The following is a 72089-nucleotide window of genomic DNA, read 5'->3' on the forward strand; positions in this document are numbered from 1 at the left end:
CTGTCAGTGTTTTTTTTTTTTTTCTGTAAAATTTGAAATAATAACTTTAAATGAAATCCAAATCTCTGGGATAATTATAAAATTAAAAAAGAAAATAGTGTTTACACTAACAGCTGTGAATACTTTTTACAGTAACTGGGGACAGATAGCCAAGTAATCAGATATTGGTATGGCTGGCAGTGGCGTGATTCATTACCCTGCATAGGACCCAATTTTGTTTGTTCAGGATTTGGCTATGTAGACTCTGGATATGTTTGCTGTTACAATACGGCATTATTTCCCATTCAAGTAGGTCAGGCCTGTACTGAGTGATGTTGGAATGGATAGCTATTCTTAATGACAGAGAAGACACAGGGAGGTCAAAAATGAGATGTAGGTGACCTGCAAGCATGTAAGACCCCCACCAAAAAAGTATGCTATATACAGTAATGTTTCTAATATTTTAATGACTTGTGTTTTTTTTTAATCAAAAGCTGCTACAGCATTTATGCTGTCTGTAATTGTTTTGCTTTACTCATTGCACTAAAAGATGAATTATACAATGACTGGCAATTAGCATTCCAAAACGTGCATGCTGATTGGCCAGCCCAACCAGTGTGCCTGTTGTAAATCCGACATATACTAGTGGAAAAAGGTCCGGTCTCCCAGACTTTTTCCATTAGTATATGTCCTGATTCTTTTGTCTGTGTGAGCACAGGTAGCAACAGAGAAAGGAAGATCTCCATTGCTATAATCTTGCTATGTTATATGTTTAACATAGCGAGATAGAAGATATGATATCTCGCTATGTTAAATGAGTTTAACACAGAGAGATAGCTTTAAAAAAGCAACGGAGATCTTCCTTTCTCTGTTGCTTCCTCTACACAGCTCTGATGTACTGCATAAGTGTGGGACCACAACTTCCATACTCATGCACATCAGAAAAAGCCCCAGGATAGCAGAAAACCATGGAAGGGCACCACGGAGGTATTATACAAAGACATTATTTAAGAAAAGTAAGTATTACTTTTCTTAAATAATGTCATTGTATAATAGCAATAACTCATGTCTGGGTGTGGGTAATGTTAGATTTACCCACAAGTTGTCTTTGTTTGGTCACTTGGGCTTCGCCCTCATGACCAAACCACACCAACCGTGGGTAAATCTAGCATTACCCACACCCAGACTTAGGTTATTGCTTAATTAATTCATTAATAAGCCTAGGTTGTGTAATATATTTTAACCATACTGTATTTTAGTAACATTTTTGCAGTACCTTCTTTACATCCTCTAGCAACAGCACAGGAGCTGACATTTGCCAGGTCATATAGTCTGTATTATTTGGAGTGATGATCAGAACTGATTGATCTTCAGCAACCATTATGTAGTCATTGAATATTACTGTGATACAGACTTCTGTACTAGATTGGATTGCAAAGGATTTCTGCATTTAGTTAAAAAAATGTTACCCTGGTAGTTATTGAAGAGAACTAAAGCTCTAACTTGTTAGTGAGCTACTTCCTTTGACAAAGGTGCAGTCTTTGAATTGTTCCACCTTCCTTTACCTACTGCGTGACAATTGAACAAGTCACTTAACCAGGCAGTGTTTTGGAACAATTGGGAATTTGGGCTAGGTTCCTTAATGGTCTCCTGGACTGCATGGTTAGTAACTGTAAACCTGTTGTCATTGTTTGACAGCCATGTCCTGTTCAGAAAATTATATGGCAATATCACCAGTAGGCCATATTTGTAATGCAACATTGGTAAATTATTCTTCAACTGCATCAGGGCTGCATCTGTAGGTGAAGAACTAAAATGCAAAGTTGTTTACTAGCAGCAACCAATGCATCAGCAATAATTCACTTTTAATGTAGAATTATTCAGATGACTTTTACTTTTGCAGAGATTATGCATATTGACTTAGCTTATGTTAAAAGTTGGTTAATATTTCTTATGCTCTAATAAATAATCTTCTGTTTAAGCTGTGCTACATCTGGCTGGATCTTATGGTTTGAGGCCAAGTGATCTTTATACAGTTTAATGTACTACACTCAAAGCTACCAATAAAGTATGTGTCATTTATTTCTTCATGGCAATAAGAGGTGTACACCATCAACAAAGTGGGTATAACTGCTTGTAGAAATGGGGAGTGGGGGCTGTTTGTGAATGAAAGTACCTTATGCTGTTAATTGGTCATTTTAAACAGTCTTTAATCTGGCTTAGTAGGACTAGTTCGCATGTGTGTGTGAATTAATTATGAATACTTTGACTACTCTTTGTGTGAAACAAGTTTGAAATATGACTTTGATCATTATTTTTATTTATTTATTATTCATATCATTTATTTATATCATGAATGTTATTATTATTTGCACAGACATCTGAAAAGGATGCAGTGAACAATGTAGCTATAATTGCTAGCTTTGGGGGATATCTGTAGATAACAATGACTGACCCTGCTCAGTTGAGTTAAAAAGTCATTAGACTGTCTTTGCAGGACTGGTGTGCATTTATGTCAAGTAAACTGGAATACTTAATATGGCCATTTTTATTACAATTAGATATGCAATGTGTAGATGGTTGATTTAATGGCCATAACTGTAGAGTAAAGATTATCGTTGGACTATAATGATAGCAGTTTTAATGACCTTTTGTGACTGAACTGTTCTGAATTGGTACTTTGTTGTTGGTACATGCATTTTGTTTCACTGCTGACTGGAAAAAAATGTTCAGAACTACAAATTTAAAAACACACTAACAAATGTTGCTATATTAAAGAAGTATAACTTAAAACAATCAATAAGTTGAGTTAAAGAACACATGCATTTATGTATTCTCCTACAAATGTATGCAGGGCGCCCATAGAGTGAAACAGCCCAGGGATGAAGGTATACTTAATTCACCACTGGCCAGGTGCATTTTCAGTGAATATGTGTTACAATGCATTGTCAATGAATGTAAGCTTCAAGGGAAGAGAAGTTTACTGTTGCTCATGCTAAGTCTACTTTCTTTGTGCAACAGTTTGTTTTGTTTAATTTAGCAAATGGCCATCAGCATATGTACTATAAAGTTTAAAATAAAAGTTTAAAATTAAATTGCAGCTCTGTAATCATTGCAAAAATAAAGAAGAAAACAGTATCCACACTGACAGTTATGAACAGTGTTTATGTTGATTAGAGAGAGAGAGTCAAGTAATGGGACACTGGGATGGCTGGGGGGTCTGGTCCGTTACCCTGTCTATCCCATTGGATCATGCTCTGTCGCTGTTTGATAAGTAAATAGAGGAATTATAAATGCAGACATAGATACCAGGAGTAGACAGTACTGTTTCTAAATCAAAGTGATAATATAACACAAGCTAGAAGATTCTGGCAAAACTTTGTGTAACAAATTTTGGGTTCACTACAGGTGAATAAGGACTGTAGTTGAGAGCTTCTAGCAAACAGTAATACAGTAGTCCAGGTCTATCTGCAGGTTGAACTAGTTGTTATGTCCTGGTGATATTCTTCAAATATAAGTTGGAGAGGCCACAAAAGTACCTCACAAAAAGGATCCTAGGCCTTAAACACGTGTCCTACATGGACAGACTCAAGAAACTTCAGCTGTTCTCAGTCTCTTATCGTCTACTTAGAGTTGATCTCTGCTTGAGTTACAAAGCCATGTCCAACCCAGCCCTACTTGAAATGATACACCTAAATAAATCCCAATCCCCCCATGCCACACACTACAGAGATCACAACCTCATTACCACAATTAACAGAACATGCTGGAGGGACAGATTCATCTCCCAAATACTGCCCATACTCTGGAATAAGCTTACCATTCATGTCAAGCAGAGTACCTTGCTAGCCCTCTTCAAGAGAAATCTTGATGAGTGGATGGGTAACAGAAAGTTCACTCCAGGGATCACTCCAGTTGCCCTAATGGATAGGGGCACTATGAACTAACATCGGGTAGCATGGTGCCTGGGCAATTTTTTTGGTCTAGGCTTGTAAAGGCTCCAGGGCCATTAGCCTAGTACACACCTATGAATTTATGATAACCACTAATATCTTTTACTTAAGTGTAGCAGATTGTCAAGTATTACAGCCAGATCTCTAATCTTTGTTAAAAACTGTTATGAGACAATCCCCATGGAAAAGTGGAGTTAGGTAAGAGACATGCAAATGGAGAATATTAGCATATGTTAGCAAAGCCCTAGTTTTCATTGTACTGAGTTTAACATAGTAAATATTCATCCAGCTGAGGATGGAATCTAAACAGTTTTCCAAGTTGGTAAACCAACTATTAGGATCTGAGAAAAAGAGAGGTATTACTGATCATTATCTGCATAGCAAGGATGCTGGGTAATCGTTTTCCACATAACACCTGCCTCAATAGTAACATATACACTGCGAGCAGAAATGACACTGGTACGGAGCACTATAGCACTCTGCATTCTATGTGGCAAGTTTCTGATGAATTAATACTTGAAATATATTTCTGAGATGTAAAATTTTAACCACATAGTAACAGATGAGTCATTGTTTGTTTGGAGGTGTTTCAATAAGTTTCCATAGTCTACAGTGTCTAAAACCACCAAACGAGCTAATGAAACAAGCCGGTATGAATACTTTGATCACTCAGCATGAAAAGGTCATTAATTTTTCCTAACGTCATGAGATGAATGATAAGAATATACCTGTCTATAGACTTGTTTTCACAATAACCTCCAAAAAGGAAAGGTTAGAGACATTTCACCTGTATTAATTTGAATCACTTTAAAATGAGTTTTGTTCATTTTCAAAACTTGAGCAAACCTAATTAAAATAAATATAGACAAGTACATGTAAGTAAATAACAGTAACAAGCTACCTTATAAAGCAAAAGATACATACATAATACTTTTTGAAGTGATAAGGACACCAGGGTGAGTTCCACCACAGGCTGTTCATGTAAAGTCTAAAATATACACATTAGGTAGCAGCTCGGTCAGTCTTTTTAATACTAAGAAGAAAATGTTGAGCACTTTCCAATGCCAACTAAGGGAGACAACCTTAGGGACATAGACATGTTTCTGTTGTAGCATCAAAAATGTTTTTGAAGGAGAAGAAGGGATTGCTAAGTCCAGTGGGGGGGTTATAACTCCATCCATTCTCTATAGAGTAATCACAGTAATGCAAGACCAAATTTGTCAGCGTAATCACAGTATTAATAGATTGAATTTATTAAAGTACAGTTTTAGTAAACTGAATTTGTCAGAGTAATCACAGTATTAGTAGACCAAATTTGTCAGTGCCCTTCTCAGATATTTCCTCACCCCTTCTTCTGCTAGCTGTCTTGCCTATATACTGAGTACTGTGGATAACATGTGTAACTTTATTGAGTTCTAAGGCATCTTTTGTCCCCAGATGCTTTTAATTTTTATATATTTTATGTCTCTGTCCATCCTGCTTTATAGTAATATCAGACTCAAGTTTCACAAACACTTAAATTAAAACCGCAGTGTTTTTCATTGCTATATACTTAAAGATATGTTTAAACTGCAGTTACCTATTTGGAATAGGTCACTATCTTACATCTCTTCAAAATCACCAGCAGTCTTTTTTATTACCTGCCCTGGCTTCACTTGTGAAATATTTGAAAACATTAGATTAAACTCAAAGAATGGAGTTTATTATTAATGTTGGAACTTTTTCATATGCAGTTGCAAACATTTAGAAGTGAACAAAGTATCCTTGCTTTTCTTATAATCAGTAAACAAGTCCTAACCTAATTCACTAACTGAGATTTTCTAATAGGTGGCAAACATAAAGACCTCAGATTTTCATTTGACTCAGTACAACACAATGCTCTTATATCACATTTTCAGACCCTGGCTTTGAACAATGAAAGGTTCACAAATTATTCTGCTAATAGTAGGAACTGCCCATTGAATGAAGAGTTCATTGGTAGCAAATTACCAACAATTAGAGGTAAAGAAGATCTGTTGACTACAAATGCATGCCCTTTGGAATAACAACATAATACATTTTTAACATTATTAAGTACAAGACAATAATCTTTATATTTCTGTTCCCAAATTAGTCCTACAAGAGCTTTAGATTTTGGATCACTTGTCTGAATTCCTAAAAAAAGACACTATCAGCATTATGGTTCCAGGCTAAAGATAACTGATTTAAAGATGTAATTGATTATTTTTTTTTTCTTATTTTCTACAAGTAACAATTTTTGTCTGCAAAGTGTGAAACGTTGTGACCTTTTCTTTTGTAAATGTAAAAGGAGATAAAACAAGGAAATGCATGAATTTGTTTGAAGATATAACCTCTTGCATCTCTGTGCTGTCAGGTCATAACATGTAATCAGTGTCCACATCAAAAAAGTAGCTGTCTAGAACGGGTCTATATTACATAATCAAACCGACACCTCTTCGAGTATGTAATGATCGACCCCTAAATACCGAAATGAGAAAACCACGAACGGCCAAAACTGCAAATTTATTCATAGGAAAAAAATTTGCGGGGCCATAGAAGAAAGACAAACACTTCAAATGTAATTTAAGTGCTGGGCTTTGCCCCCCACACCCCCCTAACTAAATATACCAACTTTGAGATTGCTCTACATTGGGGTAAAGGGTAAACTCCGGGAATGGCCAACTGAATTTTCTCCCTAGGAAAAAGTTTGTGGTTTTGGCCATTCGCGGTTTTCTCATTTCGATATTTAGGGATCAATCATTACATATTCAAAGAGGTGTCTCTTCCATTAATATAGACCCATCTGGAACAATGAAAAGAAAGAAAACATTAAGATATAGACATTTAAGAGATTTATGATGAGATCTTGTCTATTGGTAGCTCTAGCCCCTGTCCTTACAGATGGCAGAACTGGTTTAGTTACTTTTGTTGTAAATGTAAAAGGAGATAAAACAAGGAAATGCATGAATTTGTTTGAAGATATAACCTCTTGCATCTCTGTGCTGTCAGGTCATAACATGTAATCAGTGTCCACGTCAGAAAAGTAGCTGTCTAGAACGGGTCTATATTACATAATCAAACCGACACCTCTTCGAGTATGTAATGATCGACCCCTAAATACCGAAATGAGAAAACCACGAACGGCCACGAATTAATACATGTTACATATAAAGACCCAATGACCAAACTACAAACAGTATTCAGAGGGCTGCAGTAATTAGCTTCTTAACTACTCCATTGCTTGGTGGGGGTTAAAGTGGAATATCTTCTTCTTCTAATGTAGTCTGATGTAATGTTTTCTGCAAAATTAAATTATGTAATGAGAAACAGAAGAGAAGTGATAAACAGAAATGTGTATTTATATTTGGGACTGGTTTTTGTTCTGTCTTCTCTTTCCTTGGAAGAAATTGGTGACACATTAGTAGCAAGGTATGTATTGCCTGTGTATTTGTAATATTTCCCAAACTCTAATTAGTCAGATCTGACATTTCTTAGTAAGAGCTAGGATGGATAGTTGTCTGTGGATCAGATTTCCTGTTCATATGTTAATCAGTGTAAATGAATGTTGTTTTATTTTTCCAGACACACTTTCTCATTTTATTGTATATTTAGCCTGTAACTATACTGTTTTCCTTATTGTTTAAGCAAATGTTATAATTCAAGTTTTACCTCTTAAGGCTGGTCATTTTATTATACATAGATTATCACCATCATTTATTATCTGAGAGGAAGGTTATCCTTTCCCTCTTCAGATTAACAGGCTGTGGCTCCCATCTCCACTTAGCTAGGTAATTTGGCCTGCTATAAGTGAACATATTAAGGTGCATCATTTCATATTTGTGTAAATCAATCAAGAGAAACATTAACTGGAGGTCTCTGGCCTACCACAGTGTCAACTGTACTACCATGCTAGTAAGAATATGGTATTGAATTGAATAATTCTGCCAGCCTTCCCTAGGAATAGTGTGAAAGTGTGTACTAAAATAATAATTTGTTTGAAAGGCAGAATGGTGTAAAGGAGTCACCAGAAGACATTGCTGCTTATAAAGAGGATGGTGACAAAGGGGTCTAGGGTGCTAGGCTAAAGTCTTAACTCTGAAGGTGGCCTGTGTGCAGCATAATCTGGAGGTAGATGTTGAAAGCTCATACTTAGGACAGCAACATATTCCCCTTTTGTTCTTGGGTCAAGATTGCTCTTTGTAAATTGATTATTGAGTTAGACTTGTGTACACTTTAATTCTTGTATTTTATCCTGCTGGGTGTATGGCTCAATAGACCTTTACTCTTGTGCTAGTTTGGACCATTTCTTTAAATTTTGTGGCAGTGCATGCCACTGTTCTTCAAGTATTTGGGTGCCAGGATAAGATTTGTCACTTGTGGTGAGGGAGATTCTTTAAAAGACAAAGAGGGATGTCATCAGAGTTATTGGTACACTCATGATAATCAAACTCCAGTGTAAAGATAGTATGCATAATCTCAGCCTATGCTCCACAGCAAGGTTGGTATAGCATGGAAAACAGTACACTTAGGCAGCATCTGCAGGATCTACTAGATAAAGCCGGACAACATGAGTTGGTGTTGGCAATGGGGGGCCTGAATCCCATACTAACACAGACAGAACAGGATATGAGGACTGCCAGGGTCCACGTGGGTAGGTCAACAAGAATAAAGAAGGAAAGGTCAGTCTACATTTCTCTCTGGCAAATGGCTTGATGGTGGTTAATACATGGCTTAGCAAAAGAGGCCGACACAAGATCACATACAAGGGTGGCCTACATGCAACTTGGGTAGACCCCCTCCTAGTAAGAAAAGAGCATTTGGGTATGATCAGAGATTGCAAGGTCATCCCCAGTGAAACAGTCAGACCACAGTGTGAAGACTGGGGGAAGATGGGTGAAGGCTGCCAGCCTAGTCAAATAGAATTTGATACATAATTCTATCATTTGTATATGTAAATGTAAAATACAGGCTTGTGTTCTTAAATGAAAGAAAACAATGTAGAATGTGAACTTCAAGATTGTTGCAACACTGCCATCTGCTGTAAGGAAAACTAAGCCATGCATTTCAAATGTTCTTTGAAGTTAAAATTATCTAAATAGTGGTGCCGATGTGGTTGGCTGAACACATTCTTTCTATTGTCTTAACTTAAGGAATAATTGCTAGAGTGTACATGTGAAATGTCTTTTAATGTTGTAGTTTCCTGAGCAGGTGTTAGATTGCTAAATAATGTAGTTTGTGGCCTGGGAACTTCAGACTAAGTGTCAAAATTATGTAATGTGTATATTATGAAAACCTAAGTGTCAAAATGATGTAATTTGGGAGGGCCTAGCAAAGATGTTTGTTAGTGAGTTTAAAAACTATTGTTCAGAGGGAGACCATGAAGCATTTTGGTCTTGATATTGAACTTATCAGCACTCTGCCTGTTGTCTTATGTAAGTAGTGTCAGAAATATGTTTTCTTGTAGTAATAGCTAGGAACTTAGAAGAAAGTTAGACAAGTGTTTTTCTGTTATATCAGAACTTTCCTACTGTATTGTTTTAAGTTTATGTGTGATCTCTGAACTCTTAGATATCACTGTGGTGTAGTAGTATTGTCTTGTGTTTTAATTATTTATTATTAAATATTTTTAAACCCTTTACCTGTGGCTGCTTTGTGTAGAGATAAGTAAGCTCTAGAGTGCATTGCATATTTATAGTGTTTATTGTAATAAGCCACTCTTAGACTGAATAGTCACATTACCAATGGATAATAATATTGCACAGTAATAATTGGACACCCTTTTAAGGGCCTTTGGGTAGCGGATAAGTATTAGCTGGTGGTGGCAGAAATCACTACTGTATAGTCTGGGTAAAGGGGCACAGCTGGAGAATCTGTGTCAGCCTTTCCCAGCAGTGTCTGTGAAGTTGTATAAATACTTATCTCAAAGTGTGTGTGGTGTGTCAGCTACTTGGGCAGGGACATGAAGCACTGGTGGGACAGAGAGGATATGGAAGGTTAGCTTGAGAGCTAGGCTGAGATCTAGACCCTATAGCTGTGCCAGTGGGGAGTCTTACTGGGGACCTGGAGAGCAAGGGAGCAACCAGCCCCAGACTGACTGTGATCTCTGTGTGCACTTAAGGGAAATTGTACTTTACTTTGTCTATTTGTTATCATTTCCTCTTATATGAGACAACCTCCCTGGTGTTAGTGGTAAGGATTGAGTCTCCTTGATTACTGGGCCAGGGGACAGTCGTCACACACAGCATAAACCACTAGTGGACAAAACCAGTTGCAAGCAGTTGTCAAAAAAGGCATAAATGCTAGCAGAGACTAGGCACAACCAGTTGCAAGTAGTGCACACAGAAGGTGCTAAGATCAACAGAGATTAAGCTGGAGACTTGGAAGATGACTGGACTAAAACCACAATAGGTCAAAGAAAACACTCAGGGCTCTAGTATTCTGGAAGAACAAGAAATAGTTGGAGTTGAAGAAGAAGAATGTCAGCAACTCAAAACAGCATGTGTAAGGACTATAGAGCAGATCAGTGGCTGAGCCAGGTATGGAAATAAGGTATATGAAGGAAGATGGTGGTGGAAATCAGAAATTCAATAAGTTATCAAAAGAAAGAAGGCATGCAGGAAAAAGCCGGAGATAGAAAAGATTAATCACACTAGGAAGGAATACTGCTTGGCTAACAAAGAGGCTAAGAGAGCAGTCATAGTAGCAAAGAACAAGCCCTCAGACACACTCTAGCAGCTTCAAGAAGGTGGTTCAATACACTACAAAAAAAAAAACTTCAAGTTGCAAAGCAAAGACAGAAAGGTAAAAAATATAGTCATCAAACACTATTCATAAGGGATGCCAGCAACAATCTGCTTACTAGTTCACAGGGCATAACATGCAGATGAAAGGAGTGCTTCCAGCAGCTTCTGAATGAAGAAGACACCACACAACTTGTAGTGTCCTGATACAGGGAATGAAAAAGGACGAATAGCCCATCCTAGGAGAAGTAAGAACAGCACTAAGCAAAATGAAGTCAGGAAAAGCAGCAAGCTCAGATGAAGTTATGGCAAATATGATAAAGATGTTGGGTGGATTAGGGGAGAAATTTCTCCTGAGGATACTTCTAGTAGTATGGAGAGAAAAATGTATTTCAAATGACTGGTGTATAAGCATTCTAGTATCAATGTAAAGGCACAAAGGGGTCAGTCACAACTGTAGTCACTATTGAGGTACTAAACCTCTTTCGCACTACATGGATACACAATGCAGTAGAAAGTATAATGTGAGATAAGTAGTTTGGATTCAGATCAGGATGCATCAAAATCAGCCAAATATTTGCAGTGAGACAGATAGATGAGAACAAGTTAAAGATGAGGAAAGAGTCTAACTGGATATTCCTAGGCAATGACAATGTCCCAAGAAATCTGATTTGGGTGGTTCTGCGATGCTTTGAAATCCCAGAAATATTGGCAGAATTAATACATGTTACATATAAAGACCCAATGACCAAACTACAAACAGTATTCAGACTCACAGAAGGATTCACAACGAGAGTGGTTGTGCATTGTTTCAGCTCTGAGTCCACTTCTGTTCATAATAGTGATGAGCTACATTAGCAAGCAGGTGACAGGGCTTAGTGCAACAAAGCCACTGCATACAGAAGATGTGACATTACACACACACACACACACACACACACACACATATATATATATATATATATATATATATATATATATATATATATATATACTCTTAACAAAACTTCTGAAAATAATATGAGAATAGAATGCAAAAAATGAAGGCACATGGGATGAAACTGAGGACAGGCAAGACAGGTGTCATGACAGCAAATGGGAAACTGAAAACTGAGATAGAAGGGAAAACAGTGGTACAGCTTAACATTTTCAAGTAGCTGTGATGGGTGGTTGACTATAAGGGAAGTCTGAATGATGGACTTCTAAGATGGCTACACATTGAGCAACAGCTTAATTTCACCTCCTTCACTGTAAAAAAAAAAAGAAACTGAGAGATAAGGGCCAGTAACTCTGCCAGTTTTAGTAAATTCAGTTACAGACTAGTAAGTACACTGCTTGGATGCCAGCAAAGAAGAAACTTAGAGAGCCTGAAAGAAAATCAACTATTAAAGGTGAAGAGAAAATGCTGATTAGGAAGAATCCTGCAGCTGTTCATCAAAAAGCAGTTCAAGCTCCAGCATGGCTTCTGGTAATCTAGAGGAAAAATAAAGCAAATGTGCTCAGAGCTCATTAACTAAATGAAATATTGAAGGAGTATACCAACTCCAAAAAAAGACTGGAAATATAGAATGAGCTTTAAACAGCTATTAAGATAAATTGATAAAACTACAAAACATAGAGTTTGAAATGACAAAAAAGGCTGAATAGTATGAGATTGCTCAAAAAGAGCTGTTTCAAAAAATGTTACAGTTAGAGTACAAAATGCTCAGGGAAAAATTAGATTTTCTGCTGTACCAGAGAAACTGGAAGGAACAGACTGTATTCATTTTATTAAAGCACAAATGTTGTTAATGGAAAGGACATATCAAGTGTATGCTCCAAGCCTGGTCATGAGATAGCAGCCAAGAGTAAAGATGCAATCTGTGGCTTTAGAGGAAAGTATTAAAAACTGGAGACAGTAGAGTGTTTATGGAAAATGGTTACTCACTGTACACATGCCTCTCAACTGTCCAGATTTTCCCACAATGTCCACATTTTTACCTCCAAAATTTGATCTGTTTCTCATAAAATGTTTGTTTTTCTGGCAAATCACTGTGATGATATGAAGAATGACATTAGTAAATAATGTTGTACATTTGAGTATCAGACTTCATATCCTTTTGAAAATGCAGTTTAATACATGCCTGTTATTCTAACAAGTTTCTAAGTTTATGAGTAATATTTTGTCCCTATTTTTGGGCCTTTGCACTTTCATTATATCAGGCTTTGTCCAGATTTCTTGGGCTAAGAGGTTGAGAGGTGTGACTGTACACCAGGCAGAAGAGAAGCAAATTTATCCCAGCAATCAAGGAATGTTGAGAAGACAGGTGTAAGATTCAAGCTGCTATATCTAACTTTCTTCAGAATATTTTTCCTGGAGGACCAAAGTAATTTCTGATGCAGAACAGGCTAAGGTGGAAATACAAAAGTGTGTCCCACAAGATGTGAGACACAAAACAGAAGGGCACTCTGCTTCTCATTCTTTTGGTAATAAAGCTCATGGAGAGACTTTGGCAGTGAAACTGTTTTCAATGTGAAATGCTTGAGAGATAGAAAAAAGCATAAGACTGGAATCAGGAGTACCCTGAACTTGAAGAAGATGCTGGGGTGGAGATATACAAGAAGAAGACCAGCAAACCAAATTTATTAAAAACTTTATGATTATACAGCATCAATCACATTTGTAAAAGTTGGCTTTACAAGAAGAAGTGGAAAGACTTGACTGTTGTTGACTTTGTTAAACTATTGGGGGACTGACAAGCATATATCCTGCTTCATGTCATTAATGTATGGAATGATGCTAGGAGGAAGGGAAAAAAGGGAAGTATGAATGAAGAGGTCAAAGTTAGAAAGCCACAGCCAAATGGCACAGAATGTTAGGGATAGTGTGAGACAGAAGAATACTAAAGACGATGAAAAGTAAGGTATTCAAAACACTTGTGTAACCAATACTTCTGTATGCTAAAGTAATAAAAAACCTAGGCAGTGAAGGTAGAGCAGTTGAGGAAGCTAGAAGTGATGGAGATAAAATGCCTGAGGTGGGTGGTGGTATGTACACCATGAGCCAGATGAAGACATTAGGACATCAGAGCAGAATCCAGAGTAGCTCCAATTGCAGAGAAGGTCAAAGAGAACATAATACAGTGGTTTAGGCATGTGTTCAGGAAAGTAGAAGACAATCTGGTGAAGAAGATTTGGGAGAAACCAGCAGAAGGCAAGAAGAAATATGGATGCCCAGCAAAGAGATGGATGGATTACATGAGAACTGACCTGCTACTGCCAAGGTTGATCACTGAAGAAGGTAGGAGAGTGGCATTAACTTTAAAAAGATGGTTATAGTTGATGCAACACTCAGATCCCTTGTAAAAAAAATGGGGAGAAGGGGATTGATGATGAAGATGGTGATGATGATGGGGTTCAAGCTCCATATATACTCCTGGTCATTACAATATTTTTTTCCTTTACTGCCATTTTTTGGATATCATAATATTTTTTTCCTTAGTGTCATTTTTTGGTGGTCGTGGGGGGGGGGGGTTCTTTCTTCTGCTAATTCAAATGACAGCCACTAGGGTTTTTTATTATGCAGGACAACAACCTAGATCTAAACTGTGTTTAGATTTAGGGTTTATTATTAATTTATCAATTTCTAAAGGGAAGTAATCTACCTTTGCCTAAGCAGCATGATATGCAGACAGTTAGTGTGGTCCTTAGTAACTCACATTTTTATCAGAAATCTTCTTATTCTTTTAACATAAAAATCAATCCATTCTTATTTTATGAACATAAAGAGTGCAACTATACACAATATAATAATATCTCTATTATAACATACTCTGGAATGAAACACTGAAAGTAATAAATGTGCAAAAATAAGCCTAGCAAAAAGAATATTGTTAGTAGCAAAGACTAAATGATCTGGAAAATACAGAAGGAAAAATAAGAATAAAGCAACTTATGCTGTTAATATTTGGAATACTAACTTCCAATAACCTTAACAGTCATCAAATATGTTTCCTATTTTTTATAATGGTTTGCAAGCTCTTAATTAAGTGTTTAAAGTGCACAGTATTCCTGGTTGGAACTGATCATGTTTATCCGGTTTAAGTTACTACACAGTATCAGGAGAGTCGATTAAGGGAAATCTATGTGCATTGTGATAAGATAGTTCTTCCACCTGGATGATAGATAATACCCCTGATGAATATGTTCTTATGGGGGGGTGGTCATTTTTAGGGATCCATGTTGACTTGCAGAATGTAGTTTCAACAAACGTAAATACATCACAAAATGTTTGCTAAAACTGCCTTTGGCAAACATCTCTAAGATAATATTCTTGCAGGGGAGCAAGCCTACCCACAACCCCCATGTGGGAGGACAATCCCCACCCTCCCCTGACCCCGAAACATATATATATACCATCTCCAGGATTATTTAACAGTGGAGAAAAGGGCAAACTCCACTGTTGCAGAATGTAGTTTTGGTGAACATATTTCAATGTAGTAACGATTGCCAAAACTACTAACTACAACCTGGTGTGTCCTTCTTGTTAGTCCCAAGTGGATGGGTAGCAGTAATCCTTACAGTTCAGGTGGCTTAGGTAAAGATGACCTTGGTTGGGGATAGTCTTATTGATGCCAGAGAGTTAACTTACATTTAATCTGATATGCCACATAAGGTCTTTGTGTTCAAGTACACCCATCAAGTACTGTTTGATATTTTTAGAGTTATTTCAGTTACATTTTATGATTCTCATTAGAAGTTTTTTTAAGCTACACTAAGCAGCATTCTTGAGGTCACTCCACATCAGCAAAGGTTTACCTACCAACACCATACCTGGATAGCTGAGTACTTGCGTTAGAAATCTAGTGATATATCACTATGCAAGTTTTTTTTATATTTACAGTTTTATACATATGATACCTGCCTGAATGCTTTACCAGTATTTTCCTATAGATAATATATGTATGTTTATACAACTAAACTGCCAGATGTGCATAAAGCATACAGGTAATGATTTCCAGTTTTTGTTTCCATTGGTTGTTTTTCCAAGATATTTTTCATGCAATCCCTCAGATCCAAACACTCCCTGAATTGTTTGAATCTTAATATACTGGCATGATGAAATCTGAAATACATTTCATTCACATTTTTGTTCATCTGTCATGTGTCTAATGGTTTTATCACTATATATTCTTATTTATTTTTTTAATTAATTAATTAATTAGCAGTGGGGTGATTATAACATCTAATCTCATAGGTGCACAGAAAGTGCATAGGAAATACAAGTGTTTCCCCATTCCCATTTTTGGTACTCTTTTTTTCCCATCCTCATGGCTCCTTCATCTAACTCTGTTGTTTCCATTTTCACTATGGGAAATACCCCCCTTCCCCCCGTGCATCCCTCTAGCACCTATGGCACAGTAGAACTGTAAGATGATCTAATATTTTCCAGAGTTCTTTATTAGCCTCCCCTTGCAGTTTGTCTACTAAGATTGGTCTTTTAGCATCTCTCATAAAATATCTACCAATGTTTCATGATCCTCCCTACATTGCCTCTATTCTATTTTACTTTCAGTCTTATTAAATTATAGGATTTTGCATATATATTTTGCTAGTATTTGCACATTTTAGAATTGTTTGATTTTACATATATGTTACTAGTATTAATACATTTCAGTTGTGTTTGCAAACTTTCAATACTGTTAAGCTCTTGTTTAATAGCTATTTGTTCGGTTTCCCACAGACTGCATACTCCCACATTCAAGTCATTGACATGTGTGTTTTTATTATAAGCAGGATTTTCTTCGTTAGGACTCCTTTTCATAACTCACACTATGCCTGCTGCACAGACCCAAGCAAATTCTACAACCTACATGAGGGTCCACCCTCTCAGCTACTTGCTCTGATGAAGGCCAGAACTTAGGCAATCCATGAAATTGTTTCCATTTCAAATTCAGACACCAAAGTCAGTTCCCCTTAAACTCTATCAGTCATTGTCTTGCTTATATCCACCATCTACTCCAGACTGATCAGAAACACTACCTCCACAACACTGTGACTGATACTTCATTTTGGTTTCAGGGTGGGAGTTACTCAGACTGCTAGAATGTAACTTGATTGCTCTCTTAAAGGAACAGTGCCATCATTTTGTTATTTTCATTCCCTATCTGTTTACATCTTGTGGTGTGTCTCTCTTAGCATGTCCCAGCACTGGTTACAGAAAACGGGAGCAGGGAGACCAAAACAAGTCAAACCACTTTCAAGCACAGTCCCTTTCAGATTACTGTTCTACTCTTGACAGCTACGGGTAGGAGCCATTTAGTTTATGCATTTTATCTGCAGATATATGGGGTACTTCAATGATTTTATGAATTGTTACTAGTTCCATACAAAACATTTGAGTGATGCAAAGGCACAAACATGAATATGATATTTTATGTTATGCTGATTTCTGAACCCTACCTGCAGTTAGATTTCCTACTGTAGCTGTTGAATCTTGCCTGGCGTATGGCATCATTCCAACAACAAGAATTGCTTTGTGTCTTCTCACCTAATGCAAATCCACATAAAATAAATACAGCATTATTTATAGCAGTGCTGCCCCCTGACTCCTTGTGCTGATATTGTACAATTCCTAGTGTGACTGCTATTACCAGTTCTTCCATGTGTTATGATCACAGTTTGTACTGCATTATCACCACAAAGACAAACAGGGACAGATGAAGCAGAAGCACCTATGAATATCACCCCCCACCCCCATATATATTCCCATGCCCTACACATTCTCAGGAGATAGATCGAATATGCAGACACTGATCAAAAATGAGACATATTTCAGCTAAACTGTAGAGACCACATTACATAATGTACTGAAATACTCAAACTGACCGCATCATTGATTTCACAACACTTAGAGGATACTCAGTGACATGGAATGAGACACAATGTAATGAGTCATTTGTTATCTTGATTAAAAATATATATAATGACCAAAGCAATCTTTGGCAAATAAGTTAGTCATGCATATCTTGGAGACACTCCTGTGTTTCTACACACACACTTACATAAATGCATATATGGATATATATATATATATATATATATATATATATATATATATACACTACATATAGAAATAGATTATATACATATATAGATTTCAACCAAATATATACACACACATGCATACCTACAGACCATGCAATTGCACTTATTACATATAAACGTATAAATATGCATGTATACTTCTATATACATATAAAATATCATTCACCATGCAGCAACATCATAATGTCCTATCAGGGAAAAGTGTATCCCTGTGCCCCTTGCAGTAAGCTACGTGTTATAACAGATGTCAGAATTCACCTAAAATACTGTTCCAGAGTATGCAATTCCTGTGGACAGACGCTGGCATATCTGTGATGTCCATGACTGTAGTCCATGTCCTATGTGAAGTAACTGTTGGCATACATTTCGTAACAGTATGGTCAGGTATGGGTTATTGTGTACAGGTCACCTAGCCACACAAGATCCTCAGTGTCAAATTATTACAGTGGTCCACAACAGCATTCCCTTCTGATTTCAAACTTGACTTGCTTTACCCTTGTGACATAAATCACACAATCCATAGACATGGCTTACAGTACCCACATCTAGATATAATTTATTACTAATATTTTATTTTACACACTTCTTAACTGCGTAAGACCACTGGACCCAAGTGTTCCTTTCCAGGGGTGATCTGTGAGTACTGTCATTTCAAGTAGCTTGCTCAGAGCCACACAGTAGACAAATTAGATAAAAGAAATCCAGCCCTGTTTACATGACTACAGAAAACAGCTTATTAACAGCAGCACTACAACCATGTTTGTGTTTCTGCTTCCAGTGATGAGCAACAAATGCTTTATCATCCATAATTGCTGTTGCATTTCTGTTAAGTGGAATTGCCCAGCCTGGACATATCTCATACTCAGTGGAGTCTAGGATGACTCCAAGGAAATCACAACAAAGAACATTCAGATTGCACAGAATATGCTATATATCTACATACATAATTATATCATACGAGTAGGCAAATATATATGCTTGAGAAAATAGCATATAAGGCTTGATAATATACACAAATTACAGTGATGTGCAACACAGTGACAAGGCTGACAGCAGAGCAATGCCTAGTGAAAGAATATTGCAATTAAAACACACACACACACATGCACACACACACACACACACACACACACACACACACACACACACACACACACACACACACACACACACACACCTCTGTCTATACATTTGTTGTTTGTGTATATGGGTGTGTGTATTAAAAAAAAATTATGTATATATATATATATATATATATATATATATATAATACACACACACACACACACACACAACACACACACACACACACACACACACACACACACACACACACACACACACACACACACACACACATAGCTTGTTCAACCAGCTCCCTGAGTCAGGACTGTGAAATGAAACCCCCTCAGCTCTTCAAGTTCAGGTTTTAGTAAAAAAAAAAAATGACTGTAGCTAACTGCTTGCTACAGTGTACAGTGCTACAGTGTAGCAAATGGTTGCTACAGTTTAGACCACTTACAAAAAGCTACAGCACTCAGGTTTGACTGCAAATGCAATGCTGGCTTTTAAAAACTGGCATTACATTAAGGAGAGATTAGGATTGGCTGATCATGCTCCCAACACTTTGCGCCTGTGGCAGTTGCCCCTCTAGTCTACCCTATCCACACTATGGCTTGCACACACAAATACATACATATATGCAGAGTGTTATAATGTTTATTTGGTATATGTAAATCAACAAATCTGAGACCTATGTATAGTATAGCTCTTGGGTATCTGTCCAACAGTGTGAAGTGTTAGAATGTCAGCATTTCAAATTCTGCATAATTTGAAAAAATGTACTTAATAATTCACCTGTTTCATAGCCAATAAAATTAATTTTGAGTTATATGTTAATCCAGAGGTGTTCTTTACAAACTACCCATAACTAAACAGGACCAAAACAAATAATTATAAAACATTATACCAGGTTAGCAGAAGAAAAGGCAGAAAGCACAGTGTTAACAGTTGCTATATTGTAATAAAAACTGGCTAGCATAGTGCTTACTCTTCAAAAATAACTTTCACAAGAAGTAGCCAAATGATTACTTGAGAAAGTGGTCAGGGTATGGTTAGAAGACACCAAATCCAGTAGAGTTTCTTAATGTTAATTCAGCAACTGAATAAGTCAGACATCAGACAGAATTCTTCTTTAGACATACTCCGTGACTACACATTGATCTTTGCATAGGTTCTACTACAAAGATAAAAAAATGTTTTAGTGTAATTACTTCAGGGGTTTTCATAAAACTAACTAGAGGAAAGCATATACTTCTGAATGAAACTAATGAATGTTATCATTCAGATAGACTTTTGGAGACACTCCAGAATCACTATTTTTCCCCTTTTTTCTAAAGAGCTGATTTGAAGATCACTTGCTGTCGTAGTTCATAAAAGCGGAGGCTGGGGTATCAGTAGCTGACACTGTGATTTCATAAAGCAGTTATCTAATTCTGGCTAGATAATACAACATATTTTTTCCTGGTGATTTTTTTAATCTATGTGTTAATTGTGAAAGCCTACTAGGCAAATTGTTCCTTTCCATGGGTAAGCTAAGAGTACTATCTGGTTAAGTGACTTGTTCAGTAACAATTCGAGTTATGAAGAGTCAAGTCCTGTACTCCTTACTACAGGAAGCAGTTCATTATCAGCTCAGTGCCTTACTCTTCTGAATTAACTGTCAGACTAGCTCCATGTATAGTAAGTCAAATATTGCACCTTACTAGACTGCCCAGCAAGTCCTTCAGAGCATTACACTTGACTTTTCTTGATCTAGATCTGTGCGTACAGATAACTTTCATCCTTATTTATTATAACTCTATGGTTCGAGTCTCAGCTGGAGTGCCTTCTGTGCGGAGTCTGCATGTCCTCCCCACGGTCAAGTGAATTTAAAGACATGCAGGTAGGTGTGAGCATGTGTGGATGTGCCTTCGTTGAAGATTGGGCACCGGGCTGGCAACTCGACACTGTAAAAATTCACTGCCAATCATTAGTGAACCGGAGTTCCGCTGTAGCAACCCCTAACCGAGAAAAGCCAAAATACAGTTTTCTCCTACACCTTTATAGCCAGGCAGCTCATACCCATAATAAATCCTCTGCTACCACCAACAGACAAAGGTAAACTAAAAGGAATAGCTTTGCTAACTTAAAAAAAAGATTTCTGACATTTTAAATCACTTTTCATAAATCATCTGCTTGGTATCCTTATAACAACCTGTCTTATCTTAACAAAAGAATCTTTATACAGTCAACATTTGCCATGCAACCTTTACCCTTTACAGTCAAAATTCACAAAGCATCCTCTACAGAAGTACACTACCAGTAAGAGTTCCTGAAGGTTTGCACCTTGAACTTGTACTGTTCATACAATTTATTATATTCTTATCTCCCATGCAAAGTAATTTCATATTCAGATTACCTGATCTTCTTTAAAAATGGTTCCTCATTCTCCACCATATGTTTCACTGCAGAAGATGCCTAATAAGACCTGCAAATTTATATCTCTTAGTCTTCCACTATCTTCTCCAGCAAACTACACAAGGAAGTTTGGGGATGTAAACTATAGGTGTTCTAGGGTCACATAATATTAAGAGAAGACATAAAAGTTTCTGTTTATCCAGACTCAGATACTATATCTAAACTGTACCTACAATTTAGAGGTGCAATCCATACAAAAATTGGATTAAGAGGTGCAGGATTCCCATTTGACAATGTTTACTGACACTTATAAGGTCTAAATAAGGTATATACCTTATGATAACCCTTTGGAATTCAGCAACAGCCCTAACATGGTGCTGTAGCAAGAAGATGTGCAGCAACATACTAAGCTATCTTCTAGGCTATACTACAAAAAAAAAACTGAAATGAAATTACTTTGTAGCTAGGCCATAAATAATGGTATATTTCAGTTGTTGATACAGCAAGAGACACAATGTCTGTACTAGGAAACTTTCTGTATTGTCTTTAGGGTGAAATAATTACCAGTCTCGAAAGCATGAAGGAATGCAATTGTTTTAGAACTTCCTGCATCTGCCAGAGATCTGAGGAGAAACCCTTGTCTATATATTTTTATAGGTAGATGCTAAATACTGCCTGCCTCATGAATGGTTGTTTGGCCTGTGAACTAGCAGTCAGATGACAAAAAGTGATATAATTCTGCAAGTTATCCCATCAGTAATATTTGAGATATTAATTTGATAAGTCTTTTAGTGAGACAGAGCATTCTGCATTCTGTCTTGGACCTAACAACAACTAGAAGATCCATTCACCACATCTGCCTTGCTCTATTAGTAAGTTCTTAGGGTATAGTAATTCTTTTAGATACAGTCAGAAATATAGTAAAGCTTAGTTTAGATGTTTTTCTTTATTTATTTGAGAATGTCCTTCAATGCTGTTTTAAATAGTTCCTGTGGTTTTGAAATTTGATGTCAGTGTGAATATATATTTAGTATTACCGTGTTCTTTTATTATTTATTATTAAATATATTTTACCCTTTCATTGTGGCTGATCTGTGTACAGTTATTTAAGTTTTGAGAGTACTTGCATATTTATTTGGTGACACTGTGTGGGCCACTCCTAATAACCTTGCTCTTGGTCAAACTACCATTTGTGTTAATAGTAATATTACACAATAAGACTGGACGCCCTTTGTTAAGTACCTTAAAGTAGGTGATAAGATGTTGACTGATGGCAGTGGTAACTATCTTATAGTCTGGGCAGAAGGGGACATAACTAGTAAATCTCTGCCAGCCTTTCCCAGGGGAGTGTGAGTGTGTGTGTGTGTGTGTGTGTGTGTGTGTGTGTGTGTGTGTGTGTGTGTGTGTGTGTGTGTGTGTGTTTGTGTGTTTGTGTATAAATCAAACCTCAAAGAGTATCTGTGTCAGCTGCTTGGGCAGGAACACAAAACACTGGTTGGACAGAGAGGGTGCAGGAGATCTTGGCTTGGTCACTCGGCTGAGATCTCAACTGTATAGCTGTGCCAGTGGGGAGTCTTACTGGGGGTCTGGAGAAATAGGGAGAAACCAGCCCCAGACTGACTGTGGTCTCTGTGTGCTGTTAAGGGAAATTGCACTTGATGCAGAGAGCTGCATCTGGAAATAGTGTGTGTGTACCTGTCATCCTCTCAGTGAACATCAACAATTGTTGCCAGTGGTAAGGATTCAGGCTCCTTGATTACTGGTTGGCAGTGGTGGGTCATCACACTGTAGTTCAAAGTAGTTAACTGCAATTCAAAGATATGCAAATTCGCATAGAATGGGAGGTCTTTCCTTACTGTGGCTCACATGTCTCTGATTTGCAAAATACAGAATTTTGGGAGTGGGGTCTTTTTAGCATGTGCTGCATGGCTCACACTCAACTTGTTAATGAATATCAGGATGCATTTTCTTCTTACTGGGGCTATGCCTTGATCTAGATTAATTTAATTAGTGTTTGTTAACATTATAGGCAGGCGAGTCCAAACTGATCATCATTAAGACAACCAGTTAAGGCAATCAATATAATGTACACATAATGGACTGTTATACAAAGTAGAACTAAAATACAGAGGACACAATTAGCATAACAGGAGATAGATTAACTAAAGACCTTCATAGTTCAAAGAAAGTACTACTAAAGCCCAAATGCCAAAATACTGAATACTGAAAGACTAAAAGTCAAAAGGTCAAATGTTGAAAACTTGGCAGTATATATGGCTGTAGCATAAAGTGTTGAACATGCCAGTGTGTAAAACATGCTGAAACCTAGATTTCAGCAACCTCAGTCTGTTACCTTGCAACATTATAAATCTTGTTAACAAGAGGTAGTTATCTCCATCAGCTTCCCCACCCCTGCTCAAGTGGAAACTTGAGAAGATTTAAGCTCATCTTGTATTTTTCATAATGGGCGCCCAGGACAAATTGAAGCAAAGAAAAAGCAGTCACCATGAAGGCATCGTAAAATGAGCCAATACACAGAGGTGCACAAGGAAACAGAAAAGAAGAATCAGAATCTGACAAAAATTGTATTTTGTAATTTTCATAGAAAATGTACTGAATGGAAGTGCTGAGAGTTGCCCAGTGTCAAATGAGAGTGACACTCAGGAAACAGAAAAAGATACACTACAAAAATATATATATGCGACAACAATTGACTAAAATTGTGCTCAAATATGCCATCACAGTAATAAATTCAACATCAGCTACTGATGGCACATTTAACCATTTACCCATCAAGCATTCTTAGAAAATCTGTCCTCAGAATACTTTCTTTGGCTATTTTTTGCTCTTTGACTTAAGACCCTATATTTTCAAAATGATTCAACATTTATTCATAAAACTTTCAGGAAATGTTACTAGCATAATTATGTTTAGAGAATCTATGACCTGTATGTCGCCTGCAAAGTCAGGCCTTGTTAACTCCCCTGGGTGGAATTTATTTACACAGCAAAACACACACTCTTGGGCATTATTGATTGCATAAAACATTCACTGGGATGGGTTCCTACCATCAAAGATAAAAGAGCAGCTGCATTTGAATTTCATTTAATAATCATTTTTAAACATACATACAACATTTATTTAACAATACACACACACATATATACAGTGTATATATATATATATATATATATATATATATATATATATATATATATAATTGTTAACCAAAACTTTTCAATCAAGTTAACATTACATAGACAACTGGGTTGCAGGTAAATATACAGAGAAAAAATAGTAACATTTAACATACATTTGAAGCATTAAAATTGTCAATGTTCTTTTATTCTGCCTTTTCCAGCCACCTTTTGCATTGGTTCTGTAAAATAATCATATATTTTAGTCCTAGTGAATAGAGTGGTTCTATGAATCCCCACACATAGTTAAATATTGCATAAATGGGGCCCACATTTTTGCTAAGCTACCCTTATGAGAAATAATTGTGACTTTTTCCTTTTCTTCCATAGTAACCTTGAGAAGCTTTATCAGATTCTAAAGCTTAGGGGACTGTGGATGTGTTCACCTCTTTGTAATCAATTTTTCCTTAGTAAAACAATCTGGAAAAATAATATTTATTAACTTCAGACAGACTAAAATGGCCACCGTCCTATAGACACTGCTGTTTCTAAGCTCTCTCAAAGCTAATAGTACTCTCTAACTTCTAAAGTAGAGAAATCATTTTTTTAGCTCAAAATTACCAACCTGATAACTTATGCATACAAGATATTCAACTACTTGAAATTGGAAATAGTACTTGGAAAATAAGCAGATTACCTTGGATCCTGTGGGCTCTTCAGTACATGTGCTCTGCATGCTCTCTGTTCAGGTTTATTTAATACAACCCCATCTACTAACAAATTGATCAGGGAGTGAGTGCCAACATGTCCAAAGAGCTTCCTTAACAAATATGGAGAACTTCAGGTGCTGTAACATAAAGGCGGAGAATCTCCAGTGCTTCACCCCTATCTGAATGAAGTTCTAAAGGTGCATGATCAGCATATATAACAGGACCATATGCTAATAAAATAAAAGACTGCAAATGCTCCATGAATGTGTTAACATTTACGATTCTAGACCATGTTTGGTTCCTGTGGGAATAAAATGTGTAGCCATATCATGCAGGCAGGTATAAATGAGAACTAATGCCAGCAAAGCCCATCCCCTTATGGTAACCATTTACTCTTTTAGCCAGTTCAGACAATCAGATTCTTCTTGATCCTTGAACTGCTTCACTACAATTCCAAGACCAGGTTCCATTTACCAGCCATATTACTAGTCCCTTTGAGAAAGCAAACACCACCAACATTTATGTGTTATATATTTCAAAATTAAACCCCGATGGCATATAAACAGATGCCATTGTGAACAGACGGCCACCTATGTACCTTTGATTGCTGTGTATCTGCCCTGTGTAGCTGAGAGTTTGCTCAAAATTTGTGATGCTAATTGTCCAGAGGTAAGACCTGCCATCCCTCTGTGCTTACTTTGTGGATATTCCAAACTAGCTAAAAATGGGAATCCCTTCCTTTGCAGTGGGTGAAAACGTCCATGTGCCGAGTCTTTTGTAGAGCTACTAGTTGAGCATTACACTTCCTAGCAGTCACTAGCACTCTGTCACACTTCACAGGACTGTTGAGCCCATTCACATTCCAGATTACTATCTTAAACTGTCTTGACATGGTTTCCGACAAATACAGAGTTAATATTAATAACAACATGATGTTATACCAATTAAAATTAAAAACACAGCACAATATTTTGCAACTTTCTAAACTTAATTAAATAACCAGTCTTAATGGTAACATTTATTTGATTTTCTAATCTTTGTTCCATTAAAAAGCATTTAATATGTATGTGTTAGTTTAAAACCAGGCATTTTATCTAACTTCAAAGGTATCTGCCATTCAGTTTCCTTCACTCTAAATGAGTGTTATAATCCCCTGTAAAAATGTTAACAGTTTATTGTTAATAAATTAAGTGATAAGGTCATGTGACTTCTTGTTATATATAAATTAAGTAATGAAGGGGAGTCGTTTTGTTCTTAAGAAGTTAAAGCACCTAAGAATCTTCTCTTCATGTTCATTTAAAAGTGGCCAGATTGTTTCAACATATTTTCTGTTTTATGGTTTCTCATTCACGTTAATTGCACTCTTTGGTGTTTCTTTACAAAGTTAATTATCCATAGAAACAGCATTATTTTGGTTCTAGCTTCATAAGAATATATCAGTAATTAGATTAATATCTGAGACATACAGTGTTTCACAGCATGAACACACACACACATATACACACACACACACACACACACACATATATATATATATATATATATATATATATATATATATATATATATATATATATATGCATGTAGTTGTGTGTGTATGTTTTTCAGATGGTGAAATGAGTGGCAAACCCAGAGCAATCCAAAATGTTACACAAGACTACTGGTGATACCTAGCATTGAAGGAGCATTCCTCTCTAACCATTCAATGTTGTTGTTGTTGTCTTTCGGCTTTTCCTGGTTAGGGGTCGCCACAGTGGAACACCGGTCTGCTAATGATTGGCAGTAGATTTTCATGAATGCCAAGGTGCCAGCTCGACCTTCAACCTTCAACGAAGGCACGTCCATTTACGCATGTCTTTCGAATGCCCACCCAACAGCAGGGAGGACATGCAGACTCCACATAGAAGGCACTCCCCACACTCCATCTGAGAATTGAATGGGAGAACCTCTTGCTGTGAGGCAACAACACTACCGCTGCACCACCGCGGAAGTCCCTCTAGCCATTCAATGTATTATTGCAAATTCCTCAGAATAATGTATCATGACACTCTGAGATAAAAAAAAATGTATTTAGCTGGTTGTTGCACCTATAAACTGGAGGGGGTGGGGGTAGGAGAGATGGGTTTACATCCCATGACAAAAAAAAAATATACCATTTTTACTTGTGATATAAAGACATCTCAGGAAAGAAACACTATACGTCATTACTGTGCTTAGTGTGCTGAGCAGAAGTTCACAACAGAACCCACAGTAATAATCGAACTATAATACAAAATTCTGGACTGTCAGTAAAATCAACTGAGCTAAAGCAACAAGGTAATGTTTCTGAATGAGTTTGTCTCTGTCACACTGAGATATTACAAAACTCTCAACTAATAGTAACAAAGCATTCAGCTACAAAACACACTCAAGACTGCAATTCATATCTTACAACTTCCAGAGCAGCTCACCTCTGAATTTGTACAGATTTAACCAATTTAAAGTATGGCCCTGTACTCATGGCATGTTGTCACTGAAAAATATATATTTTATGTTGAAATGTATAGAATTTTTACTTATGAAATAATGATAACTTATCACACATATGTTCTAGTGATTAGTTTTACTTTGGCTTTTTTGCAGACCAAAAGTTAACACTAAGAATAGTGCCAGATTTTTATTTATTTATTTATTTATTTTACATTTGTTGACCGGGCTAGTCCAGCTGGATACATGTTCATTTTCAGCAGAGGCCCGGGGAGAAAAGCTCCTCGAAAGTAAAGTACAATATTATATATAAAAACAAAACAAAATTTCATAGGTGCAAGTACAATACAAAATTAAGCTATTTGATACATGAAAGATCATATAGATGTGAGTAGAATAGAATATAAGGAAATATGTTCACTTCAAAACACATTTGATTGCAGAATCTTATGATAAGCATCTTTTGTTAACATAGTAGGCAGTCTGAAAGACATTTTTGGATATAGATAGAGAATCTAATCAATTTTAAGGCCTGTTATATTTATGGTTTTCATTAGGCAGTTAGTATATACAGTAATAAGACAGGTATCTTTGTGAAAAAAAATGACATGAGTGGTTAGTCTGGGTTCGTACAGGTGCATAACCAATGGAATTTGAGGTAGGTTTTAAGCCTGATTTTAAATTGTGTTAGTGAAGAAAGGGAGGTCAGGTCACTGGGGAGAGAGTTCCAGGTTTGGCCCATGGTATTAGAGAACAGAGAGTCCCGAACCTTATTGTAGGTTTTACTTATTTGTACTAGTATTTTATTAGATAAGCGTAGAGTCTTAAGGTTGCTGTAGGGGGTGATAAGGTTGGTAAGAATTGATGCGTTATTAGGCTGATACAGGATTTTGTAGGCAAATGTTAATTGTTTAAATAGAAGTAGATTTGGTAACTCTAGCCAACCTAGTTGTTCATAATTAATACAGTGATGGGTTCTGAATATAGAGCCTGTTGCAAATCTAGCAATATTGTTATAGGAGACAGCCAGTTTGTTCATGTTGTTTTTTGAGAGGTTAGTGTAAATAGGGGAGGCATAGAGGAGGGTAGAGATTAAGTGGGTCTGGGCAATAGTAGATCTTGCTAGTGGGGTAAGAAAGGATTTGATTCTATAGAGGGAGCCTAGTTTTTTGTTGACTGTTTTTATGGTATTGTTAATGTGACTATCAAAGTTAAGGTTATTGTCAATTAGTATCCCTAGGAGTTTTGTGGTAGAGTCGGGGGATATGATGGTTCCATTGTTTGATGTGACAGTAAAGTGTAGTGGTGTGGCCCTACTGGTGGGAGTAAAAAGTAGGAGTTTGTTTTTTTTGGGGTTCAGGATGAGGCACTGGTGTAGTAACCATTCCTCAACTATGTTAAACACTTTTTGGGTGAGAGACTGTAGGTCTGATGGAGTTGGGACTGAGCATATTAATGTGGAGTCATCTGCATATTGTATTATGGAAGCTTGAGGAATTACAGTATGCAGGTCATTGATGAAAATAGAAAATAGAAGAGGTCCAAGTATAGAATCTTGGGGGACACTGAGTGCAATGGGGAGATGGGGAGATAAGTTGTTCTCCCACAGAACTGCTTGTTGCCTGTTGTTTAAGTAGGATTGAAACCATTGTATAGCCAGTGCATCAAGAGATAGGTTTTTGAGTATGTTTATGAGAAGGTGGTGGTTAACCATATCGAAGGCTTTAGAGAGATCAATAAAGAGGGCTGAGGATAGAGTGTTGTTATAGCGATTTTTGTTTATACAGACAGAGAAGGATAAAAGGGCAGTAGTAGTACTGTGAAATGGCCTGAAGCCATGTTGGCAGTTAGCTAATAAGTTGTTATCTATTAGGTGTTTTAACAGTTGCTTATGAATGCATTTCTCCATGATTTTTGCCAGTGGAGATAGTATAGCAATAGGTCTGTAGTTGGATAATTCCCTAGAGTTTCCACCTTTATGCAGGGGGATAATATGCGCGATCTTCCAAATAGAAGGAATAGTTCCCTCAGAGATTGTTCTGTTAATCAGAATGGAGATGGGGTAGGCTATGGCATTTGCAGCTTTTTGCAGATATTCTGCAGGAAGGAGATACGCTGCAGTGGTGGTAGGTTTGAGTTTTAGTAAAAGGGTATGGATAAAGGATGCAGGGACAGGTTTGAGATGAAATGGGGGAGGTAAGGTAGTATTAGAGGGCGTCAGAGATGAGCTGTCAGGAGTTAGTTGATTGGCAAGAGACTGAATGGTCTCAGTGAAGAATGTATTAAAGGTACTTGCGATTTGCTTTGGATTGTCATGGTCAGTACCTCCAGGGGAGGGAGTGACAGAACGGCCTGGGTGTAAGAGTGTGTTTATACCTGCCCAAAATTTTTGTGGTTTGTTTTGCTGGGTATAACAACAAATGCCCTTTGACTTTAGTTTACTAGCTTTATATAAAAGAGGCTATATGTCAGTTCCATAAAGGCAGTTCATAATTAAAAAAATAAGGACTTCTAATAAGATATTTTGGTACATATTCTTTCTAAGATGATACACCATGAAGAAAATGTAAAGATATGTATTTCATGTTGGTGGTGGTATAGGACATTCCACCCTCACATCCATTTTCATAAAAATTAAATAAAAAAATACATGGGCATTGTGTTGTTAGGATGAATTACTACTGCTGCCCATACACTTATCTGGTTTTCTGCCAGAAAAAGTGAAATAATATTAAATCATAGTAATGAACTGCAACCTAGAGCATTTGGACACTATACAACAAGAAAAGATGAATGGATTAAGGTGACACCATTAATGAAGAGCTGCCGTAGGTGTAATTTTTGTATGTATATAGATCATACAGTTGAATTTGTACATCCGGTCACAAACAGAAAATATTGTTTTAAGGTGGTAGCTGACTGTTGCAGCAGGAACTTGGTTTATTTATCCAAGTGCCGAGCCTGTGACTGTTTTTATATAAGCAAGACCAACAGGTCCCTACTTGAAAGGATGAGGGAACATGTATACCATATGTATAAACATATGGAAGATAATGTACTGGCAAAGCACTTTATGGAATATGGGGAGCAGCAGATATTTGGCTTTAGGGTGATAGAAATTATTTGTCCCAATACCTGGGGAGGAGATTTTAGGAACTATACAGAAGAATGGGAACTGTCCTGGATTATTAAAAAGCAGGCAGATAGGTTCCCTGGCATTAATGAAAGAGCCTCTATAAAACCAGCATTGAAGGCTAGAGGTGATTTTAGGAACTATACGGAAGAATGGGAACTGTCCTGGATTATTAAAATGCAGGCAGATAGGTTCCCTGGCATTAATGACAGATCCTCTATAAAACCAGCATTGAAGGCTAGAGGTCTCTTTAAGTAACAATTGTATTTTGAATTGTTCTATAATTGTCTTAATATGTGTACTCTGTCATTGGTTGATTACGCTCATGAGATTAGATGAATAAGATATTTAAACTGCCTTAGTTTTGTAATGAGCTGTCTGATGAAGCACATTTTATTGTGTGAAAGTGCTTACCTTGTATTTATTTTATTAAACCTGTGTTTTATATGGATATCAGTCATGCCTTGGTTACCATTTTTTTGGTTTTGCATTCTTGTTTTCTTATTTGGTACCATTAATTCTGAGAGATCTTTTTGCCATTCTACATTTGGTTTTCTTGTTGGGATTCTCAGAGGCATGGCTGAAGGGAGTGATACGGACATTCAACTTAACTATGTTCGCACCAGGAAGAGAGGTGAAGAGAGGTGAAGACCGGTTCCTGAATTTTTTAAGGACATGGTAATCCACTACTCATGAAACCTGTGACTGGAGATGGTGAGCGAACAACTACAGATGATGCCCATCTACAGAGTGCAGTGAGGGAGTTGGAGAATGAACTTTTTAAAATGAAATGGCTCCAATGGCAACATCTGCATCTGGAAGCATGTCTTTTCCACAAGGTTATACCCTGTGAATTATGGGTGCTGGTTATGCCAATTTATGGAGCGGTTTATCCTACCCTGCTAAGTAAGTGGCAACAACTCAATTTGGAATAAAATTTTAACTATATACGTCTTCTATAAGAACACTTCAAACCTATTGAAAAAGAGATAATTGATGACATCAATATTAAGTATGCCGAATTATTGGAACTTTATAAAGAAGACTTTCTAGTTAAAATGGATAGAACATAGATAATGTGTCGACTTATGAGCAACGGCTTCAAACCCAAAAGCTAAAGAAATTGAGTAGAGACACAGCAGACTTTTCAAAGGGCAATGTTTTTACTTGGCCTAGAAATGTGAATAATTTAACTGCTAAGAGCTCTATGAATATTCAGAATAATTTGAATGCTGTTTCTCTGAAGCTTTAACTGTCACTAAACCAGTTAATGCCAATAATATGATTGTTGAAACTGTTGAATTATGTACTACGCCCAGTACATCTGGCACTGCCCCTTTAAACCTGGCAACTTTTAAGAAGCCAACAGACACACGCCCGAAGCCTATAAATATGGTAGGCCAAACAGGGGCACTCATTTTACCCCTCCCTATTTGACAGAGGGAGAAGACACGATATTCATGCTCGCAGAGCAGGGGGAGGAAGCGGCAACGCCTAATGGAGGAAGGTGGAAAACAGACGCTCAAGACCATGTGGACAGGTTAACTAATTAATTTGTTTATAATATCTCTAAAAAAGATTTGACTGACTCTCAAATTTTTTTGTTAAATGATGGACTTTCTTTTATACCAGCCCAGGACTCTATTTCAAGTTAAACGATTATTGACATTAAAAAGTATGTCAGGAATGTCATGCTTAAAATGATGTATAAAGAATGTAATACTACTGATACAGTCTGTTTTAAGAAACCGAGTGTTTTTCAGCCACCTTTACATCCTGTTCCAGATACATTCTCCAAAAAATGTGAGAATGATCTTTTGAACATTTATAATACTAGTGGTATGAAGAGAAGTTTGTTTAACTTGAACAGAGTTGAGCGGGAGGCTTTATTACAGCTACAAAATGATGATGAATTAGTTATAAAGCCTGCTGATAAAGGTGGATCTATTGTGGTGATGGATGCAACATTTTATAATGAGAGTATTTTAGAGTTATTAATGGATTCAAATGTTTATACTGAAGCTGACCATTCTTTTGTTGAATCTTTACATGGTAGTGTGAATTCTAGCTTACATGATTGCTATTGCAATAGACTAATATCCAAAGAGTTGTTTGAATATTTATTGGTGGAACACCCCTTAATTCCAATGTTCAAGGGCTCCCAACCTGAGCTGATTTCTATTTTTATAGAAAAGAAACTCAGATCGGCCCTTGAAATGCAAAATCAAGTGCTGAGGGATGCAGAACAGTTCCTGAATTAATTGTTTGACTGAGTTAATGAGTTAACTTTTAATGGGGAATTATTGCTTGTTAGTATGAAAGTAGTATCTTTATTTACATCTATTCCTCATGATATTGACATTGAAATGTTGAAAGATTTTTTAATTTCAAAAAGTAGTTATGATATAGTGACTGTTGATTTGATTTGTTTATTCTTGGAGATGGTGTTGGATAATAATGCATTAATGTATAGTGAACGTATATTTTTGCAGAAAGTTGGCATAGCTATGGGCACTAGTTGTGCCAATAGCTACGCCAACACTGTAATGGCTCAATGGGAGAACAAATATGTTTTTGATTCTATTTTTTCTTCTCATTTAGTGTTCTATAAGAAGTTTGTAGATGACCTCTTCTTTGTGTGGAATGGAACCCAAGAGCTATCGATCGAGTTCATTCAATATTTAAATGATATGAAACAATTTTTGTCCTTTACATAAAGATTTTTGGACAAAGAGTTAGATTTTTTGGATGTGAAACTGTTGGTTATGGGCTGAGACATCTTACTACTACCCTGTTTAGGAAAGAATGCAGGAAGAGCATGTTATTATAGTGCAATAGTATGCATGCGAGATACGTGTTTAAAAAATGTAGCTAAGGGACAGTGTTTACATTTGTCTAGATTAAATAATGAAGATACATTTTTTGAGAAAGATATGATGTGCTTTAAACAAAAACTACTGGGCAGGGGATATAAAGAGAAAGAGATTGATGAAGCTACTAGTTTCACCTATAGAAATAGGAGGGGAAAAGGGAAACCTTATTTTTCACATAAAACAACTTAGGTAGGAGAAGTAAAAAGAACTAATTATGTTAAGGAGTATATATTTGTAACTTTGTTCTATACTTCAGATATAACAGAAGGTTATTAAAAAATAGTTGTTTCCATTTTACATCTGGACCCAGATATTTATTCTTTAGTGGATGAAGAACCTAGGTTTTGTTTCAAAAATAAAAATCCCTTAAGAGGCAGTTATGCTATAAGCACAACAAGAAAAATTAATGGATTTAGGCGATACCATTAATGAAGAGCTGCCGTAGGTGTAATTTTTGTATGCATATAGATCATACAGTTGAATTTCTCCATCTGGTCACAAACAGAAAATATTTTTTTAAGGTGGTAGCTGACTGTCGCAGCAGGAACTTGGTTTATTTGGCCAAGTGCCGAGCCTGCGACTGTTTTTATATAGGCAAGACCAACAGGTCCCTAAATGAAAGGATGAGGAACATGTATACCATATATATAAACATATGGAACATAATGCACTGACAAAGCACTTTATGGAATATGGGGAGCAGCACATATTTGGCTTTAGGGTGATAGAAATGATTGGTCACAATACCCGGGGAGGAGATTTTAGGAACTATACGGAAGAATGGGAACTGTCCTGGATTATTAAAATGCAGACAGATAGGTTCCCTGGCATTAATGAAAGAGCCTCTATAAAACCAGCATTGAAGGCTAGAGGTCTCTTTAAGTAACAATTGTATTTTGAATTGTTCTATGATTGTCTTAATATGTGTACTCTGTCATTGGTTGATTATGCTCATGAGATTAGATGAATAAGATATTTAAACTGTCTTAGTTTTGTAATGAGTTGTCTGATGAAGCACATTTTATTGTGTGAAAGCGCTTACCTTGTATATATTTTATTAAACCTGTGTTTTATACAGATATCAGTCATGCCTTGGTTAACCTTTTTCTTGGTTTTGCATTCTTGTTTTGTTATTTGGTACCATTAATTCTGAGAGATCTTTTTGCTATTCTATATTATTATAAATTGGCCACATTTGGGTGGTGGTCTTCTTTATGCAGCCATATTAACCACACATTATTTATACACAGGCACTTAGAATTTTACTTTTCGACATAACATACTTTTCAAATTCCTTGTGTACCTAATAGGCAGTAGCTGCCAAAAGAGCTCCTGGTTTGCACAAAGAGATGTGTTTCTCTCCTGAATGTTGGCATAGATTTTTTTTTAGACTGCATTTAAATTGCTCATTTTAGACACATATCATGTCAATAAATTGACTCCAAATGTATTAAGCACCCGTCCACCTTCAGCCTACATTAGTAAGCAACAGGAGTCATGGGTATGTAATTTCCAAATGTTTCTGTTGTAATCATTAATATTATTTTTGCAGCACTCAGACTTCTGAGTTGTACATAGTAAAGTACCTATAACTGATTGTATGGAAGCAAGTATGAATAAACGTGACCTGCCACACCTGTTTGATCAATGCTAAATGACAGTCACTGATCTAGCTTGGCAGTTGCACTGTCACACAATGTATTGTATTTGCTGAAATCAGTGCAACATTGCTATTGCTATGGTTTATGCCAAAATATGTGTGTGTGTGTGTGTGTGTGTGTGTGTGTGTGTGTGTGTGTGTGTGTGTGTGTGTGTGTGTGTGTGTGTGTGTGTGTGTGTGTGTGTGTGTGTGTGGGTATGGGGGGGGGCGTCCAGTGTATTTAAAATGAAGTAGTCAGCCATAATTTCTTTCACTTTTCATCAGAAACATCAGTATGGCATCATGTGTGTGTGTGTGTGTGTGTGTGTGTGTGTGTGTGTGTGTGTGTGTGTGTGTGTGTGTGTGTGTGTGTGTGCGTGTGTGTATGGTTATGGCTGCATTGTATATAACAATAACAAGCTAAGCATAATTTCTTGTGCTTCTTATCACAATCACCAACCTTGCAAATGATAGGTAGCTATTGCTGATGGGCTGCCAGGAGCAAAAGGTATGTAAACCAACTGCTTAGTGGCAGTGTGGCACAGTGAGCAGCATTGCCATTTCATACCGATTGGCTGTGCTTTCGTTTCTGCCTGTGGCATTTTCTTTCTGGAGTCTGCATGGCCTCTCTGTGTTAATTTATCCACATGCTCTAGCTTCCCCCATCACATGAAAGGCATGCCATAGGTGAGTTAGTATTCCCATAATTTACTTGAAAGTAAAATTGCAGTCTCTGTATGTATGTCTGCTCTTCGTGTTATTAACCTGACATGTCAGGAATATTATTTATGTGTGTGTGTGTGTGTGTGTGTGTGTGTGTGTGTGTGTGTGTGTGTGTGTGTGTGTGTGTGTGTGTGTGTGTGTCTGTCTGCAAGTGTAAAAAATATCACTGATTCTTGTCTGTGGACATCTGGTTTGTAGTAAAGTGCAGTTAACAAGTCATTATCTTAAAAAAACAAAGCATTAAATGCATAAAGTTTTGGTGGGACAGGTATATTACAGAGGATACCGCTGTTGTGAAGCAGATTCCTCTTTCACATTAAACAAAGTTCATCGCTTTCCATATTCAAACTTAGCTTAGATCTATGGATAGGAATTAGAAAATGTATCTCAGGACTGCCCCCTGTACTTCTAATGGACAGAGGCAATTCCTAAATGCTTTATCCCATCCGTGGGTCCCCTCAAATTATCTGTTGTATGATACCATTTATTTTCATTAGGGATAATGTGTAATTACCAACCATGGAATGGGTAAGGCCAGTCTATAGTCTATAACCAAATGGGATAGGTTGCTTTGAGTACAAAAAGAAAACTGGCTAGGCATAAAATGGCCCACAAGGGCAGCTAGCTTAGTACTTACCTATGAACTTATAAACCTTTCACAAAACACCAAGACCCCTAGAACTTTTAGATCCCCATGGCTCCCATACCACAGACAATATAAATGGATTGCGACATGGACTCAATGGTGTCCTCTGACCTAAACTCCACCTATTCTACAACCACCTCTGCTCAGAGGTGTATATAAAGGTTACTGTAGTTTATGTGGGGACTGGACACAGAGTGGCCATTATTTATTTAACTTTCCTCACAAACCTCATATGTGTGCACAGAAGATCACTATATCTTGTCTTGAGGTTAGGGACTTGTTTGGTCATTACTTCTTTAAATTGTCTCAAATCTCAAAGGTGAACACAGAATGACATTATAGCTTGTTTATGAGAAGTGTGCTGTCTAGAAAGAACAAATTGAATACATTACTATGATTTTTTTTTACATTCCTCACTATTCAACATCAGATGTCAATAAAGAAGGCCATCTTTTGAGAGTAAAGGAATTCATGTTATTTATATACATCTGGCAGCAACAAGCTGAAATGTGTTACTATGTTCTGTTTGTTCTTTCAGCTTTGCTCCAATGATATCAGAGGGATGATAGAACATGTCAGCCTTTTGGAGTAGTTGACAGTTTTTGAGTTTAGATATTTTATGATATTTTTTTGCTGTCAATATTATGGTGTTTAAATTACTTTTACTGTGCCCATGTGTGTGTGTGTGTGTGTGTGTGTGTGTGTGTGTGTGTATATATATATATATATATATATATATATATATATATGTATACACACATATGTATATGTATATATATATATATATATATATATATATATATATATATATTATATATGTAGTTAATACACAGATGTACACATATGTATACACAATATATATATATATATATATATATATATACATGGATCTAAGACGTTTGCTCAAATGAGCAAGCATCCGAATCCATAATAAACAAACACACTTTAATGAAAGCACTTTTATCGAAAAAGCTCTTTTCGTTAAAGCGTGTTACAAAAAAAAAATAAAACACTACATTAACATTTTAGCAGGAGGGGCTTCACCCCCCCTGCACCCCCCCATGTGGGGGGCTGTGCCCTCCACACCCCCCCTACTTTCATATTCTCCCTCCAAGACCGCACTACAGTGGGGAAAAGAGAAATTTCCCTTACCCACACCGTAGTACAGTCTCGGCAAGAGGCATACTTACCCGAAAGTGCTTCTTTGTGAAAAGCACTTTTGCATAAGTATGCCCAGCCATTTGGGTTCGGTCGTTTTCTCATTCGAGCAAACGTCCAGAACCCATATATATATATATATATATATATATATATATATATATATATATATATAGATAGACATAAAATATACATTTAGATTTACTATCAAAATGTTGAAATGCACTTCTTTGAATACTGTGTGTTTGAATGTGCTGTTTTTAAACATTCACAATGTCAAACTGAAATATTATGAATGCAAAATAGTGAAAGATCAACCCGATTCGCCATTATGAGTTTGGCATTGTAAATGGAGATCATGGTACAGTGCAGATTGGGAAATTTACCATTTTCCTCACTGTAGTGCAATTTCTGAGTTGGTATATAAAATACGCAGGGGGTGTGCAGGTGCAGGGGAGCTTGCCTCCTGCAAAAATATGAATGCTAACATGGACTTTTGAAAACAAATGTCAGTCATCATGGTTACTATTTCCAGCACTGTGGTAATTTAGAATTACAAAATTCGTCAAAACAATTAGATCATTTTATTAAAAAATATTGTGACTTTTAACATTTTCATAGCAAAGCTATACATGTATATATATATATATATATATATATATATATATATATATATATATATATATTATATATGTAGTTAATACACAGATGTACACATATGTATACACAATATATGTATATATATATATATATATATATATATATATATATATATACATGGATCTAGGACGTTTGCTCAAATGAGCAAGCATCCGAATCCATAATAACCAAACACACTTTAATGAAAGCACTTTTATCAAAAAAGCTCTTTTCGTTAAAGCGTGTTACAAAAAAAAAATAAAACACTACATTAACATTTTAGCAGGAGGGGCTTCACCCCCCCTGCACCCCCCATGTGGGGGGGCTGTGCCCTCCACACCCCCCCTACTTTAATATTCTCCCTCCAAGACCGCACTACAGTGGGGAAAAGAGAAATTTCCCTTACCCACACCGTAGTACAGTCTCAGCAAGAGGCATACTTACGCGAAAGTGCTTCTTTGTGAAAAGCACTTTTGCATAAGTATGCCCAGCCATTTGGGTTCGGTCGTTTTCTCATTCGAGCAAACGTCCAGAACCCATATATATATATATATATATATATATATATATATATATATATATATATATATATAGACATAAAATATACATTTAGATTTACTATCAAAATGTTGAAATGCACTTCTTTGAATACTGTGTGTTTGAATGTGCTGTTTTTAAACATTCACAATGTCAAACTGAAATATTATGAATGCAAAATAGTGAAAGATCAACCCGATTCGCCATTATGAGTTTGGCATTGTAAATGGAGATCATGGTACAGTGCAGATTGGGAAATTTACCATTTTCCTCACTGTAGTGCAATTTCTGAGTTGGTATATAAAATACGCAGGGGGTGTGCAGGTGCAGGGGAGCTTGCCTCCTGCAAAAATATGAATGCTAACATGGACTTTTGAAAATGAATGTCAGTCATCATGGTTACTATTTCCAGCACTGTGGTAATTTAGAATTACAAAATTCGTCAAAACAATTAGATCATTTTATTAAAAAATATTGTGACTTTTAACATTTTTATAGGAAAGCTATACATGTATATATATATATATATATATATATATATATATATATATATATATATATAATATACACACACACATAACCACACACACACGCATATAGACATGTATACACACATTGTATAAGACATCTTATAGACCATATAGACATCACAGATGTCAGCTTTTGGGTTTTTAGTTATACTTTTATGGGTGGCTAACACTTCATGTAGGCCTTGTTGGGGATGCATCAGCACAATGGGAATGTCTGCCCTGCAGAATATAATGTATATATTATTAAACATTAATAAACTAAATACAGGAATGTTCACTCTAAGGGAAATACTTGTTTTCCACAAAGTTTAGTCCAAGTTAGTACTTCACAGAGGACAGAATATATCCTCAGCATTTCTCTTTTATTTACTTACTAACTTACACCACAATCTATACTTCCAAGGAAAAATGTTCAGGGCTTGGTTGACAAAATGGAAATGAATGGGAGCCTTTTGGCTCTGCACCCAGCCCTTAATCATAATGTCAAAGATGACTTAAAAAACACAGTATTCTTGAAACATCTTGTCATCTGACTGGACTAATCACTGAACTTTCAATTTCAGACCACCAATCCTAAATCTATAGTAAAAAAAAAAAAACATATTTTTCTGGGCCACAAAATATTACATTTCCTGTCACCAGAAGTTAGACAAGGGATTGGAAAGGGAGTTCTCAAACCACACCTAGAAGACAGACTTTCTGTTTCTGACAAAGCCTCAATTAAAAAAAACACACTCAGATTTGCAAACTTTATCCAGTCAAATCTGTAATTTTTATCACGTTAGCTCCCCAAACTAGAATATCACCATTTAAATCTTAAAGTAAAATGGCTTCCCATAAGTTAAAGATGCTCACTCTTCCTTTTTTTGCATAATCTACAAACTCTTATACCAAGACTCCTTCATTTTCGTCTCCAGCCAACTCTCAAAAAGACCCACATCATTCATCCTTAGATCACAAACCTCTCCCTCCCTCTCTGCCCCAATCACAAAATTCCACTCCACTGACTACAGCTTCTCAGTAAAAGTACCTCAGACATGGGAATCACTCTCAGATAAACTGGGACATCATCTCCTTCCCCAGTTTCTGACATCAACTAAGTGTTTACACACAAGAGATGCTTGTAAATGCTATTCTCCATAATGCATTATTTAACTCCATTATACTCAGCCTGTCCTCTCACTGTACATTCAACTCATAGCTTAATGCTATGATATCCATGCTAGATTGCCCATTTCCTGCCCTCCATCTTGCAACATTTTGCCCATTTCCTGCCCTCCATCTTGCAACATTCTCCATATTCTTTTTCCTTTTCCCACTTCATAACTTCCCAATCTTCACAGCACGCACTTCCCTCTGTTGTATTTCACTTTCTGTTGAACCTATCCTCCACTATCTACCTTATTATCTGGTTACTATAGCTTGCACAAGATACTAAGAACAATCACAAGGCCTTCTTTAGTTATGTCAGGAACCTGGGCGGCAACTCCCAGATATGCTCCGAGTGCAAAATGACAAAAAATACACTGAACCAACAGACATTGCCAACATCCTGGCAGACAGATTCAGTGCAACCCCCCCCCATCCCCCCTAAAAGAGCAAATCTCCATCCCAACAGAGTGTAACCTTCCAGACATCACAGATGATCAGGTGAGAGCTGCCCTCTCCAAAGCAAAAAAACACAGCATCAATGGGACCGGACAGTGTCCCGGGATGCGTCTTACATGAGCTACAAGAGGAACTTAACTCTCACATTAAGTCACTGTTCAAGCTCAGCCTTACCACAGGATATGTACCCAAGGAATGGCGTACAACAACGGTGGTACCGCTCCACAAGGGAGGTGCCACAACGGACCCCGGAAACTATCACCCTACAAGCCTGACTAGCCTGGTCTGCAAAGTTGTGGAGCGTATCATCATGGAACTCATAAGCAATGATATCGGAAACCTCCAGACACTGGATCCTACCCAGCTCAGCTTTGTTAAAGGCAGATCTTGCCTCTTGAACCTGGTTGACTTCTTTGAAACAGTTACCAGGGCCATAGAAGATGGGAAAGTAGTCCACACAGCCTACCTGGACCTCACAAAAGCCTTTGACACAATACCCCACTCAGGTATCATAAATAAGCTCACTAGCTTAAAAATCAACCCCTATGTCACAAGATGGGTTGCAAACAGGCTTAGGGATAGAACCCACATGGTCAGAATTGCAGATGCCTTGTCAGACTCTAAACCAGTCACAAGTGGAGTTCCACAAGGTTCAGTCCTGGGACCTCTCTTGTTCGGTATTTATTTCTCTGAGGTACAGGCAAACACGGGAGGACTATGGTTGACCAAGTTCGCAGATGACTGCAAACTGGGTGCCATAATAGACACTCTGGCTGACACAAGCATACTCCAAAAGGGTCTCACAGAGACAGATAACTGGTGCCAAAGTCATGGCCTGAAGTTAAATGCTAAAAAATGCATAGTCATCCCCTTTGGGAAAAACAAAGTCCCCACAGACTACCACATAGGAGGTAATACATTAAGTATGGAGGAAGTAATTAGGGATTTGGGGACCCAAGCAGATAGTAATCTCATTGACAATCACGTTGCCAAAGTGGTTAGAAAGACCTACTATATAGTCCACCTCATCACGAAAGGTTTCACATCTAGATCAAGAGAGGTCTTTGTGCCACTCTATTCATCACTCATCAGACCCATAATTGAATACAATGCCCCATTTGGGATGTACCTTACCCAACACCTGCAGCAACTGGAAAGACCCCAAAAGTACCTCACCAAGAGGATAAAGGGACTCAAACAGATGCCCTATGCAGTTAGGCTAAAGAAACTCCAGCTCTACTCAGTTGCTTACCGCATACTCAGAGGCGACCTGTGCCTGACATATAAAGCCATGTCCAACCCAGAATTAATGGACATGCTCCACCTCAAAAAATCCAAATCCCTTAGAGCTACATGCTCTAGAGACTTAAACCTGAGCACAGAAATAAATAGGACATGCTGGAGGGACAGATTCATATCCCAGAGACTCCCATCCCTCTGGAACAAAATCCCAGTCCAGGTTAGGCAGAGCCCCTCACTGACCCTCTTCAACAGAAATCTTGACGAATGGATGGGAGATCATAAGTATACCCCCGGGATCTCTTCTGGGTCCCTGCTAGACAGAGGCACAATAAACTAACCATAAAGGGACTATATTCTGTGACCTACTATACATAGGCACAGTCTACAAATCTAAAAGGGTGGCGAAAGCCAAACACACTCTGGCTAGGCTTATAAATGCCCTAGGGCAGATAGCCTAGTATCAACCTATGAACCTATGAACCTAATATACTACAGCTCTCTAAACAAATTGTATATAACATGATATTATATAGATTCCAACTTGTAGTTATTCTTTTGTATGCTGGATATTATATTCCAGAGATTCCTGTTATGTTAGACATACATCTACAATGCTATCATATTGTCTATGCATGTTTAATGTTTTTTTTGTGCTTTTTAACTGTACCATAAACAACTTCTCAGACTACTTTTACTGTGTGTTCACTTTTCCTGGGCTGATCCTGAAAATGGTCCACCTGGATAGGAACCTAGTAAACCTCTTTAAAAAAAAGGTTGCAGAAGCTGTGGACAGTGGTCCCTCTGTGCATGTTGCTTATCTTGACCTAACAAGGCTTTTAACACTATCCTCCATGCTAATATTATTGAAAATTTGGAAAGAATGTAAACCTTTATATTGTCCACTGGTTTGCAAACTGGCTATAATCCCAAGTTGTGAAAGTTGTTGGTAACATCTTCTGAACATAAAGTTGTAACCAGTGGAGTGTGACAGTGTCAGTGCTGGACATCTCTTGTTTGCCATTTATTTTCCAGACCTTCAAATCAATATCTCAGGAATTTGGTTGACCAGATTTACTGGTGGCTGTAAGATAAGCATTGTTATCTGCTCATCCATTGATATTAACTTTCTCCAGTAAGGGATAGAATATGAACATATCTGGTGTACTGAAAATGGTCTCAAACCAAATGTAAAGAATCATAGCACAGTGTCAAGCAGAAAAAAAGCTGCTCCCTTCTCATATGGTGGATGGGTTACTCCTCTTCTTACAGGTGCTGTCATAAGAGACCTGGATACTTATGTGAATAATTCTCTCACTCTATCTCATTTTTCCATAATATTTCCTTGGTTAGGAAATCATTAAAAATTGGCTCAGTTATTTTCCAAGGGACTAGCTTTAAGATACAAAGTAGCCATCTTATCACTGCACTCTTGTGTGTAGGTATGTAGAAATCCAAGCATACTGCTTAACTGTGATTTTTAGCCAAGAAAACTGAAGACATTAAATCCTTCAATCCTTCAACTTTCAAAAACATTAGTACAACTCTTCTTATAACCAGTAGCCTACCAGCTGCACTGAGGTGTCCAGTGTTTCACTTTTTGAGCCATGAAAGACCCTGTCCTATTTAATCTCCTATTTTCTCACAAAACCAGCACCTCTGTAAGCATCCATATTGGGGATTTACAGCTACACTAACAAATAAACAAGACTAACTGAAGGAATAGGTTCCTACCTCACTGTATTTCTACTTATAGTACTATAGGTCAAGCAAAATGCTACTTTGTCTGCCTTTAAAGATATATATATATATATATATATATATATATATATATATATATATATATATACACACACACACACACACACACACACACACACACACATATATATATATATATATATATATATATATATATATATATTCTATATATGTTCAGAAATTCAGACAGATATTACTTGCGTGTGTCATGGTCCACAACATAGTGCTGCACATGAACCACCAGGTGAAAAATGTTGGTAGGATCTGACATGCAAGTCATAGAAGCAGCAGAAGGGCAGAGTAGAAAGACAGGGAAGGAAGACATAGCAGCACTTCCAAAGCCAAGGCAGAAGTGGGTACAGCATTATTGCAGCAATGACAATCAAGTAGCATCTGGTCTACTATGAGTGTGATGCATGTGGTGTCACACCCAGGCTACACACAGTCATATATGATTGACCATACTATACATCGAATATCACTATCACCCACACAAGGTTAGGAAGATAGGCAGGAAACGGTCATCATCAGTTGCACAGGTGGGATACAGAGTGTCAGATGACTGCAACAGTACACTTTGGGGTAGGGTTAAGAGAGATGAACAGGGTAGCCGTGTACTCTGGGAGCTTGTGGAGACTCAGGTATTATATCCTTTTGTGATTCTGTTACAAAAATTCAGAGTAATGCAGTAGTCACTTCATAGTTTGTGTAAAAGCATGCATATTGATTAGGTGATCACTACTGATTTGCATTCCACAGCCACCTAAATTAGGAGGATCTGTGCCATAAAATATACAGTTTATGTCAGCAGAACAAAAACATTGTTAGAAAACTACTGTACAGCAACATATTAACACCCATAGAGTAGAAACGTTTCATGCCCAAAGTGTACCTTCTACAAAAGTCTATCAATGCTAGATCCAGGTTCCATTTCTTACCAGGGCACAGCAAATGGTTAATGGGTGACATTCTCCCCAAGTTGCAAGATGACAATATATGGGAATAGGAAAGAAAATGATTAACAGAGTCAGTGTCTGGCTGCTTGGCAGCATGTCACTCGTAGTTGGGTCACCTCAGTGGGAATACACATTGCAGAAGGGGAAACTCTGTCTCCTTGTGCAGATGTACGTGAAAGTATTTCAGACTATGTTAGACAGTGACTGCAGTCATTTGTAAGGTAACACTTATTGAATCTGTAGCTTTGAAGGAAGACTTTAGTCCTGATAGATTTATCTGGAGATGTGTGACTGATATAATCAGCTTGTCTGTTTTCGAACATGAGTGGTGAACTGCTCACAGACATGCAGTTGGCTATCTTAAAGAAGCATCATCTTCAAACATAATCAGAGTACCTTGATCCAAAGGTTCGTGATTGACTTTTTTGTCATGATGTCATAACCAAGCCATAACTGAGCCATATACTGCAGACACTCTGGTCAACAGAGGTACTGAGCAGTCAAGCAATCACCACTGTGTGTTGAGCTGGGTCACTTGCCTGGGATGATAGCTGGATATCTCCATGAAACCACAACATGTATAGGATGATCGTATATGGGAAATGTTTAGCTGATGCACTGACGAGGGAAATCTTCAGTTCCCAGCTTCAGAATACCTTTTCCATGTAACTATAGAGAATGCAGAGTCTCAATAACTTCAGCTCAAGACTTCAACAGCTGCAGTGTAAAACTAGTAGTGGACATACTGCAATGTCCAGTTTCCATTCCATTAAAAATGATCTGTCACTGCCTAAATTTCAGGAAAGAGTAACAACTTCAGGACAATTGTCCTCCCCTTGCCATTAAATATCATTGAGAAAAGTATTAATATTCATCTGCTCCATCACCTTATCTGTTATAGCCTACTATAAGCCAATCCAAATGGATTTTGTTCAGGCTATTGCACTGGGAATTCTCTTCTTGTCTTTATTAGCCACCATATTTTAGATATGGTGTATCTGATCTGTAAGTGCATTACTTCTGAATTCTCCAACTCCCATTATATCATTAAACATGATTTTATATAAATATCTAATTTGTCAGATTGTGATGAAATGAATACATACATAATGGCTAGAGTAATGTGATCCATTTCTCTGTTGCCAAATGCACACAATGCAACCTTTTGCACCCCAGTTTGTGTGAATGGATTTACACACACATCAACACCCACACAAATCCCTCAATGGTTTACCTCAACAATTAAAGAAAATAGATAGACAGATAATTTAAATATTGGTACTGTTATCATGGAAAGTTGAAATTGCAAATGTGAGTTCTATTAATCTTGTGAAGTAAAAACATATGTAGCTATAATGATTATTCATATTTAATAATGATTTCAGTGTTTTTGATTGCAATCCACCACCTTTTCTCATACCAATTTCCAATTGTAGGAAGTACTGAGCAACATTTTGAACCAGAATTAGTGATGCCTCTGACAGCTAAGTACAGTTAAAAGGAATCATGCAGATACACACACACACACACACACACACACACACACACACACACACACACACACACACACACACACACACACACAAACTCTGGCTGTTTAACATTAATTAAATGACATAAACAGTCACAAACTGACTCCAGTTCTCACAGACATATGATGCAACCCCTCCCATATACCCGCAAGCCATAGCAATGATTGTTTTATAGTGATAATGTTTTCAGCTTTCACACAAAGCAATGCAAATGCCTGGAAAAAGACATTACTTCTTTCCACCAACGATGTCTGATTTTGACTAACAACTAAAAAGAAGCCATGGCTCTGGTACTGTATCTCAGACTAGTGCTCTCAGTCACAGGCACACTGCCACAATGACAAGTAGCATCAGTGACAGCATTAACAGTGATATCCAGACTTACTGGAAAGCTGAAAGGTGAAAGGAGAGACAACAGACACTGCATAGAAAGCATACGGATTTTTTTTAAAACACCCTTTTTGAATTATCACTTCTGACACAGGCACATATACATTTATATAAAAGTAATCAAACTGTATTGACAAGTTAAAATTAACAAACATTATCCTTCACATATATTGCTATATATAATATAACCTAAGCAACATTACATAAATTATTCAATTCCTTGCCAACATTTTACATCACAAACCATACTGACACACTCCCATTTGCAAACATTATACATCACTTATAATCTACCCAATCATTTTCAGTCAAATATTACATAACTCATTTAAGTCCTGCCTTCTTTTAAAACTCATTCCTCTCCTGTATGTATTGTTCCCACAATTCCCATTTTTTCCTATATAATTTACTCCTACCTTTTTTTAAATATCTCAATTCCAATTGTTTTATTTCTGTTACTATATTCACTACTTCTGATATAGTTGGTTAAGATTTTGATGCTCACAGAAAAAAGAGGTTTCCGTGTAATAAAAAGGCTACCAAAGATATGACAGGTCTCCAAATTCCTTCTTTGCCACCAGAAAGATTCTTGAATAAAACCCATCCTCTATTAAATTTGAGGCAACTGGTTTTATTATCCCCTGAGAATAGAACCTTTCTGCTACTAAATATGGGGCAACTGTTTTTGATACCCCCAAGATTGCATTTGACCTAATCTAAGAAGAAACTTGGTGGTTTGATTGGACAGATGCAGCAGAATACATTGAAAATTAGTATAAGTCCAGGGAAGTAAATACTTTGGGAATACATAGCCAGGGAATTGTTATGACTAGGCTTGTATAGGCCCTAGGGTTGATAGCCTAGTACCAACCTATGTACCTATAAACCTATAAGTGTCTCACTGTCAGCTGTAGCCTTTTGAATGACTCACAGAGCCTAGGTGAAGTTATCTGTTGCCACAGAGGGAGATCCTAAGAGGGAAGTGAAGACCTAGATTTTGGGAAAGCTTTACTGGAATGAGAGGGTGGGGCCAAGTAAGAATAGTGTTGCATATTAAAGTGACTAGACCAGGAATAAATCTGTGTTTTTTTATTTTTGTCAGAAGGAATACGGTTTGCTGCCAAAAGATGTTTTGGAGAAGACAGTTTTGACAGAAGAATCACTGTAGGCTCTGATACAGAGTTTGAACAAAGAAATCTATGGGTATGAGAAACCTTATACAATTTATAAGACTTACTGGGGGCAGGGGACTGACTATCAAGCAAACTGTTAGCTGCAAAGAGAGTGCTCCATAAAGTTGATAAAACAGGAGGAACAGCTGGAAGTTGATGAAAATCCACTTGTAACAAATCATAGCATCTTTACTGGGATTATAGCATTTCTTTGTGCTCCCACTGAAATACCTCCATCATTCTGGCAATAGTTTTCAGAAAAGTTTAACTCTTCAGGTGGAAGATCTAAAAACAAACAAACAAGCAAACAAACAAACGAACAAACAAACAAAACTTTACCAAGTTAAATTCTCTATTCTTTTGGAGTGTGAACTTGAGAAACACAGTCCATGTCTAATTCTTGTCCCTTAGATTCAGAATCAGAATTTGAGAGAACGGAAATATTTTCTTTTTAAATTCACTTTTAATACTTGAAATAAACTCTTAGCAAAACCCAGCCAATTCTTCTTGTCTGTCCTATGTGACACAAGTGAAAAAATGCCAAACTTTTATAATTCCTGTTCCTGGGAGAACTTCCAGAAAAGAGGGGCACCCACATTGGGAAAGATAACAAATACATACACAGTAAAGTACAATTTCCCTTAAGAGCACACAGAGATCACAGTCAGTCTGGGGCTGGTTTCTCCCTTTCTCTCCAGACCCCCAGTAAGACTCCCCACTGGCACACCTATAGAGTGAGGTCCTTAGACAGGGTCCCAAGTCATCCTAGCACTCTCTCTGTCCAACCAGTGCTTCATGTCCCTGCCAAAGTAGCTGAAACACACACACACTTTGAGATATGATTTATATACAAACACACAGACACTCCTGGTGAAGGCTGGCACAAGTTCACTAGGCATGCCCCTTCTGCCTAGGCTATAAGGTAGTAATCCACTGCCACCAGAACCGTTAATATCAGCTACTAAAAAGGCCCTTACCAAAGGGTGTCCAATTATTACTGTTCAATATTATTATCCAGTTAGTAAGTGTGACCAGAACTTTAAAGGCTTATTGGAGTGGCTTTGTACAGTATCACTATATACATGCAAAGTACTCTAGAAGTGAAATTATCTCTACACAAAACAGCCACAGTTAAAAGGTTTAAAATATATTTAATAATAAATAATAAAAACACAAGACAATACTTCTTACTGCACAGTGCTAACAAAGAGTTCAGACATCACAGGAAAATGCTTAAAATAATAATGTAGAATAGTTCTGACATAAATATAGAAAACAGATAGACTAAACTTACTATTTTCTATCTTTTCTTAACAGCAATCATAGTTCTAAATAAACTTACATACAGAGCAAAAGCAGAGTACTGGTGAGTTGTTGTCAGGTTTAGACAAAATCCAAAATGCTCTTGCTCTCTCTCTTTCTTGCTCTGATACAGTTTTTTAAATTGATAATGCATCACTGCTGACTCATTTTAGATGACATCATTCTTCTCTGGTTCCCAGGCTAACAGAAACTCAGAGTTTAACATATCTTTGATCTTGCACCTGGTCAGGAAACCACAGCAATTAGAGACATTTTATATATATATATATATATATATATATATATATATATATATATATATATATATATATAAAATCTAGCAATTAACTCTGGTCTCGAAACAATAGAAATAATCTGCTGGTCCAGACATCACAGCTCTGAGTTTGAGCTCAAACAATCATACAATGCTGGACTTATCAGCTTTCTTCCAGCAGAGTGCACTGCTGTTACATTTTTGACATTCAACATTTAACACAATTTTGTTACATTTAAGAGAACAAGCCTGTGGCTTATATTAATATTTACATATGACAGAATTATCCTGGGATTGCCACAGCAGAGCAACCTAATGATGGCTGAGGTGAAAAAGAAGCTGTTTTCTTGACCAAAGACTCCAATTTACTTTTCTTTTTCTTCTTATAAATTGAATAGGGAAAAACAAAAGAAGTTGGAGCCTGATCCATGTGTCTACCAATAAAAGTGTCTCTCAAGGGGAGAGAGGAGTCCTTGTAAGTCAGTCTTACTTCCTGACTAAAAAAAATTATTTTCACATGAAAAGGATTTTGTGGCAACCATCAAAAGCACTAGTCCGATACTCCAACAGTAAATTGTGACAGAAAAGTTATACTTTTCATCACATAAAATATCACCAAAATCTGACTAGATAATACATCTACATTATTGAATTTAAATCCAAAAGCAGATAAACATCTTGGCCAGTAGCATCTGACAGTCTTATGAAGGAATAAAGCCATTAGTAGTTTCTTCACATCTTCACAATTTACTAAAACGATATCACATCTGTTTTTTTTTTCTGCTTTTTATTTACAAATCATCTGCTTTTTTATTTCCAAATCATACAAAAATCATAAAACTCCATTTTATAGCTATTTACATTTTTGTTTCTAATGTCTCTCTTTAAGGGTCTACCTGCATATAACCACACCAAAATTCCATTTTTAGCCATAATCTTCCTCCTCTTCTTCTTCTCCTTCTTTACTGGAACTATTATGCCTTTTAGTAAAGATTAACTAAGCACCATTTTGCATCTTGCTTTGTTATGCCACAGTTGCCTCTTGCTAAAGCTCTGTTTCTCATCCATGGACCTCTCTTTTTTTCTTACTGTTGTCTATTATTTTCAATGTTATACAGTGGTATTTCTGTCATAGTACATACAGTACACTGCTTTAACAGCCATACTGACAATATTATAGTTTGCAAGAGCATTTCCCTTTGGTACACAAATATTGCATTGCAAGCTTGGCTGCATGGCACAGAGGGATGGAGCCATGACTACAACCCGAATAACCTAGATTCAAACAATGATCTGGGCATTGATCAAGGAAGGATAGGGATAAGTGGCTATTGCTGTGTCATCCAACCTGGAGGGATGTCTGCATTTCAAGTTGCTGTGGCATTGCCACCTGACAGAGGCCTAAGCTGCTGTAGCAGTAAAGAAGCTGGGGAAAGGACATGGCATCTTGCCACCCCCATAGTGCCTTTTTTAGGCAAGGCTCAAATTCTAAACCTACCACCCTAGAACACCAAAAAGGAAAAAAACTAAGGGTAATGCTGCTCAATGCCAGAAGTCTCAATCTCAAGATGCACGCACTCGAGGCCCTTCTCAATATGGAGAACATCGATGTCTGTGCTGTGACAGAAACCTGGTTCAAGGCTCCTGAGAGCACCCCAGCACTAACAGGTTTCACCTCATATCATGCGTTCCGGCCCCAAAATCCAGACAACACCAAGAAAGGAGGGGGGGTGTCCATATTCATAAAGGACACCCACACCTCAAGGTTGGTGGCAACGCACGATGCATCGGAGACCATCCAGGTGCAATTAACCATAGGCAAGACTGCTCTGCAATTTGTAGCATGTTACAGGCCACCCTCTCAAACTCAGGAACCTCACATGGCCTTCCTGAAAACATTGGAGGGGATAAATGTATCTCCAAACACCATCATACTAGGTGACTTTAACTACCCTAATATAGACTGGGAACACTACTCAAGCCCGAACACTCTAACCCAAAGATTCCTGGAGTTCATAAACTCAAATGCCATGGAACAACTAGCCACATCCCCACAAGAGGAGAAAACATACTTGATCTCATCATCACGAACATGGGATCAAAATGTTCAACACCAGAAGTATACCCCTCACTGGTGAGATCAGATCATAAACTAATCTCGCTGGAGGTCCTCATCCCGCCCCCACCTGAAACAAAAAAGACCACAGTGAAAAACTTCTCAAAAGCCGATTTCATACTTCTAAAAACTAGTGTGGTTTCCTTTAAGGCCCCTGAGCCAGTGGTAAACATTACTCAAACCGCTGACTCACTTACAAATGCCTTCTACCAGCACCTACAGGACTGCATGGATCAGGCAATCCCAAACAAAACTAAGACTCTCTGTACCAAAGGCAAGCATCCAGTCTGGTGGACCCCAGCCATAAACAAGCTCTACAACAAAAGGAGGAAGCTACTACAAGATAGAGCAAAATCCTTGAAAGGTAAGACACCTTTGATCATTATAAGTAAAAAACTAAGAGCTCTCATAAAATCATCCAAGGCAAATTTTGAGAGAAAAATCACCAAGGACTCTAAAGACAATCATAAGGCCTTCTTTAGCTATGTTAGAAACCTAGGAGGAAACTCCCAGATATGCTCAGAATTAGTTCAAAATGATGTGAAAATTACTGAACCTACACACATTGCTAACATACTGGCTGACAGGTTCAGTGCAAACTTCTCCCCTCCTCCAAAAGGAGAGATATCTATTCCAGAGGATTGTAGCCCCCCAAACATCTCCAACGCCCAGGTGAGAGCTGCCCTCACTAAGGCAAAAAACACAGCATCCATGGGACCGGATGGTGTCCCCGGCTGTGTGCTTCATGAACTCAATGAGGAATTAAACCCACAGTTAGGACAGCTGTTTAATCTTAGCCTCACCTCAGGATACGTACCCAAGGAGTGGCGCACGGTGACTGTGGTCCCACTTCATAAGGGCGGTGCCGCCACAGACCCTGGAAATTACCGCCCCATTAGCTTGACAAGCCTTATCTGCAAAGCCATGGAGAGGATCATAATGGAACTCATAAATAAAGACATAGGGAACTTGCAGACTTTGGATCCAACCCAGTTTGGCTTTGTCAAAGGCAGATCCTGCCTCTTAAACTTGGTTGACTTTTTCAAGACAGTCACCAAGGCCATTGATGAGGGAAAGGCGGTCCATACAGCCTACCTCGACCTGGCAAAGGCCTTCGACACAATACCCCACTCAGGTATCATTGAAAAACTCATCAGCTTGAATGTAAACCCATACATCACAAGATGGGTTGCAAACTGGCTAAGTGACAGAACCCACAGGGTCAGAGTTGCTGGAGCCATGTCAGACTCAAAGCCTGTCACAAGTGGTGTCCCACAGGGCTCAGTCCTGGGTCCACTCTTGTTCGGCATCTACTTTTCTGAAGTACAAGCAAACACAGGAGGGTTATGGCTGACAAAGTTTGCAGATGACTGCAAACTGGGCGCCATAGTCGAAAACACATCTGACACAGATATCCTCCAGAAGGGCCTCACAGAAACGGATAACTGGTGCCAGAGCCATGGCCTGAAGTTAAACGCCAAAAAAATGCATAGTCATACCCTTTGGGAAAAACAAGGTTACCCCTAGCTACCATATAGGTGGCAATCCACTGAGCACAGAAAAAGTCATCAGGGATCTGGGGACCCAAGTTGACAGTAGCCTTTCGTTTGACACTCATGTTGCTAAAGTAGTTAGGAAAACCTTCTATATCACCCACATGATCATGAAGGGATTCACATCTAGATCAAGGGAGGTCATCGTCCCCCTGTACGCATCACTCATTAGACCTATGATTGAGTACAATGCCCCGTTCGGAATGTATGTGACCAGACACCTGCTGCAGCTTGAAAGGCCCCAAAAGTTCCTCACCAAAAGGATAAAGGGTCTCAAAAATATGTCTTATGCTGCCTGACTGAAAGAACTCCAGCTCTATTCAGTCTCATACCGCTTGCTCAGAGGTGACCTGTGCCTGACATATAAGGCCATGTCAAACCCAGATTTGATGAATATGCTTCACCTCATAAAATCTAGATCCCTCAGAACCACAAGGGCGGGAGACTTAAACCTTGACACGGTTATAAATAGAACGTGCTGGAGGGACAGATTCATCACCCAGAGACTCCCTATGCTGTGGAACAAAATCCTGGTACATGTGAGGCAGAGCACCTCGCTGGCCTTGTTCAAGAGGAATCTTGACCAATGGATGGGAGATCGCAGATATACCCCAGGGATTACTTCAGTGTCACTGCTTGACAGAGGCACAGATTAATGATAGGCATAGTTTTTATTCAAACTAAAGGGGTGGCGAAAGCCACATAACTATGGGCTAGGCTTATAAATGCCCTTGGGCAGATAGCCTAGTATGAACCTATGAACCTATGAACCTATCTATGGCCTGTCAAGCAACACTTTAGTCTGCCAGTAGGAATCAGCAAGTTTATGAAAGTATAAATACAACACAGTGTTTAGCACTGCAATTCCCTGCTTTGGCAGAACACATTTATCACTATCAAGAAAAGGGGATGGGGGAAACAAACACCACCTGCATGTCAATCTATGGCCAAACAGCTCTTTTATACATTGTTGTAACTGCTATTAGGATGGTTGAATGGAAGAACTCTTAGATGAATGGTGAGGCTAATCATTGGAGAGAAGAGAGAAAAAAAATATATATATAGATAGATATATATATATATATATATATATATATATATATATATATAGGTTCATAGATTCATAGGTTCATAGATTCATATATAGATATATATATATATATATATATATATATATATATATATATATATATATATATATGTACACATATATATGTATATATATATATATATATATATAGAGAGAGAGAGAGGGGGGGGGGCAGGGGGAGAGTGGAGAGAAAAAGTGTGTTTGTATGTTGCCTTTGTGCATGTCCTAACCTCATGTACAAACCTACCAACATATAGTCACTTCCATGGATCATCTGTGCTGATGTCCTAGGCTACTAAAATATAACAGTTCAAGTTTTCAATTGTTTGTTGTACTGTTACTCAATTTGCATATAGATAATATAGCAGTACACATGTTCAGTAAGTGAGCTAATCTTGCAGCCCCCTGTAGAAAGACTGCCGCAGATTTTGTACAGCCTGTCAGTGAGCATCTTTCCTTGGAACTGAAGGTCTCTGAGTGAGAATAACAAACTAAGGGGTTTTAGGGCATATAGACTCTTGGGTCATGTAAAAAACATTTCTGTATGTTTCATTTACTTGCAATATGAGAAGCCTGAGTACATGAATTGCAGCTACGAATGCACTCAAGCTTGTTATATGCAGAATGCTGTAGCCAAGCTATGACGATACACGATCATATGTGTCAATGTGACATTATGTAAATCCTAAAACCACCACAATGCATACATTCAGTTGTATTACATCTGACAATGGTGTAACATATATCACTAATCCATCCTTAAGAAAAGGAATACTGGTAAATGGACGCTGCCCACCAATCTGCTTTCCTGTTTTGAAATGCAACACAGGAATGGCAAGCAGAATAGACTCTGAACTCTATTTTAATAAATGCTGTCACAACAAAGCGCTTTTCGTTTGCTTACAAGGCAAACCTCTTCAGATTTGTAGATTTGTAAGCAAACGAAAAGCGCTTCATTGTGACAGTATTTATTAAAACAGAGTTCAGACTCTATTCTGCTTGCCGTTCCTGTGTTGCATTTCAATAGTTTGTCATGTGCCAGCAGTTTTTTGTTCAAGTGCTTTCCTGTTTTATCAGGTACACATATACACATTCAGTTTAATTTAGAATAAAGTTTTGATTCTTTTAACTGTAAAAAAATACGGTCTACTCCTTCATAATGAATTATACGACTGTTTTTACAAACCCCTTGATAGGTGTATAAAAAAAATACTTTCTGCAAAAGGTATACATTAGCATGAAACTGGAAAAAAGACAACAAACAAAAAACATGCAAGTACTGTAAATACTTGTTTGTCTACTTGCCCTGTCTGAAGTGAAAAGCTTGCTATGTGTACAAGTGCCATTACTAACTGTGAAGAAAATAATTGTATTCCTCTGTCTGCATTTTATTTTGAATTGAAGTTTTTCATTTAAGGTTTAGTTACTTTTATTTTTTTTATCTCTTTCTTATATTACATTTTTTTTTGTTTTAGGTTTTCTGTTCAGTTTGAGTTTTAAGAGGTCATGGCTAGGGTCAGTTAGAAAAGTTAGCAAAGAATTCCTCTGAATACAATGAATAACATCAGCTAATTAGTTTGAGGACCTGAGAAATGGCAGTCTTCATTTAGCTTGAATTATTTGAAGGCATCACTATTTAGCTGGAGTGCTTGTTTGGCTTGCTTGCTGTACTCTGCCTGAATATTGGTGATCTCTGTTTGCATTTTATTTTTCCCATGCACCTGCCCAACTGTTGTTCTTTTTTTAAACTTAGTGTTTTTTGAGTTGCCCATCCCCAGTATAAATTTGATTTTAGACACTCCTTCTTGTCCCATCTCAGCTCATTCTACTGAGTACTGAGAGATCAGTTGGGAAGGCCCACCCTCTTAGTTTCTTAACCTTGAATTATCTTCTGTTTCCTTCTTTCCCAGTTAACTTAAAAATGCGCTTTATTCAGCTGCTCTTACTGTATCTGTATTTCTTCCTACATTATTACTTTATTTTGTTTTTGCTGTTTATTCTTAAAGTTGTTCAGTTGCACTTATTCTGCTTCATTTATTACTGCTTACTAGCAGCTGTTATTCTAAACCTCTTAGTGTCGGTTTAAGCACTTGGGTTTCAGGCCAGTTATTTTACATTAAGAAGGTGTGTGGTCTACACTCTTATTGGGAGAGAAGGTAGCCTCTGGCCTTCAGAGCTGGGAATTGCTGGTAAAGGATTATTGTGGCTATTGTTCTAAGTGTCTTTGTTCTCATTTAAGCACTTGGGTTCCAAACTAGTTATTTTACATTAGGAAGTTTTGTGGTCTATACTCTTGTGGTAGGAGAGGATACCCTACATCCTTTTAAGCTGGTAATTGCTGGTTGAAGGCTTATTGTGTCTGTTATTCTGAAAGTGTCTTAGGTTTGGTTTAAGCACTTGGGTTCCAAACCAGTTCTTTTACCTTAAGAAGGATTGCGGTCTAGACTCCTGTGACAGGCAAGTGTAACATACACCCTTCTATGCTGGGATTTTCTGAGGAGTATTGTGCCTGTTATTCTAAATGTCTTTGTTTTGGTTTAAGCACTTGGGTTCCAGACCAGTTATTTTACAGCAGGAAGGTTTGTGGTCTACACTCTTGTGGGAGTATTCTACTGAATTACTGCTTTATTTAAACTATTTATTTATTTATTTTTGCTATTGTGACTGCAATTTCCTGCACTTTGAATTTCTAGTACTTCTGCATTTTATAGCATAGACCAGACTTAGGCTTCCTGAATGTATACTGTTTGGTATCATTTGAGGACTAAAACCACCCATTTTACATTAAGAAGCCCCCCCCCCCCCGCACCCTTGTGGCAGAATTGTGCAGCCAAGGACCCATCTAGTTGGGGATTACTGGAATAAGTCTCAGTCCTGACCTTTTCCTTTGGTTAATTTAGAGGTTAGCAACAAGCAATCAATCTCCTGTGTCATCTGAAGCATCCACTGCCTGCTAGTGAAAAATAAGTATCATTTTACTTGATCTGCTCTTCTTGCATTGTATTTTACTGTGTGCTGTTACTTTTTAACTGTACTTTACTGTAGTTTTGTTGTTTCCTGCACTTTTAGCCTAGCATAGACTTGGTTCAGATTTGCTAGACCCGGTCTATTTTTACAGTTTCTGAGCACTAATCCAGCTTTATTCCACAAAAGAGGGCCTGCCTCTACACTCTAGTGAGAGTAGAGTGTAGCTAGGGACTTAATTGAGTGGTGATTGGTGGCCCATGGCCCAGTCTAGTGTGCTACTATTTATTTATTTATTTATTTATTTATTTCAGTTTGTTAACCGGGAAAGTCCATTGGGCCAAGGTAGCCCGTTTTCAATGCAGGCCCGAGGAGAAAAGCTCCAGACAGAAAGACAATATACAATATACAATGTATTAGTACAGCATATGAGAACAACAGTTTAACATTCAATATACAGCAAGGCAAGATTTTACATATCTTGAAATATATGAGCTGAGTCAATCACTTATAAGGTATTAGCAAAAACAATACATTTATGTTCCTTTAATACACTACATGTATTTAGGCAAAGGAAATTTAGAGAGATGAATTGAAGCAGTGGAAGAGATTAGAGTAGAATAGAATAGGGATAGATATCAGGAATCAGGTAGGATGGGTACAGTCCCAGAGGGAGTAGAGGTGAGAGTGGAGTAGGGTTTTAAAGGATGGTAGGTTAGGGGTAGTTCTAATGTAAGGGGGAAGAGAGTTCCATAATCTGGCAAGGGAGAATGATAGTAGAAGTTGCCCTGGTGTGTGTAAAGGCTTGTAAAGTTCTAAGAGGTTCTGATTTGTGGATTTAAGCTTTCTATGTGGCTGGTGAAGTTTTAGGGAAGAGGAGAGTGATGGACAGTTAGAAGGTTTTAAAATTAGCTTGTGTGCTGTAGTTAGTTGAATGAAATTTAGGTAGCTTGGGAGTTCCAACCAATTTAGAGCATGTAGGGAGTTGCAATGGTGAGTAGAGGATTTGGATCCTGTGGCAAACTTTGCAATTTTGTTATAACATGAGGAAAGTTTAGATTTTAGGGATGATTGGAGGTTAGAGAGTAGCGGAACTCCATACAAAAGGGAGGGTAGGTGGTAGATAGGAGTTGTCTAGAAGACTAAAAGGTAGTGTCTGTGTCGATAAAGCATACCAAGTTTTTGATGAGTCTTTTTAATATTGGTTTGTAGGTGGATATCAAATTTTAGCTGGTCATCGATAAGAACGCCCAGAAGTTTTGTATGGGGAACTATTTTAATAGTTGTTTGTTTAGGCGAAGTGTAGAGAAGGATGCTTTGTCAGCAGCAGTATGTCTAGAAGGGGTAAAGATCATCATTTTAGATTTGGAGGCATTTAGAGCTAAGTGATTGTCAAGCATCCAGGACTCAGTGGAGGAGAAGGCTTCTTGCGTAAGGTTTATTAGTAAAGGAAGAGTTTTGGCTGAGCAGATGATAGTGGAGTCATTTGCGTATTGCACCAGTTTAGCATTGGGGATCTTTTGATGGAAATCATTGATGAAAATGTTAAATAGTAAAGGACCTAAAATAGAGCTTTGGGGTACCTCTTGGGGTGTGAAGGAAAGAGGAAGTGCAGTAGTTCCATTTTACAGCTTGCTCCCTGGCTGAGAGATAGCTAGAGAACCATTTGATAGATGAAGAGGAGAGATTAAGATGGGAGAGTTTAGAAAGTAGAAGCACATGAGAGACAGTGTCAAATCATGCGTTCCGGCCCCAAAATCCGGACAATACCAAGAAAGGAGGGGGGGTATCCATATTCATCAAGGACACCCACACCTCAAGACTGGTGGCAACGCACGATGCATCGGAGACCATCCAGGTGCAATTAACCATAGGCAAGACTGCTCTGCAAATTGTAGCATGTTACAGGCCACCCTCACAAACTCAGGAAACTCACATGGCCTTCCTGAAAACACTAGAGGGGATAAATGTATCACCAAACACCATCATACTAGGTGACTTCAATTACCCTAATATAGACTGGGAACACTACTCAAGCCCAAACACCCTAGCCCAAAAGTTCCTGGAATTCATAAACTCAAATGCCATGGAACAACTAGTCACCATCCCCACAAGAGGAGATAACATACTTGATCTCATCATCACGAACATGGGAGCACAATGTTCAACACCGGAAGTATGCCCCTCACTGGTGAGATCAGATCACAAACTAATCTCGCTGGAGGTCCTCATCCCACCCCCAACTGAAATAAAAAAGACCACAGTAAAGAACTTCTCAAAAGCCGACTTCACACTTCTAAAGACTAGTGTGGTCTCCTTTCAGGCCCCTGAGCCGGCGGAAAACAATACTCAAGCCGCTGAATCACTTACAAACGCCTTCTACCAGCACCTGCAGGACTGCATGGATAAGGCAATCCCAAGCAAAACAAAGACTCTTTGTACCAAAGGCAAGCGTCCAGTCTGGTGGACCCCAGCCATAAACAAACTCTACAACAAAAGGAGGAAGCTACTACAAGATAGAGCAAAATCCTTAAAAGGTAAGACACCCTTGATCACTATAAGTAAAAACTAAGAGCTCTCATAAAATCATCCAAAGCAAATTTCGAGAGAAAAATAGCTAAAGACTCAAAAGACAATCATAAGGCCTTCTTTAGCTATGTTAGAAACCTAGGAGGAAACTCCCAGATATGCTCAGAACTAGTTCAAAATGATGTGAAGATTACTGATCCTACAGACATTGCCAACATACTGGCTGACAGGTTCAGTGCAAACTTCTCCCCTCCCCAAAAGGAGAGATATCTATACCAAATGAGTGCAGCCCCCAAACATCTCCAGCCCAAGTGAGAACTGCTCTCTCCAAAGCAAAAACACAGCATCCATGGGACCCGATGGTGTCCCCGGCTGTGTGCTCCACGAACTCAATGAGGAATTAAACCCACAGCTAGGACAGCTGTTTAATCAAAGTCTTACCTCTGGATACTTACCCAGGGAGTGGCGCACTGCAACTGTGGTCCCACTTCACAAAGGCGGTGCCTCCACAGACCCTGGAAATTACCGCCCATTAGCTTGACAAGCCTTATCTGCAAAGCCATGGAGAGGATCATAATGGACCTCATAAATAAAGACATAGGGAATTTGCAGACTTTGGATCCAACCCAGTTTGGCTTTGTCAAAGGCAGATCATGCCTTTTAAACTTGGTTGACTTTTTCGAAACAGTCACCAAAGCCATTGATGAGGGAAAGGCAGTCCATACAGCCTACCTCGATCTGGCTAAGGCCTTCGATACAATACCCCACTCGGGTATCATTGAAAAACTCATCAGCTTAAATGTTAACCCATACATCACAAGATGGGTTGCAAACTGGCTGAGTGACAAAACCCACAGGGTCAGAGTTGCTGGCGCCATGTCAGACTCAAAGCCTGTCACAAGTGGTGTCCCACAGGGCTCAGTCCTGGGCCCACTCTTGTTTGGCATCTACTTTTCCAGTACAAGCAAACACAGGAGGGTTATGGCTGACAAAGTTTGCAGATGACTGCAAACTGGGCCATAGTAGAAAACACATCTGACACAGATATCCTTCAGAAGGGTCTCACAGAAACGGATAACTGGTGCCAAAGCCACGGCCTAAAGTTAAATGCCAAAAATGCATAGTCATACCCTTCGGGAAAAACAAGGTTACCCCTAGCTACCAAATAGGTGGCAATCCACTGAGCACAGAAGAAGTTATCAGGGACCTGGGGACCCAGGTTGATAGTAGTCTGTCATTCGACACCCATGTAGCTAAAGTAGTTAGGAAGTCCTTCTACATTGCCCACCTTATCATGAAGGGATTCTCATCTAGATCAAGGGAGGTCATAGTCTCCCTTTACTCATCACTCATCAGACCAATGATTGAGTACAATGCCCCATTCAGAATGTATCTGACCCGACACTTGCAGCAGCTGGAGAGGCCACAAAAGTTCCTCACCAAAAGGATAAAGGGTCTCAAAATCTGTCCTATGCTGCCCGACTGAAAGAACTCCAGCTCTATTCAGTCGCACCGCTTGCTCAGAGGTGACCTTTGCCTAACATACAAGGCCATGTCAAACCCAGATTTGATGAATATGCTTCACCTCAAAAATCTAGATCCATCAGAGCCACAAGGGCGGAGACTTAAACCTCGACACGGCTATTAATAGGACGTGCTGGAGAGATAGATTCATCACCCAAAGACTCCCTATGCTGTGGAACAAAATCCTGGTACATGTGAGGCAGAGCACCTCGCTGGCCTTGTTCAAGAGAAATCTTGACCAATGGATGGGAGATCGCAGATATACCCCAGGAATTACCTCAGTGTCACTGCTCGACAGAGGCACAGCAAAATAATGGGTATAGTTCCCCATACTAAAGGGGTGGCGTAAGCCACAAAACAATGGGCTAGGCTTATAAATGCCCTCGGGCAGATAGCCTAGTATGAACCTATGAACCTATGAACCTAAAAGCTTTAGATAAGTCAAGGAGGAGCGTAGAAACTCTGTTCCCAGAGTCACGAGCAGAGTTAATGATTTTGAGGAAGGAAAGAAGGGCAGTGGTGGTGCTATGTCTTGGTATAAACCCGTGTTGGGTAGGAGTTATGAGTTGGTTGTCCAATAGGTAGGGTAATAGTTGGAAGTGAATACATTTTTTGAGTATCTTAGAGATAGGGGATAGGATAGCAATAGGGCAAAAGTTGGAGATTGAACAGTTTGTACCTCCTTTATGGAGGGGGATGATGAAGGCTTTTTTCCAGAGGTATGGTACATAGGACTCCTGAATGGAGTGATTGATTAGGATGCTGATTGGAAGGGCTATGCCATCAGCAGCTAGTTGGAGAAAGTTGGATGGAATGTCATCTGGGGCATTAGAGCAAGGTTTTAACTTTTGTAAGAGTTTTTTATAGTGTGGGTAGGAATGGATTTGAGAGTAAAAGGGGAGGACTTAGGGTTCATGGATGGTAAGTTTTTGTTATCAGTTAAGTTGGGGGAGATGATGTTAGGGGAAAAAGAGGTGAGTTTTCCTATGGAGTCTGTGAAAAAGGAGTTAAATTGGGTAGCTAGGTGGAGGTCTGGTGTGTCTGGGTCAGGGTTCTCTTTTTTGCCTGGGGATAATATTGATGAAATACTATTCCAAAATTTTCTGGGATTGGCTTTATGATTATTTTGAAGTTTAAGGTAATAGGATTTGTGGTCAGTGGCTATTTGTTTTTTTACTTGATTTTGCAGTTGCTTGTATTCAGCAAGAGAACTGGGAGTTTTGCATTTTTGGTAGTATTTCCAGATTTTATCTCGGTGATGCATAAGTAGTTTTGTGTCTTTAGTTAGCCAGGGGGCTGTTTTGGATCTGAGTCTTTTGGTTCTACTGGGGGCGAAGTGGTTAATTATATCAGTGAAAATTCTATTCAAATGTGAAACTGCGGCATCTAAAGGGAGGGACTTTAGAATGTTCCAGTATATCTGTTTTAAGGTATTAGAGAAAATTAGGGGGTTGAAGTTTTGCATGTTGCGGGTGGTAATGTGTCTGTGTTGAAAGAGGATGGTGGAGGTTGAATGGCATGTGTAGGCAGGGAGATGGTCACTAAGGGAGTCTGCGAGAGTACCACTATCAGAAACTCGGTTTGGGTGGGAGACTAGTATCCAGTCAAGGATGCTACCTATGGTGTAATCTTTATTTGGTCTAGTAGGGGTTTTGATTAGCTGTGTGAATTGATATAGGTTGATGCTTTGAGAAGGGGTAGATGAGTCAATGGAAGACCAGTTTATGTTGACATCACCTAGGATTATTGTCTCACTATTTATGCTGGAAGTGAACCAGGCAAGAATATCTTGCAGTATAGGGATATTGTTACCAGGAGGAATGTACAGGGAGGCAATGCATAAAGTTTTATTGTTATTTACTTTGAGAAGGGCGAGGGTTAGCTCGGCGGTGTCAAATGAGGGTATGGGCTTAGTATAGGGTGTTACTGTTAAGGAGGAGGAGAAGAGTAAGGCTACTCCTCCACCTTTCTTTCGAGGTCTGTCACTTCTTATAAGTTTATAGTTAGGGGCCATAATTTCGGTATCTTTTATGTGTAGTTTTAGCCAGGTTTCTGTGATAGAGACAATATCAGGTTTGTTATGAGAGATCCAGGTGTGAAAGGAAGGTATTTTATTACAAAGGCTCCTGGCATTAAGTGTGGCAAGGAGAAGAGATTTGTGGTGCAGGGGAGAGCTATGTGAATGTGGTTTAGAGGTGGAGTTGTATGAAGGCCCCGGGTTAGGGTGTATGTCTCCAGAATGGAGGAGGGTGATAAATTTTGAGTAGAGTATGGATAGGTATTTATTTTCTAATGGGTCGTAGGTGTAGATATTGGAACCTAATGAGGTGAGTTTGGTGGGTATGGGAAGTGGTTTACTAGGGGTAAGGAAGAGCTTCCTTTGAAATAGAAAAGATTTATTATGTTTGTAGAGGTGGGGGAGGCTTGGGTTGTAAAGGGAAAGTCTTTTTTAATGTAAATCACAGTTTTATGAAAGGGATGGGAGTGCTGAAACTGTGTGAGACTAGTAAGATAGAGTAAGCAGTAGAGGATTAGGCTTAGAAATAAGGGTATTAGAGCATAGGCAGATTTTGTTTGCATGGTGGGAGACAGAGTATGAGTTGAGTGAGAAGGATGTGTAGGAAGAGAGATGGTTAATAAGTTTGAGAGGAGAGGATTAGAATGAAATGTGTGAGGGTGTATTCACAGGGATATAGAAGGGTGGAGTGAAGGGGGGGAAAGGTAGTTGTAGTAGAGAGTGGATAAGGAGTAAGTGGGGGACAATATTTGGAGGGTTTGGCTACTGGCTATCCTGATGGGGTGCGTGCACTAACCACCTAGTAGGGATAAGCTACAGTCAGTTATTCAGTAATTATTGAGGCAAGCAAGTTCCATAAAAGCATACACCATCCCTCACCATCTAATCCAAATCAAACACCCACTGGAAAAATACAATGTCCGTTGATCTCACAAAGTACGAACAGTTGAAAAAACAGAGAATGTCAAACATCCCATTTGTTAGAACATTAATTAGGCCAGTCCTAGATACAAAAATGTCCTAGGTAGTAAGCTCACACAGGAATCCTACATCTTTTTCTCCAATAGTTTGCTTACTTTGATCCTAGGGCCTCTCATTCAAATTCCCCTTCCAAATATCTTTCCATCTAAAGCTGGAACTTGAAAGGAGGTCTGTAGGTCACATTTCTCCAAACATAAAGGAACTGTGGACAACATAGAACTTTTTTTCAGACTGCATCTCCATTTTCAATGTCAAGAATAAATGGTGACTGGATCATATGAATAAAGTCCCATTTTTTGTGGTCATTTTTCTCTTTTATCTGCTGTTCATATTCCCATGATGACATCTGATTCCAGTTAAAGCTCATATTTTCAAGATTTTGTGATTTGCTGATGAGTTCCTTGTACTTTCCAATATGATCTGAGCTTAGTTCTACAACATCATTGGTAATGTGTACTCCAGGGTGCTTCTCCTGTATTCTACGAAGCATATGAAGGTCCATTTCTCCTAGGCCACTTCCTACACCAAGAACATTAATTGAGGACTTCCCATTTCCAATCCTTTTACATTTGCAGGGGACCTAAATAGATCCAGGATAGAACTATCCAGTGATATATTCATGGTAAGAAATTCTCGGTCATGGTTAAAGATTCATTGTTGGTTAGAGTGTTTGAAATCAGTTTAATTTCATTGCCATTTATTGCCCAAGTTAGCTCGGATTTGTGTGGTGTGCACCACCTGGGTAACCACTCATTACTGCACAGTGGAGGATACCATTGGTGGTTGTAGACACAAACTCTTAGATAGAGCACTTTCCCTTTGTCAACTGCTTGAGTTCCATCAGAGGCTTCTCGCTGTTGTGCTTCACTGCCAGGTTAAACAGTCTGCTGAGCCTGTGACATTCCTCCACAAATCTTACCCATTAAGCCCCTAGCAGTTTAGAATTTTTTCTTGTCTCTTAGCCATACCCAGTCCTTTTAGTTCCCTCTTTGTTAGTGACTGCATAACTTCACCTAGCATTATGAATAGACAATTTCCCACCATTTCTCCAGCTAACCTGATAAACATAGGTATTCTGAGGCAATGTAGCAATTGCCTCATGTACACTGACAACCCATGTCTCCCAATTCACACAAATTCAGTATGTGAGAAATGCATCTAAATTAAGAATCTAGAATCTAGGCTCTCTCACTCACAAGTCAGTATATCAGATACTAAGCAGGTTGTCAGCTCACACACTTCACCTCATGCATCATCCATGCACACACCTACACCTACATATACAGAGGTTCCCACTAGACATACCTAGAGATCAGAGACCTCCCCAAACATTAACAAACGTCACTTAATACATTCCCAGAAAATCATAGTACACATAAAAATACACGCACCAGTGTCTCACAAAACATGCAAGAAAATCAAATGTATTAGTCATAGGTGACTCTATTGTGTGACACGTGTCCCACTCATCAGGTTGGATAAAGAAAAAGTCACAGTCAGCTGTCGGTGAGATACCAGGATCCATGATGTCACACATACACTCAAGTGTCTCAACAACAGGCACTGTTATGACAATGTCATAGCCCATGTTCATGTGAATGACTTGAGATGTACCTCACTGGACTATATGGAGAGTGACATGACTGAGCTCGCTGATTATGTGTTCCAGGTGGGTATGTCCCAAGCCTTAATCAGCATTCAACCTTCACCTAGGATGATGCCTCAATACAGTCAAAAAATTATTGACTTCAACAATTGGCTTAGTTTTTGGTGTCATTCTAACAGGCTCTAGTACCTGTCAGCCTGGGGTAATATAGCTGACAGACCATGATGCTTTGTCAGGGATGGTCTCCACCTATTACCTTTGGGCTTTCGGCTACTGGTTAAGGCTCTTGCCTCCATGATAGTGCCTTTTTTAGACAATCTCACAAAAATAAAATTACCAACGCAAAAAATATCCTCAAAAACAACCTTAAGGTTATATAGTTTTATTGAATAAAAATGAAAGAACGTAAACCTGAGTGCTTTCGTCTATTATTTAGACTTCATCAGAGTAACCCAGGCTTACAAATTAGACTAACATTTTCAAAAATTCTCAATTAATAATCACCAATCATAATACATCATACTTAACTGGATGTATATAACACTAAAAAACTTAGACATACACACCGAACAATTAACATCTAATACTATGAATATGCTTAGATGTATAAAAAATGATTAACCTCTTTAAGACTTTTTAATAACACATATAAAATGTCTGAAAATATAAAAAAAGTGAAAATGATAATGAATATGTATTTATGTATATGAAGTTCTATAAAAATGTATATATTGAATATCATATGCTAAAATGTTAAAAAAGGATAAATGAATAGGTACATAATGTAAAGCTAACTTATAGGTTGATAAATGCTGATAATAAATGTACAAAAATTCTGTTAAAAATGTATGTACACATTTGAATTAAATAATATCTACTTTTAACTGTAAAATGCTTGAGGTGGAAATATTGTCATTAATATCAGGTGTTTGTGAGGCATTAATTCTCACTTTCCAATATAATTCTTTACTGTCTAAAACAATTTCAATGTCCCCACTAAGGGGAGTCACTTGAACACTGTCTATGACAAAAAGCAAAACTTTCTTAAAATTTGGTCCTCTGATTTGCCACCAGTGTTCTTTAGTTTTATAGTCTGTGTTTTGTTTATTAAAGAGCTGTGGAGCTGTCTGTTCCTGGTTTTGTTTTGTTTTATTTAATATATGCTCTCAGACCCCAACCTCACAGAGAAAGAGAGAGGTGTGCACTGTTAAAACTTTGATTGATCACTTTTCTCCCTGAGTTAGAGTGACCATGATATAAATGGGTTATGGCCTGGTGCTGAAGGGTTGCCTCCCTTTACTAAAGCATTTTATTTAGATTATGTACGATGCAATTCCACAAAGTTTAATTCCCATGTAAGTACTTCACTTTAGATCTCCTAAGTACTGTAGGGAATAGTTTCATGGAATTAAGGGAGATCAATTGCATTTAAAGGTGTTTTGCATGGAGACATCACACATGAAGGCTCTGCCATACTGTCTAGCAACATCACTTTAGGGTATAGATATCATACAGGTGAGCCATATCTTGCATTTAATGCTATGGTTTCTGTTGAACTGAGAGTTAATCTAGGCCTCAAACTGAAAACAGAACTAGACAACATAAAATCCAGAGGTCCACTTTTTTACATTTAATAAAGCAGGATAAGGAAAAGCGTCAGATGTTTCTCTTAATGTATTTCATATTTATGGAAGAGGTTATCACTGAACATGTGCATGGCAACATCCTTTAGTGTTTTTAAAATAAGACTAGATTATTATATACGAATCAGAAAATATATGCATGTGATAAATGATTCTGAATTCTTTTATGGCCTTGTAGCCTAAATGCAAAACAACCCAAACTATGAAACCATATTCCCACATATTCCTAGGCCATTTGGGAGATACAGTCTCTGCAATGGGTCCTCTGTCTGTCCTGTGATCTTCATGCAAGTGTGCTGGGTCCACTCCAACTCTCTTTGGAGATGACTAGGAGACCACTTTGAGGAGCTCCTGAACCTATCTGGCAGTTAGCTCAGAGGATTAAGACTATGATCTGTTACTAAACTGCTTCCTGTAGTCCAGGGTCTGATTCCCTCAACATCCATTTGCATGTTGTGCGTCTCTGAGCAAGTCACTCAACTACATAGTGCCCTGGAACAGTTTGGAAACTGGACTAAGCTCCCTAGTGGTCTCTTTGACTTTATGCCTAGTAATGTCCTATGAACCTGATGGGCTTGCTATTATCTACAGAGTGAATGCCAGAAGTAGCTGATAAAAGTGGGCACTCTTCCATAGATGAGGTCAGAGAGGTGATTAGATACCTCCACAGTGGCAAGAGAGCCATCCAAAAATGTTGGTGAGTCTAGTTATTCTTGTCAACATGCCTTTTTAATGGGGCATGGAAAGCAGGGACAGAACTTCTGTATGCGAATGAAAGTAGATTATAAGTATATACACACCTATAGGTGCATATACATCTATAGGTATATACACACCTATAGATGTATATGCATTATATTACTGTTAAATATATTCCATATATGTGATATATATTCTCAGTTATAAAATGATTCAAAACGTTGGTGGGGATGCAGCTTGCCATAATTTATACCCCTGTAATCCTTGTAATCATACGAATGTTGTCCATGCTGATTACTAATGAAAGTGCTTCAGCACATTGACCCATCTGCTTAATTAAAACCACCTAAATCAGAAAAATAGTATCATGAGTTTTATTCTTGCTTGCCCAGGTCAATTATAATGCCAAGTTCTGAATGCCGTTCAAGTAGCAGTTAAGGTGAATAAATCTGGGGTGGAAATCAATTATTCCAAAGCTGATTAAATTACTTATTAAAGTGAAGCAGTGGTAATGGCGTCTGTGATGAGTTCCCCTTTAAAGAAAAGGAAAACTATTTAACTTGAGTCATTTCTTCTGATAAGGTGTAGAATGATTAAGTCTAAATACATCATAGCGTCATTGCTTTTTTATACTGAAACAGAGTTAGTCATAACAAAGAAAGTTAATAAGACAATTTAGCATTTATGAAAACTTAATCATTAAGCCATGTTCAATATCAAAGACAATATGTTCAGATTAAATATTGCTATTTTAAGTAAAGGTGCTGCATACAGAAATGAGTATTTATAATAGCAAATGTGTTTGTATCTACGTTTGTCTACAATGCTACAGGATCAGTGCTTAACAGTATCATTTTCTCTTTAAAATACATTGATTTTGTAGAAAATACAGTTTCAGTAGTAGTAATGAATAAACTTTTAAAAACAGAGAAAAGAAAAATTAAAAATAAAAGTGCTGCAGATTATCAGATTATTTGAAAATATATTTAAATACAAAGTCACACATCTCTAAAGATACAAAGAAAATAAGTCATGAATTCCACTTCCTTTGTAAAATTATGTTAAAATAGTGTTAAAGTATAACTTCACTTAATTGCTTACATTTTCAAACCTACTTAGGCAGACCTCCACATCACATGTAACATTGTACACGTGGTTCATAAAGTAGCATATTTATTTTCCTATTGTGTGCAGTGTCAGACCAATAATGAATGATCTTCTGGACATTCTTCTGGTGGTCTGATCAGTACATGTAATATAGTAACATCCCTAGTCATAATTTCTAATTATTTTGTAGCATAGTTGGCATGTTTCTTCTGACATTATATTGAAAGGCTAGCACTTCTTAAACAGTGCAACAAAAATAAGTAGTTACCTATTTCAAAGTAAGCACTGGAGTGAGCTATAAATAAAATGCCACAGAGAGAATACAGTCATAAAAGTGGTCAGTACAGCACAGCAATGCTGCTGATAGACAATGGCTACCCAGGGACTTATTCATGATTGTTGGAATTCATGCCAGCTTCCAGACTGTAGCCTTCTCACTGACAAGTGCATCCCACTTCCCAATCCCAAACACTGTATATTGCTGGAAATTATGCATTTTTAAAACTACAAAGGAGGGAGGGGAAGGACAACTTCAAAACTGAAAGGCTTAAGGAGAAAATTCATGTAGCTAGGTAGTCTTTCTGGAAAAATGCCATTTAGCAAATTAGGTAATCATAAATCATGCTAAATAAAGCATTTATATCTATCTGTCTATATATATATATATATATATATATATATATATATATATATATATATATATATATATATATATATATATATATATATATATATATATATATACATACATATATATATATATATATATATATATATATATATATATATATATATATATATCTGGGTCTAGGACACATGCTCGACTAGCATATGTCCGAATCACAAAACTTCGAACACACATACACAAAAGTGCTTAACATTGAAAAGCGCTTCCGTGTATGTGTAGTTAAAAAATAAATTCTACATTTCTGCAGGGGAGCTTTGCCCCCTGCACCCCCCCCCCCTACTTTATTATTCTCACTCCGAGATCACACTACAGTGGGGAAAAGGGAATTTTCCCTTACCCGCACTGTAGTCCAGTCTACAAAACAGGCACACATACACAGAAGCGCTTGTCGATGTTAAGTGCTTTCGTGTATGTGTGTTCGATGTTTTGTGATTCGGACACATGCTAGTTGAGCATGTGTCCAGATCCCATATATATACATTTAACTCTGTACTTTATGGTAAATGTGGTGAAGGTTTGGTTAAAAACATCCTCCCACCTCATCCCAAGAAAATAGTGGCTAGAGATGTGTCCCTTGCATTCCCATTCAGAATACACAGACCTCTCAACTGTCCCTATTTTGCAGGGGACACCCTGATGTTTCTCAAAGTTATGTTCCATTCCTGCCAAAACTGGAAATCATTTTTAAAATTTTTAAGATAATAGTGCCAACATTTAAAATGTGTCCCTAATTTGGGGCCTTTTCCTTAGTTATTTTTACTTTGTTCCAAATTCTGTTGGTAAAAGTTGAAAGCTCTGCACAGACCCCACTCAATTCATTTTCACTTACGTCAAATATAGGTTCCTAGGTTCATAGGTGTAAGCAGGGGCTTGGAAAGTGAAACATTTACAAGTGGGGCCTGGGAGATGAACCAGTTACAGGCTACCTGTGTGCATTAGAGGGATAGGTGCCAAACCAAGGATGAATTTCCTGTTCCCCATCCAATTGTCCAAGTTACACTTGAATTGGGTTAGGGAGGAACTCTGCTTCACATGGATGGGGAGCCTGTTCCAGAGAAGGGATAGTCTCTGGGATACATACCTGTCTCTCAAGCAGGTTCTATTTATATCACAGGCAAGGTTTAAGTCTTTAGAATGGGTAATTCTGGTGCTGATTGTTTTGTGGATATACAGGAGATCCATCAGAGTGAGGTCTAATAATGTCTTATATGCCAGGCATAGATCTCGCCTCAACAGCCTGTAGGAGACAGAGACAGAATACAGGGATAGGGCCTTGAGGTCATCTGCATAGGAGATGTTACTCACACCCTGTATTCTTTTCATGAGGAATCTCTGTGGATGTTCCAGTTGTTGGATATGCCTGGTTAGGTACATACCAAAAGGGGCATTTCACTCAATGATAGAGCTGATGAATGCTGAATACAGTGGAACAATGACTTTCTTGGACCTTTGTTTATAACTTGCACAACATAGAACAATTTCCCTACTGAAGAAACAAGATGATCAAAGGCTAGATTACTGCTTATGTTAGTCCCCATGTCCCTGACTACTGGGTAATCTCTTAGGTGTATAGGTTCATAGATTCATGGGTGTGTACTAGACTAATGGCCCTGGAGCCTTTACAAGCCTAGCCCATAGGATTACCCTGGCATCGTGACACCCGACCTTAGTTCCCAGTGCCTCTGTCAAGTAGAGCCACTGGAGTGATCCCCAGGGAGAATTTTCTATTTCCCATCCACTCATCAAGATTTCTCTTGAAGAGGGCCAGTGAGGCACTCCACTTGACATGTATGGTAAGTCTATTCCATAGCATGAGCAGTCACTGTGTTATGAACCCGTCCCTCCAGCTTGTTCTGTTGATTGTGGTATGTTGTCAATATGACAGATACCAGAGGTGAAGACTACCTGAAGGATACTATTATGCATTTCT

Source organism: Protopterus annectens, chromosome 11.part0, assembly GCF_019279795.1.
Source record: "Protopterus annectens isolate FY-2018-M chromosome 11.part0, PAN1.0, whole genome shotgun sequence".
Classification (NCBI taxonomy): domain Eukaryota; kingdom Metazoa; phylum Chordata; order Ceratodontiformes; family Protopteridae; genus Protopterus; species Protopterus annectens.